The sequence below is a fragment of the Pan paniscus genome, chromosome 5, assembly GCF_029289425.2.
Source record: "Pan paniscus chromosome 5, NHGRI_mPanPan1-v2.0_pri, whole genome shotgun sequence".
In the NCBI taxonomy this organism is placed as follows: domain Eukaryota; kingdom Metazoa; phylum Chordata; class Mammalia; order Primates; family Hominidae; genus Pan; species Pan paniscus.
Window position 1 is genome coordinate 133,598,364 of NC_073254.2, and position 72,089 is coordinate 133,670,452.

General features: G+C 39.3%; 1 long non-coding RNA gene across 1 annotated transcript; it reads right to left on the reverse strand.

Annotated features, from left to right (window-relative positions):
• Positions 1-19,230: 19,230 nt before the first annotated feature.
• LOC130541610 (uncharacterized) lies at positions 19,231-46,068 on the reverse strand. Its single transcript, XR_008955693.2, has 3 exons — positions 46,008-46,068; positions 23,493-23,647; positions 19,231-19,569 (listed from the first exon to the last, which is right to left on the reverse strand). It is a non-coding gene; the product is annotated as an uncharacterized LOC130541610 (long non-coding RNA).
• Positions 46,069-72,089: the final 26,021 nt, after the last annotated feature.

Consider the following 72,089-nt stretch of genomic DNA (forward strand, 5'->3'; position numbering starts at 1 on the left):
GCAACCTCCACCACCCACGTTCAAGCGATTCTCCTGCCTCAACCTCCCAAGTAGCTGGGACTACAGGTATGTACCACCACACCAGGCTAATTTTTGTATTTTTAGTAGAGATGGGATTTTGCCATGTTAGCCAAGCTGATCTTGAACTTCTGAGCTCAGGTAATCCACCCACTTTGGCCTCCCAAAGTTATGGGATTACAGATGTGAGCCACTGCTCCTGGCCTGCTTTTTCAATTCTTAATGATCTTCTCTTTACATTTACAGACTAATACCTTCCATTCATTATCTATTTTTAACAGATTGAATTTTCTCTTAGACAAAAGGTTAATTTTATTGTAAAAAGACATGACATATCTTGAGAATTTATTATTTTTGACTTCTGCATATAACCTAAAGTCATAGGTTTCAGCAAGATTAGTAACGAACAAACTCATGCAAGGTTAGGAGCTCAAATTTGGTTAGGCTCAGAAAACATTCCAAGGGTTGCAATATTTCTCAAATGCTCATCTTTGCATTTGAGCAGAAAGCCCACTATGCATGTAATCTCCATTAAGACAGCAGTATGCCAGCCTTATTCATCATTGCAGGACCCACCAGTGCCTCACATAGTAGCAGGTAGTAGTGAATCTGTTGTCAGCTTCAGTGTGCCCAGTCGGTGCTTCTGGCTTTATTCTTCTATGTGTGTGTGTGTGTGTGTGTATATATATATACACACACACATATATTACATATATATATATACATATTCTATATATATATCAAATATGTATATATACACATATATATGTATGTACATATATGTATTTATGTGTATATAGAGAGAGAGTATGTATATATATATATTTTATTTCAGTAATGGCTTGTGTCTTTATCTCCTATTTTTATGAAAAGGTGTTAATTTTTTTGATAGAAATTGAAATGAAATCTTCCCCAGCAGTGCTTTTTCTGTGGGCACCCATACCTTATTTCTCAGTATTCCTGTATCTCTTCACACCAAAGTAAACACCTCCTGTAAATTTTGAAACAATGAAGCTAACTAATTTTTCTCATGCATACAAACAGTTTGAGCCAAGATTCAGGACAGTTCCTATGCTGCCAAACATGATTAGCCATCCCAAAGGAAAACCATCAAGGAGAGAGAGGGAGAGAGAGAGAGAGAGAAATGGTGGCCAGTTATAGGAAATGGAAGAAAGGCCTTTCTCTTATCTCTGGAGATTGTAGATGGTTGATATGGAAGATTACACTGGAACAAAGATTGCATTGCTGGCTTATGTCATTTATGCTCTACTTGTACTACATTATTATAGGCTAGTTCTATTGTCTTGGTGGACAATAGAGGGTTTTATTTCAACATTATGTACAGACTGCCTGTATGGTCTCTTTCTTCCCTCCTCCAGATGCAGGAAGATATTTAGTATCCGATTTCTGAAGGAGCCATGTCAAAAAGAGGAGGTATAAACATTTTCTTTTTTTCCTCCTTTTTCTCCCATGTCAGCTTTCAAAGTCCCGTAATTCTTCTTTTGTTTGTGATAGAAAAGTAAATCATAGCCCATTACAGTGCAGCCTTCTTGGACAACACTGTACGAACAAAACTGAGTAATAAAATAGAACTCTAAAAGGATAATTTTCATTTCACACAACTAAAGAGTAAGTGTTTAAGTAATTTAAGGAAAAAATTGTTTAAGCATAAATACTTAGAAAATTCTGCTTTTAGATAAAATCTCTAACTTCCTTCCCTCTTCTTGTTTCTACCTCATCATTTACACACGAAAAATTCAAAGTTCTATGTTCCCAAGTAGACACATAAATATATAATGCATAGCCAATGCACTTTCATAATAATTGTTTAACTAAATCATGCTTTCTGATGTCATTTACTGGGATGTATATTCAGCAATGCTGCCAAACCTTGTATTCAACTGAACTCTATGTTCTATCCAGTATTTCAATTTTCTCTTACCATTGGTGAATCAATACAAGTGGATTGGGACATACACAAAGTAAAGAATGAGCAATTCTATTTTTTTTTCTTAATTTGGACCAAAAAAATGTCAGATAATTCATGACAACAATCCAATCTCATTCTCCTAAATTTCCTAAATTATCCATGCCAGCTTCAGCAATCAAGGACCATCCTTTGTTAGGAAGAAACCTCTGTCCTCCAAATATACTCAGCTTTAATTATCTCCAAATTAGCCTGGTCATCACAAGTTTGCCCTGATTAAACCACTTCACTGTTGAGTAGCCATTGTTAGGGGTACTGACCTGTCTCTTGCTAAAGAAAACTGGTGCAATGGGAATATGGCTTTTGTGTCACTTTGTATACTTAAACTTTTGGGCTGCAGTTTCCCCATCTTCAAGCAAGAATGACTCATCAGTCTCAGAGGGATTGATGAGCATTGGATAGGTAATATCATGGGCAGTGGGGGGTTGGAAAAGAAAGCATATTGGATTTAAGATTATGATAAACATCATTTGACATATGTCTTTCAAGTCACTGACTGAGTCCTTTTCATAACACTCATAGGTAAATCTTAGGCAAAATTCCTGCAAAATAAGTTGTTACATTCCTGGAAAGCTTAGCGTAAGCATAACTAATTTTATTGGTTCACTAATCAAGGCAAACTTAATTCTCTGGGGAAATAGCACTTCCACATGATATATCTTCTCTCTCTTTTATTTATACTGCTCCCACCTCATTTCCAACTCTTATTACACCACACCTTGAGTATTGCAACAGCCTCCCATCTGACCTTCCTCCTTCTCTTGCCCCTCTCTCCTCTGGTTTATCCTGCAGATTACCCTCCAGCTCTATTTTCTTAAAGCACGGAGAAGTTGCCAAGCTCCTACTCAATATCTTCGAGTTCAGTATCTATGGAATTAAGTCCAAACCCCTTAGCCCAACAAATCTGGCTCTTAATGAATCTTTCAGTCTCAAGCACTACTACTCTTCAAGGTTGAACACAAAATACAATTTATTTTGAAGTATTTTCTGATCAAAATCTGTCCTTCTAGCCTCCATGTTATAGGTTCTGCAACACTGCATAGCACTGCCCTTCAATCTTTATCATAATGAAGTCTATCCTTCAGCTCCAGACGTTATCCCCACCATAGTTGGAATCCTTCCATTCAAATTTTCTGGAGCACAGGGTCTGCATCACAGCAATGGCATATCATCACTGCCTGGAATATTATATGTACAGGTACAAGTCTTAGCTCTCCCACCAGACTGAAACTCAATGGAAATCAGAAGTCATATCTTGCAGGGCACAGTACCTAACACATTGCCTTGTTAGGGGAGGGAGGTGTCATTAACTGAATATTCATTGAGTGAATGAATTAATGAAACCAATAAACGTAAATGCAGAGCTATAATTTTTTTTCAAAAGTAATTTTTAAAAGAAATTATCTGTCAGTAAAATGACCAACATAGAACATAAGCAAAACATGTAATAAACTATTTCTTATGAAAATTCCAAATGGAAGATAACTTTGCGTCAAGAATAAATGCTTACATGTATCCTACCTGCATTAGAACTAAATACTCTCAACCCAACACCATGCTTTTGCAGGTCAAAGCAAGTGAATCTTTACCATCAGTGGATGCTCTAATATTCTAGAAATGGACTGGTAACTTATATTATTAAATGCCTGGTAGTTATAAGCATCAGCGGACTCATGATCAATTAACAAAAATGATTCTGTCTACAAGATAGCACATGTCTGAATAATGAATTCCATTAATGCTCTGCAGGAGTTCAGAGCTGGAAATCTGAAAGCATTTACAAAGATAATGTTTACAAGAGTCTTTGAATACCCTGGCAAGGCAAACCATAAAAGTTAATAAATTAGTGATTGAAGGGTGGAAGGGAGACCATATCACAACCATTGGAAGGATTGTGAATGATCTAATAAAATGCCCTACCCTATATATAAAATGTTATATGGGAAACAATCCTTCAGAATTTATTGATACTGTAAGGCTTTATTCCTCACACAATAAAAAGTAATTATCATAACACTAGACTGCCAGTTGAATGCCAATTTAATTAAGGAAATGACTTAAATATGCCATAGATACATTGTTATTTTACATCAAAAGACCTGACATTACACAGACCTAAAATATTTCCTGTCTTCTAAGTATGAAATAATACAAACTCTGGTTCTATGTGTGCTTTCCCATAAATGCCATTTTTAGAAGCATATAAATAACATCGTTTCATATTCATAGACCAAGGAATGAAAAGCAGTTAGAACCAAAAGGCAGTTTTACCTTGTGTGTCAGGTTATTTATACTAGGGAATCCCCTAGAGCAATCTGTTGACTTCTTGGATACCCAAGTACCATCAGTGGCTGGTGACACAGGAAGAAGGATAAATGAAGAGGGTGAGTGTGTGACTTTATGAATGGATGCCAGAAATTGTACTAAGGAAGGTTTCATTTAGTTTTTCAAGTCTTTTCTCCTTTTAAAATAGCAAATTGCAAAAATGGAAGCAAACAAATTTTAAAGCTTTTATCAGTCACATGTATGTTGGTGCTAGTGGAGGATTTGAAAACCCAAAACCTTGGAAAGGGAAGAGGAGCGAGGGGAGAAGTGGGATGAAGAGAGCCAAGTTTAGAAGACAGCATATTAATGAGGAAAGAAAGGTATATAAGGTTATCCTGGAGAGACCTAGACACGAATCCAGACCTTGCCTACTCCCAGCTTTGACTATCGTTGCCCCTGATACACTCCTTTTATTATAGTTCTACTTTTACGTTTATTGGTTTCATTAATTCATTCACTCACTCAGTAATCAGTTCAAATTTATCATCAACCATACTGTGAAAGTGGTGGAACTTCTGCCAAGAGATGGTGGCCTCAGCTTCTTAAGAATAGCCCTCTTGCTGATAAAGCTATTCAAACACAGTAAACTTAACTGTGGAAAGGCACTAAAGGAAGGTGTTTCAAGCACTGAAAATATTATTAGGAAAACCATGCAATTTATCATGCAAATGAGGATACAAAGGGGGCATTATTTATAATTACATCAGGTCTACAGGCAGACAGGTCAACTAGAATGTATGGTTATCCTATTTACAAATCCATGTTTGGCCATGAAAAACTATTACTGTCTTTCTGGTGTATTGGATAATTGATTTTTATCTTTGTTTTGAGAGTTGAATGATTGATTCCATACCTACTACTGTTTATAAATATTTGTTTTCTAATTCCTGATCTAATTTTCAGCAATGTGTTAGATGCTTAGATGCTTAGTTAGTCTAATAAATTCTTCACAGCTGTCTCTAGCGTGAAAAGTGGCAGGCATACACAGTTGCAAAGAGAGTTAGAAGCTTCTCCAAAAGGAAGCCAGTTTTTTTCTTTCTTTTTTTTTTTTTTTTGAGACAGAGTCTTGCTCTGTCACCCAGGCTGGAGTGCAGTGGTGCAATCTCGGCTCACTGCAACCTCCGCCTCCCGGCTTCAAGCGATTCTCATGCCTCAGCCTCCAGAGTACATGGGATTACAGGTGTGCACCACCACACCCAGCTAATTTTTGTATTTTTAGTAGAGACAGGGTTTCAACATGTTGGCCAGGCTGGTCTCAAACTCCCGACTTCACGTGATCTGCCTGCCTCAGCCTCCCAAACTGTTGAGATTACAGGCATGAGCCACCGTGCCTGACCGGAAGCCAGTTCTTTAACACAGGATAGACATTGTTCCTGGAAGCCTCTAAGACAGGAAGGATCTGGAAAGGAGGCTAAGTCATTGCAGAAGGAATAAAAATTGTTTTAGGATCTGAAGGAAAATGCTGAGTTAGAGAGAATTAAAACGTCTCTGAAATCTCTGGAAAAAAAAGAGTGAATGGCTGATTTTTAAAAGATATGCTTTAGTTTTATTTCTATATTTCCATACTTTGCACTGGGTTGATTCCCATAATGTCAAGCTATGGCTGCTTGATATGGTTTGGATGTGGCCCTGCCCAGATCTCATCTTGAATTGTAGTTCCCATAATCCCCATGTTTCATGAGAGGGACTCGGTGGGAGGTAATTGAATCATGGGGGGAGTTACTTCTATGCTGTTCTTGTGATAGTGCGTGAGTTCTCATGAGATCTGATGGTTTTATAAGGGGCTTTTCATCCCCTTTGCTCTGCACTTCTCCTTGCTGCTGCCATGTGAAGAAGGACTGTTTGCTTTTCCTTCCACCATGACTGTAAGTTTCCTGAGGCCTCCCTAGTCATTCTGAACTGTGAGTCAATTATACCTTTTTCATTTATAAATTACCCAGTCTCGGTTATGTCTGTATTAGCAGCTTGGGAACAGATTAACACACTGCTCTTCCAGTTTATCTCCTCAAAAAGTACAGGCTCTGTGTGATTTTATCATTCCCAAGTAAAAACCTTTATGGCCCAAGGACAGAATCTGTCAGTGAGAACAGACTGTGCATCCTTTGGCCTCTTTTGACTTTGCTTTCTCTGTGTAGGCAATAGACAGGATCAGTCAGGAAATCCTAAGAGTTAACTTCCTGAGCTAATTTAACAACAGCAAAAAAGTGTTGCTGAGAATGATGCTTGGATTTCAATTTAAAGACCTGCAAATGCTTTCAATTCTGCACTGTGGTTTTTGTCAAAAAAGCAGAGGCTGCATTTTAATGCGATCACATGCCGATACCAGGTCCTGATTTTCCTAAATTGCACTTACTAAATAGAATTCCTTTACCAAAGTACAGACCCACTTTTGCCCCAAGGGGCATACTATTCTAATTCTCCAATGAAACTTGATTCTGTACAGTTCAAGGTTGAGCCAAGGCTGTAATAAATCCACCTCTAAACACTTCCATTTATTTATCATAAGATTTTAAATTATTTTATTCTGTAGATTCTGTTTTAATAGACCAGAATATATATGGCAGTAGAAGTTAATCCACTAGCCTTTTGGCTTACTTATTGTCTATCAATTTATTTTGGTTAGTAACATATTTATTACAATGCTCTTGGCTGGGTAAAACATCAAATGAATAGTTTTCCTGAGAGTTGAGAACATGGAAAAGGCTAACAGCAACTTTTCCACATTTCTCTTCTCCATCTCTTCTACCATTGTCAAAAAAAATATCAGCTTTTAGTTTGGTCTTCTAAATGTGCTTTTCAAAACTCTGAGTAAACTTAATTTTGGAATCTTTAAAATGCCAACAATGAGCATTTCCTTATGCACAGTCTTTAGTAGAGCAGCCTAGGTTGTCATGGTGAAATGGGTCAACGCTGTTTGCCAGGCAGCCTATGAAACTGCAAGCAGGCTACTGGCGTAGTGATAGCAGCACAGGCCAAAGCAGTCCACAATCTATAGCTGAATCTAGGTCACCAGGATTACGTGATGCTGCAGCTGTCCATGTGGGACTTCCATCTCCAACAGGGCTCACAAAGCCCTCATGCACACTGGGCATCCCCTGTAGCTGTAAACACTGCCATTCTGCTAGATCGCCTCCTTCTGCTGGCCATGTGTTAGTCTTTGCATTTCATTGAGGGCTCCTAGCCATGTGAGCTGGAAAACATTCTTCGTGTGTGTGCGTGTGTGTGTGTATGTGTGTGTGTGTGTGTGTGTGTGTAAAAAGATACAGAGAGACAGAAATCTTGCTCTGAAGCCTGCATGCTGAAATGTCTCCCATTTAAATACATATTTCTGCAGAGTGAGCTAAATATTAATATCACATTCCTCTGTTAATGTAAACACCAGCAGCAAGATTTGGCAGCTTATTTAAAAAAAAGAGGAAGAACTTGGGCTTTTCTCCATACACAACATGTGTATTTTTTTTTCCCCTGAGCACCATTTAAGTTAACACCACGTCTACAGTGTGTCTGAAATGGCGGAGATTCAGTGACACTGGCAGGCAGCTGAGATGGCGGAGGGCTTAGGCACCACTGGCCACACGACTGTTTAACAAAGCTCCTATTGCTAGGAAAGCTCTAAATTATTCTTTCACATCAGAACTTTAAATTACATATTTGTGCTTATTTATTTGACAGGACTTTTAAAATATGCATTTTTAAAATGTACCTTTTCCTTTTCTATTTAAAAGTGGTGATTGGCATTTTGAATACAGACAAGCAATCTTCCTTAACACTGATTTTTTTTTTTTAAATAAATAGAGGCAGGATCTCACTATGTTGCCCAGCTGATCTCAAACTCCTGGGCTTAGGCAGTTCTCTTGCCTCAGCCTCCCAAAGTGCTGGAATTACAGGTGTGAGCCACTGCAATCGGCCAGCATTGATATTTTCATAAGTCCTTTTTTTTTTCTGTTGCTTTTCCCATTTGGGGTATATTATTTAATTGGAGAGCACACATTTTAGAAATTGTCTAAATGTGAGTTAGGATTTCCATATTTTCAGGCTAAAAGCTGTATGTACACATATGCACTCATAATATGTCACTTGCTGCTACCTATCCTGCACTGTGTAAAATCTGTGTAAAAATCTTAAAACAAAGGGTCTCTTCTCAATTTAAGAAAAGGAAAAAATTCTTTCTATCTCTACAATAGTAAGTATGTGAGACAGGAAGGAAAATTTATATTTATCTACCTCTTTCTTCAAAGAAAAATGTTTAAATAAATGAATAGCAGAACGAGATATGACATTAAACCCCAAATATTAAGACACTCACAAAGAGAGGAGGAAGACAATACGTGATGGAATGAGAATCAAGTGAAAGGATTAACTTTGAAAGGAAATAACACTTTGAAAAGAGGGGAAGGAAGCAAGGATGGTTACAAACCCAAGTAAGTTTGAAAGATGAGGGACAGGAAATCGAGTAAATTTTTGCCTTAGCTAGGTATCTAAGACCATTACTAATGAAAACAGTGGTTATTTTATTCAGTGTTTGTTATACATTAGGCAGCACGTTAAATATTTTCATGTTCTGTTACAATGAGTCCTTCCTGCAACACTGGGAGATCCAACATTATGGTCCCCTTTTCACACATGAGAAAACGTGTCTGTGTGTGTGTGTGTGTGCGCACACATGCACATGTGCACACAAAGGGTTAATAAGTTGACCAGAACCTCAACTACAATGGTTGTCAGTGGTGGTTAGATGTAGGTAGTCTCCCTCCAAACCTCATGTTTAACTGCCACAAGGTAGGCACTTTTCCGGCTATAATCGCCCAATGGCTAATTGTTGCCCACTGCACAGATAAAATCAGTTCACTGAGACAGATGCATTGCAGTAGAGAAAGAGTTTAATAATGGCAGGGCTAGTTGAATGGAAGGATGGGAATAATTGCTCAAATCAGCCTCCCCAAGAACTCAGAGGCTAGAGTTTTATGGATAATTGGGCAGGCAGGGAGCTCAGGGGTGGGTGTTGCTGATTGGTTGGGTACGACAACATAGGGGTGTGGAAAATGGTTCTTGTGCACTGAGCTAGCCTCTGTGTGGGGGCCACAGAACAGGTTGAGTCATGAGTCATGGGGCCAGTGAGTTGCCAGAATGCAAAAGCCTGAAAAACATCTCAAAAGACCAATCTCAAGTTCTACAATAGTGATGTTACCTACAGGAGAATTTGCGGAAGCCACAAATCTTGTGCCTCTGGCCACCTGACCCCGGAGCAGGAAGGGATTATAGAAAAGCCAACTGGAGATCAATGTCTGTTTATCATTTACTACACCTACATTTTAGCAGAATCCAGGCCTCTCCCATAATCCTAATCTTGTGGCCTTTCATTAATCTTACAAAGGCAGTTTCAGCTCCTGAACAAGGAAGGGGTCAGTTTTAGGGAGAGACTCTTATCATTCTTGTTTCAAAGTTAAACTATAAATCAAACGACTCCCATGGTTAGCTGGGCCTATGCCCAAGAGTGAGTGAGGGTAGCCAGCCTGCGAGGCTAGAAGCAAGATGGAGTCAGCCATGCTAGATTTCTCTCACTGTCATCATCTTTGCAAAGTTGGTTTCACAGCCACATGCCCTTCATGTGGTATTTCAAACAAGTAACATATATTCCTATCGCCATCCCATCACTTCCTATCAAGAGCTATACCCTCCCTGCTTCCTCCTTGAACATTATTTATGAATTCAAAACCCAAGTGAGATTCCAGCTACACATAGAAACCCATTCCTCATGCTCTCTGCTTCCTCTGCTTCCTGGAGCATAACTTGCTATGCATTCATATGGCACTGCCTACTGATGACTGGGCATTATCCTGAATGATCTCCCTGGAGATATGCCCTGTATCCGTATCCAGTGGAAAAGTGTCTTGAGGTCAGGAGCTACATCATGCACTTCTTCCACAGCATCTATTGCTGGTCTATCCTGTGAAGGCACTTAAGAAACATTATTTGACTACAGCTTCCAAAAATAAGTTTTAGTATAGACGCTGTAAATAAACAAGTTCTATAAAAACACCTCAATCATAATCTGGGATGTGTGGTTTCAGCTTTGACCTGCCTTGCCTCTTAGAAGTCTCTACATGGATGTGGTGCCCAAGGGCGATCATACAAGGAGGAGTGGGCAGCAAATCCAGTGGCCTGAGTTTGAGTTTTGAACTGCCTTGCATTCGCTATTCAGGTATCCCTCTGTTCCCCTGGCGAGCTCATTTCCAATGCTCAGCAGTTTCTCAATTAGACAATTTGTTCTGTGGAAATGCAAAGTTTTAGAATCAGACAATTAACAACTGAGGAACCTTGAGCAAATTACTCAGTCTCTCTGAGCCTCAGTTTCTTATTTACAAAGGAATGATAATGATTCTTACCTCAGAATCTCTATGGCAGCCTCATGTGGTTGTAGTAAAGATTAAAAGAAGCGAAGAAGCAATCAATATATGTAAGGTGCCTGACACAGCAGATATTCAATATATATTAATGTCCCTTTCTCTCATTTATTCCTGTAAAAAAAAACAAAAAAACAAACAACAACAACAAAAAAACTGCAGTCACCTAATAGATAAGGTACTGGCCTCCTTTAATAAAAAAAAGGAACCAATTTCTCTGTACAGCCATTCCAAAAAGGTTACAACTATATTGATATTTAATGTTTAATTAAAGATTTGCTATTTACAGAGGGCTTTTACAAGTCTTGGCATTAATCCTCAGAAAAAGTTCCATAAAGTAATCCAAGCAAGGATTATTATCCTATTTATTTTACAAGAGAAAAATGAAACAACATTTTGAGTGCCCTCAAACAAATTATACAAACTTACTCAACTACGAAGTCACAAAGCTTTGTCTTAAACCTAGAGAATTAAGATATTTCTGGGAAAGTAGCAGAAAGTGCCCAGACTGGGCTCTAGTGCACGTGACTGTTGTAAAAAACATAGCACAGGACATTCAGTATGCACTCCCTGAGCCATCACAGCAAAGGATTTTGCTTCTTTTCTCCCCCAACCATCCTCAGGTTATGCTCCCTTCTAGGGACATTCTCAGCATAGAAGAGAAAAGTATCCCCTTCCCATTTCCAAGAAGTGTTACGAACAGGGTGACATCTATCCACTTCCCTTCCATCTAAGAAAAGAGGCATGGCCAAAAGTCTGGGAGGCGCTGTGCTACATCGTATTGGTATGATGCAAATGATTTCAGCTTGAGGTGCCTCCATTTTCAGCTGCAGCGTAGAGTAAATTTAATTGTGTCTTTTTTGTGATAGATAATTCATGAAACTGGTAGAGATATGGTTTAGGTTGGCAAAGGTGCTAGATAATCTCAACACAATAATCAGAAATGATCCTCTGGAAACTAAATTTAAAAATTGGAAAATAAAATTTCAAAAGAATGCCAGGTACAAAGGTCTCAGAAGACATACAAATTTAGAAATAAATTTTGACAAAAAATATGCAAGACTTTTACACAGAAATCTGTAAGACATTGCTAGGGAAATTTTTAAAGAATTGAAAAGTGGAGATAATACTATGTTTATGGATTGGAAGACTCAGTATTGTTCTCCATTCTTAGCAAATTAATCTACAGATTTGATGTAATCCCAATCAAAATCCTGGCAAGCTTTTTTTTTAAAGAAATTCACAAGCTTATTTTAAATTATACATGAAAAAGAAAAGAATCTAAGGGGGAAAAACAATGTTTAGAAAGACAACTTACACTACTTGATTTTAAAACTTAACTGTGAAGCTATAGCAATCAAGATGGTGGAATAGAATAGAAAGTTCTGAAATAGATTCAAACATGTATGATGACCCTGTGGTAGGCAAAGATTTTTTAGATAAAAAAGGAAAAATCACTAAAAATAATTTTTTAATTAAAAATTTTAAAGTGCTTAAATTGGACTTTTTCAACAGTAAATCCTTCTGCTGTCTTCAAAAAAAAATTTAAAAAATGAAAAAGCGGACTGGAAGAAAATATTTGCAACACCTTAATGGATACAGGAGTATATCCAGAATACATAAAGCACATCTCCAACTCAATAGGAAGGCAATTAATACAATTTATTTAAAAGGGCAAAAGATTTTAGTAGACTCTTCACAAAGACATGTGAATATCCAAGATGTTAAACATTAGTCATTTTGGGAATATAAATTAAAACCAATGTGATATTACTCTATACCCACTAGAATAACTAAAATTAAAGACTGGCAATATCAAACGTTGCCAAGGATGTGGAGAAACAGGAATTTTCATGCGTTGCCTGTGAGAGTGTAAAATGGTACAACTACTTTGAAAAGCAGTTTAGCAGTCTCTGACAAAGTCAAAAACATACTTAACCATAAAACCCAGCAATCCCACTCCCAGGTGTTTACTCAAGAGAAATAAAAACACATGTGTACACAAAAGACTTGTACATAAACATTCAAAGCAGCTTTATTCATAATGGCCCAAACCTGGCACCAACACAATGTTCACCAAATGAATAAACAAATTATGGTATGTTCATATAATAAAATATCTTAATAATTTTTTTAAAAAATGACACATCACCACAGGGTTGAATCACACAGACATTATGCTGAGTGAAAGGAGATAATACAAAGAAATGCACAGTGCATGATTTTATTGTGTGAAATTATAAAACAGGCAAAGTCAGCCGGGCGCTGTGGCTCATGCCTGTTAATCCCAGCATTTTGGGAGGCCGAGGGGCAGATTACCTGAGGTCAGGAGTTCGAGACCAGCCTGGCCAATGTGGTGAAACCCCGTCTCTACTAAAAATATAAAAATTAGCTGAGTGTGGTTGCTGGCACCTATAATCCCTGCTACTCGGGAGGTTGAGGTAGGAGAATCACTTGAACCTGGGAGGCAGGGGTTGCAGTGAACTGAGATCGCACCATCGTACTCCAGCCTGGGCAACAAGAGCAAGACTCTGTCTTAAAAGAAAAAAACAAAAACAAAAAAAGAAGAAGAAAAGAAAAGGCAGAGTTAATTTATGATAATAAAAATCAAATCAGCAGTTTCCTAAGTAGGGGAGAAAGGTAATTGATCACAAGTGGCCTAAGGAAGCTTTCTGGGGAGGTCAAAATTATTCTGTATCTTGTTCTGGGTGATGTTCTACAGTGTCATAAACTTGAATATTTAAAATATATGAATTTTATTGCATGTACATTATATTCCATTATTTGATTTATATATTTGGTTGATTTTTTCAAAAACCGACCTTGGTCAAACTTCCATAAGTAATCTTTTTCTCTCACTTTATAAAAATGTATGCAAATACATGTCTAGAACAGAGATTAGTCTGCATGAGGGTATAGATTCTACTGAGCTCCCCTCTTGATGTTCCAAGTACTTGTCTCCCCCAGAACATCAGTGCTGATATTCTTAAGATGGTGAGTAGTGAAAGAGGGTAATATTTCTAAAACTACTAACTGAATTAGATGATGACTATGCCCACAAATAAACAAAGTTCCAAAGGCTTTTAAAAAATATTTTATTATGGAAAATTACAAACATATGCAAGAAGAGAGTATAGTATAATAAATTTTTATGTACCCGTCATGTAGCTTCAAGAGTCATCACTGTATGTTTATCTACATCCCTATACACCCCTCTCCTTGCCTCCCACTGAATTATTTTAAAGCAAATCCCGGGGGGTCATATCATTTCGTCCGTAAATGCAAGAAGCTCTGAAATTGGATTCATTTGCTCGCACTGTGTCCTCTGCCTGAAATGTTTATCCCTTGCTCTTTATATGGCTGGTTCCTTCTCATCTTTCAGGTGAGACCTTTTCAGAAAGATCTTCCCTGGTCTCCCTATCTAAAGTAGCTCACCTTCTACCTGAGTCCAGCTACATTTTGTCCTGGTAATCTGGACCCTGGGCTTTCATATCATTTTCCACAATTTGTAATTATTAGTTACTGGTTTTTCTCTGTCTTCTCAACTATACTCTAACTGCCACCGTCATAGTACTATCACAGTGTCTGGAAGGTGATTAATAAATGATAGCTCCTCATTAATGAATCATCTGAACAATTAGCTTTTCAGAGGTCAACAATGAACATTTCTCCTATATGTCGTGATGTTCGGAATAATCACCAAAGATAAGTTGGTATTGCTTTTCCAGAATTTTCTAAAACCTTATCCCAAGGTATCAAGTAACCAATAGAAGTAGTACTTCTTTTGTATGTTTTTGTAAGAATTACGGAATGTTATAAGTGAAAAAGACTTGAGAAATAACCTACATTCATAGGTCTGTTGGCTTTTAAAATGAAAAGAATCCTTAGAAAACATTTTGTTGAACCGATAACAGATAAGAAAACTTTATAACCCATACCTAATGTTGCAGAATTTGTGATTTACAAATGGCCATAATCTGAAAACTTCATCTAGAAAAATAGTCCATTTACTTGAGTGAGAATTGAACCTCATAAAATATCAGAAAAGTAACTCAACTTTATGCTATCTATATACATAGTATACTCAGTTAAGCCATTTATTTGACAAATATTTATTTCCAACCCGTTATGTTCCAAAAACCATTCTTGCAGCTGTATCAGTGAACATAACAATAAAGCTTACATTCTAGCCTATGTGTCAATATCGTAAAAGTACATCCTCCTGAATTTGCTATAGGATCATCGTAAGGTAATTTAGAAGAAAACACTTTTTATTATGTACTCAATAAAGGCAGAAAACAACATTGCCTTGTTGAGCTTATATTACCAAAATTCCAATGTCATTATTCAGCTTCTTCGCTTTCTAAACTCTGATGAATGAGCCCCCACCACACCATAACGTTGCAGTAAGCTGGTGGCTGGGATTGGCGAGAACATTTTACCCCAGGAGCTTCCCTCCCGTGTACTCACTGATGTACAAACTGACTGCAGGAGCCCAAACCTTGTATAACAACCCTGGGATGGAATAAGATACACTGTTGGGTCCAGAAGTGTCCCAAACACCTAATACATACACATTTGAGTTTCAGGTGACCCAAAATCAATCATTCTGCCAAGTCTGATTTTCTTCCTTTTTTTTTTTTTTTTTTTCGAGACAGAGTCTTGCTCTGTCACCCAGGCTGGAATGCAGTGGCATGGTCTCAGCTCACTGCAATCTCTGCCTCCCAGGTTTAGGCAATTCTCCTGCCTCAGCCTCCCAGGTAGCTGGGACTATAGGTGCCCGCCACCATGCCCAGCTAATTTTTGTATTTTTAGTAGAGATGGGGTTTCACCATGTTGGCCAGGCTGGCCTCAATCTCCTGACCTCAGGTGATCCACCCGCCTCGGCCTCCCAAAGTGCTGGGGTTACAGGCGTAAGCCACTGCACCTGGCCCTGCCAAGTCTGATTCATAAAGAAAGCTAGGCTCCATCACATTTTCTCCACAAACTTATGTAAACTATTCTATCCTCCTTCCTCACAATTCATTCACTCTTGTCAGAGTGCTATTCCCAAGGTGTAGTTTGGGAAATATGGGTGTCACGGTGATACTTTATTCTACATTGGAGATACAGTCAGAGGCAACCTCAGAAGTGAAGGGGCAGCAGCTAAGGAGGTGGGGACAAGCAGCAAGAGGGAAGGTAGGATTGGAGCAGGAGTGGAGCAGGTGCAAGAGTCCCTCCTATCATCGCAGCCTGATGTCATTCCTCTGATCTCTGTCTCTCCAGGGTTCTCTTCTACCTCCACTATATGCAAGGGAGTTTTCCTAATTCCCTGATAAAAATTATTGTGATTCTCTGGATATTTGCTTGGCTCTCTAGTGACGTTTCTGGGAACTCTAGCTAGACTTGCTGCTTTACCTGCAGTCCAGGAGGTATCCACTCTGTGTGATCACAACTCAACAGAACAGGAAAGCAAGCCTAATAAGTGTGAGATTTTGAAACAATCAAGCTACAATAATTTTATGTTACCCCTCTAGAAAAGAAAATAATATGCACTGCATTTTTAGAATTAAAAAATAATGCAAATGTCTTAGTTTAACAGCTCAGATCTCAGTTGCCAAGTAACAAAACCCACAAGTTCTCTGTATTTTCCATGAGCTTTCAAAGTTTGTTTCTGGCATACTTCAGGGCAAGGAGGAACTTGTTGCTAAATATATTGCGTGTTCTCCCACAAGAAATTTGGGGACTTCTCAGAAAAACCTGGGAGGTAGAAGTGGTGATTGAAAAGTCACCACTAGCTTTTCCTTCTGAGCCGTTAAATCTTTTACTAATGAAAGACAAAGACTAATTGTTCCTCTCCAGGATGAATGTTGCTTTGAGAAGCCAGAGGCATTTCTGAAAAGATGCAGCATTACCCTGGTGAGTTCAAGAAAGGTCATGTTGGAGAACAAGACCAAGATTCTATCTTCCTTGTAGTTTTCGAACACTCCTAAACCTGCAAAATTATGTTCAGTGCACAGAACTAGATGACCAACCCTATGTCTTGTCTCTCTGTCCCATACTCTTGGTGAAAATCAACATTGGCCTCTTCTAAATTCTTGTATACCTTATTCTCAATATAAGCTCTGGGTACTTATCACATGCTTCTCTGCTACTGGTGAATGCTGTGCACTTGTGATACCCCTAACTAGATAACAAGCTTCCAGAGGGCAGACACTTCTTATATTTCTTGTTTAATCCCCCACTGGCCTAGGAAAAATGCTCTATACATAACTTCTAAATAAAAAATTAATTAAGTAACTAAATATACCATACATGCCTAAGCTAAGGGAACATAAATATTATATGCCTCAAGTTCCCTGTTTCTTTCCCTAAATAACAAACACACACACACACACACAAACACACACACACCTATAGATACTAACAGGAAAGCCTATTCTTTATTTCCATTAGCTTCCATTTCTAACTTTATTAGGCCTACACTGATTTGTTATAGTAAAATATATGAGGCCAGATGCAGTGGCTCACACCTGTAATCCCAGCACTTTGGGAGGTTGAGGTGGGAAGATCACCTGAGGTCAGAGGTTCGAGACCAGCCTGGCCAACATGGCAAAACCCCGTCTCTACTAAAAATACAAAATTAGCCTGGTGTGGTGGTGCACGCTTGTAATCCCAGCTACTTGGGAAGCTAAGACAGGAGAATTGCTTGAACCTGGGAGGCAGAAGTTGCAGTGAGCCGAGATCATTACACGGCACTCCAGCCTGGGTCACAGAGGGAGACTCTGTCTCAAAAATAAATAAATAAAATAAAAATAAATTAAAAATTATATATATATATAAGTGTATATATATAAGTATATATATATAAAAGTGTACATATATAAGTATATATATATAAAAGTGTATATATAAGTATATATAAAAGTGTATATATATAAGTATATATGTGTAAATATATAAGTATATATACGTGTATATATATAAGTATATATATGTGTGTATATATAAGTATATATGTGTATATATATAAGTATATATATGTGTATATATATAAGTATATATGTGTATATATATAAGTATATATATGTGTGTATATATAAGTATATATATATGTGTGTATATATATATATACACACACACACATATGTTAGTAAATGGGCCTGTACTTAGTTTCACATTGTTTGTCTTCAATTCTGTGATTCCGTAGAATCACAGTGTTCCCAGGCTTTCTCCCTATTTCTTGTTTTCTGGGCTCCTTTGCAGGTTCCTGCTGTGTCCCATCCCTTAGCCGTTTGCACTCCTCAGCATTGTGCCCATGTTCCTGCCTCAGCAATCACCCCAAATCATACCATCCATTACCATCTACACGCTGGTGACTGCCAATTTTCTGTCTTTAGACTAGCACTCTCCTCTGAGTGCTGGGCCCACAGAACCAATTGCCTACTGGACTTCTGCATATAGTGTCCCATAGACACCTCGAACCCTACATGATGCAAACCCGAATCATCTTCCTCTCCAAATGTACTCTCAGGCCTGTGTTCCTGATCTTTGAAAATGAGATTATCATCAAGCCAATTACCTAAAGCAGACACTGTCCCCTTGACCTGGCTGACCACCAGTTATCCATGGCTGTCAGCTCTACCTCTCCCATATATCCCTTTATCTCTATGATCACCAGGCTAGTTAGGCACCAGTGTCTCTCACCATATTACTGCAGTCCTATTCTAACGGGTCTCTCTACAGATGTATGGGCTTAACCCCTTCAGGTCATGTAATGCTGAGGTCAGAGTGATCATTCTAAAATATAAATTTGATCAATTCCTTAACTTGGCTTACAAACTTTTATGCAACCTCATTCAGCCCCAACACTAGCCTTCTTTCTATCCCATCTAAATGTCTTTCCTACATCAAATGTGCCACACTGTCTCTTATTTTTGAGTCTTGGCTCATGCTGCTGCGTTGGCCTATCACACTCTTTCTGACCCCACCCCAGCTTTGTCTTAACTTATGCTTATTCTTCATTTTAGTCTCTGCCTCTTCCAAGAAGCCCTTTCCAGCCCCCCAGGTACAGGTTAGGTATTAGGTACCTCCTTGGTGTTCCCAGAGCATGTGTATTTCTCTCTTTGATAACATTCACCAAATCATTTGCTGGATTATCCTTGGCTATTTTTTTGTTCTGACTCTCCCATTAGCCACTCCCATGAGGACATAGATTCTATCTGTTTTGTTCAAAGTTTAATCCCCAGCAGCTGGCCCAATACCTAGAACATAGTATACATTCAGAAAATATTTGCTGATGAGAGTCTTGAATAATACATCACATGAAATCACTTTCCCAAAGTGAGTGGGATATTCTAAAGAGAAAAATATTTCTTATCTTGTATTTAAATCCAGATGTGGGTTTTCCCCTTTTTCAGCCTTATTGGTTGTTTTAGTTATCAAGCAAAGATGATTTCTTTATTAAGTGAGGTAGAGGCAGGGAAAGTACAGCAGAGACAGAGACAAACAGTTCCAGTGTCCAGTGAGAGCAGACTTCCCTTTCTCACCAGGTTCACACAGCATGGGGGCCTAGAAGCCTCTATGATGGTTCCTCTGGAACTGCTATTTTCTTTGATTTATGAGTGGTTTGAGATGGAGCCAATAATAATGTACATTCCAAACTTCTGGTACACTCTGGAAGGTTGCAGATAGATTTTCTATGCACATTAAATACATAATAATGATGGTCATTCAGACCTCATACTTGGCAGATTGTATATTGAAGAGGACCTGTTTCTTATTTGGCTGTTCAAATCACCTGGAATGGCCATTAAATTCAAAGGGATTCTGTGTTTGACTCTCTCCAAGTAGATTCTGAGTAAGATAAGAAAAAGAGTGGTCTATTCAGTGGTTAGTAAACTCCTTAACCTGTGCATTTCAAAATTAAAGACCCATCTGTAATCCTACCACTTTGAGAGGCCAAGGCAGGGGGAAATATCTTGAGGCCAGGAGTTTGAGGCCAGCCTGGGCCACATAGCAAGATTCCATCTCTACAAAAAATAAATAAATAAAAAATTAGACAGTGTGGTGGGCCTGTAGTCCCAGCTACTCAAAAGACTGAGTCAAGAAGATCACCTGTGTTCCATGGCTGAACCCTGGAGTTTAAGTTTATAGTGAGCTATGATCATGACATTATACTCCAGCCTGGGTGATAGAGCTTGTCTCAAAAAAAAAAAAAAGTTAAAGGCCAAAGTACAAAGAAACCCACCATCTTACTCAGAATAGATTGAGGAGAATGTTTTCAAGGAGGTGATTAAAACTAAAGGTCTCAGCTAGCAAAGCCCGTAGAAACTGTTAATTCCTTTCTGAGAAAAGAAACTGCCTAAATTAAATAATCACTCCACCAAAAGGCATTTAAAGGTCACTTTTAGCAGACTCCTCTTGTCAGGAACATCAGTGCCAATTATTTCTGGTGTGCTAGGGATACTAGTTACCTTGTAAGAATGAAAAACAAAACAAAACAAAAAATGAGCAAACAAAACAATTGTTTTGTCATATTTCTGGAGAGAGCGTATCTTAAATCCAGCAAACAGACCCTAGAAAAACAGGAAAAATCAGCCTTTTCAGCACTGAACTTACGAACCTAACCATGAAGCACGACTCAGACTGGGCCTTATTTAGAGTTATCTGGGTCTTGGGCGTTCTGATTCCTCCAACAGCTAGGTGCAGATGTGGTATAGTCAAACGCAAGATTCAAGTCAGGAGGCCCAAATTCAAATCTAAGCTTTTACACATAACTCAGGCATGTTACCAAATGTCTCAGAATTTAAGAATCTTCCTATTCAACAGGAAGATAGTGATATGTACAACGCCAGGCTATAGTGGCACCGAAACGAGGTAATGTATCTAATCTTTTAGATTAATCTTTTAGATTAGCTTATTAAAGGGTCTATACAGTGTGTGAACAGTAAATACTACAGTAAGAAATGAGCTCTGTGCACTTGGCCAACTCACTCCATTTCTCTGGATTTCAGTTTCCTTATCTGTAAAATAGGAAATAATTAATACCAATCCCTTACACTATATAGAGACACAGGGGCAGAAGTGGTGGCAGTGAAGACACCAGAAGCAAAGGAGGCCAGACCTTCAGCCTCCCCACTGCACACAAACTGTTCACAGGACAATCAAGGCAGGCCCTTCATTTGCATTTTTTTTTTAGATGGATTCTCGCTCTGTCGCCCAGGCTGGAGTGCAGTGGTGCGATCTTGGCTCACTGCAACCTCCCCCTCCTAGGTTCAAGTGATTCTCCTGCCTCAGCCTCCCAAGTAGCTGGGATTACAGGTGCATGCCACCATGCCTGGCTAATTTTTGTATTTTTAATGGAGATGGGGTTTTACCATGCCCGGCTAATTTTTGTATTTTTAATGGAGATGGGGTTTCACCATGTTGGCCAGGCTGGTCTCGAACTCCTGACCTCAGGTGATCCGCCTTCCTCAGCCTCCCAAAGTGCTAGGATTACAGACGTGAGCCACTGCACCTGGCCACATCTGCATTTTTGTGTGTGCTTTAAACGAAAGAATGTATGGAAAGAACTTACATTAACACATTATATTATAAAATAATAGCAATTCTTAATATACTGTTCCATAAATTTTAACTTTTATAAAACAAATACATATTTCTTAGTTAACTACTGTTTAAGCCCTCAATTCATACCTTAATTAATTAATCAAGCCCTATTAATCCTGAAGCTAGCTCCCTCCAGGGGGTTAGTCCTGGTGTTTTCCTAGGCCTGCTGAGAAGAGAAATGGACAGTGACCCTGTGATCAGATGAAATTCCAAAGACAGTCTCCACTGGACTCACACTCAAGCTCCCTGCCTCCATCTCCAGAGAACTGCAAGTAAATTACTTCCCAGAGCTTTGGGAGCCTCAGCGAACACATATGGATTAGAGAAATGGGTTAGTCTGTCTCCTGGCCTCTCTTCTAGGAGAGAAGACAATCTGCTATAGAAGTACCAAATATGAAGGTTTCACATCTACTTTGCTTCTTTTTGAGTTGCTTTTAGCAGCAACCTGGAAACCTCCTTCACTTATGCCCAATACTGCAAAATGTTGGGCTTGTGAATTTAGAAACACTGTCAACGCTTTGCTGCAGGTAGATATTAATTGATATTAAATCACCATGGAATATCTGTAGAGATGCACTAGATGCCGAAGGCTTTCTGACTGAGGAAAGGTAAGCACAATGAAATAATTAGATATGATTTGCCATTTCCTTACAAATGTTGCTACATACTCAATTCAGCAGCATGTGGTTTCTCACTTTCATTATTAGCTTGCTTGTATTCATTGTGTCTAGCTCTCTGGAAGTGGTTTTTTAAGCCCTTGAAAATCAAATAATGCAGTATTAAAAATCAATTTACTAGGTTAATCATAATGCTTTTCTCATTATGGTGTGCACATGTAATACCAGCTATTCGGATGGCTGAGATAGGAGGAGCACTTGAGACCAGGAATGCAAGATCAGCCGGGGCAACACAGCAAAACCCAATCTCTAAAAAAAAACTAAAATAAAAATAAAATAAATAACGCTTTTCTCAGCACTACCAATTCAACTGAAATGTGGCTTTGTAACAATACTGAGAGAATGCAGGACTTTCAAACATCTTTAAGGAAGAAAGTGGGTACCCTGGATTTAGACATGGAGTTACCACTAGATATTTGAGGAATATATGTAAATTCCAAAGTTATTTAAAATGCTTCTCTACCCAACAAAGTTGGGATCATGGGAAACATATATGTGCTGCTTACCAATATTTCTAGCTTCCCTCTTTTAGGACAAGGGAATATTATACCGTCCTACAACCTTCGAATTATTAACAGATGTAGCCATGTGACTTCTTTTGGCCACCAGAAGGAAGTGTTTCATTTCTAACATTCTCCTGACCTGCCTGGCTAGCAGGGATGCACACACAGCAGAGCCATCACATGAGTGAGGGATGCCCTTGCGAATCACTCAGCCATTTAGTAGACTTCGCATGAGCAAGATAGAAACTCTGACACTTTACAACACAGATTTATTTGCTTCCATAGCATGGCCTAGCCTTTCTCATCAGTACAGAGTCCACCAAGCCCTACCATAGCAAGCTTCTTTGGGTCCCTAAGCATGTCCTCAGTATTGTCCATTCACTCTTCTCACTACTCATTCTGTTCTCCTGCCTCCCTTTCATAAGGACCCTGATGTATACTTTGGGCCTACCAGGATAACATACCCCATCTCAAGGTCCTTAACTTAATTGCATCTGCAAACATCCTTCTGCCATATAAAATAACACTCTCAGCTGGTGTCTTTTAATCATCTTATCTCACCTTGCTCCTCTACCATTCCACAACCCTTCTCACCCTTGGCTAACACAGTGTCTTAAACATACATCCCTGCTGAATAAATGAATGCTTAGTTCAAAATGTATACCATATCAGAATCTCTGCTTTATCAAAAGCCCAAACAGTATGGTTAATAAAGCTACACACACACAAACATACACACAAAGAAAAAGCTAATGCACCTCATAAAACAAAACTAGGTAAGAAGAAAGTTGCTCAGTCCAGGCTATCAAAATTAATGGGAAAAGGAAGTAAACGATCCTCTCATACTGACACTCAGTAGTAAGTCCTTAAGAAATATTTAAAAATGCATCAAGTCTACGATTCTTTGCAGAAACACATATATTGTATATACTTATACCAGTAGTGAATACATATGCATGGAATCAAATCACCAATAGCTCAGCAGAACCTAAGCCATATGTCTTCTTGCAGAGAGTTGCTTATTAGCTGTCTTTCATTCTTTCCATATTAGACAATTCAAGAAAGGTAGAGACAGTTATTTCATTCTTCTCAGTTCTATTTCTGCTTTCTTAGTGTCTTCATATTCATCAATTCACAAGGGCCCTGAGGTGAGAAAACAGAACAAAAATCTCTCTTTAAACATGTGATCTCTCAAATCTGCCAAACTTGGTGACTTCATGATAATTGTTTCAACCACTTTCTTCTGCTGACCCAATACTTAATACGCCATGAGATTGAAGACATTCTCTTTTATCTGCTGTTCAATTTGCTTGCTCTCCAGCCACTTACCTATAGTTTTCATCATTTTTTCAGAAGTACAACCTTGACAATTCTGGGATCTTCCAATGGTGAGTTTAAACTAACTTGAGCAACTCTCTATGGGGCTTCTAATTATCCCATGAGTGAATCCAATAATTGAGTTGAAAATAAATTTCAACCACAACAATACAGTTTTAGCTCGAGTGCAGGTTCTGAAGTAGAAACTAAAAATATGAGACTAAAGTATTATTTTAAGGGGCTATTGCAGGGAGAAAATGGTAAAATTTTTTTGCCTCTGTCAAGAACTACATGGGGGTTAGCAGCCACATAGTGGCCTGAGGCCTCGGAGGTGATGGCCTCTTTGGCTGTGGCTGTGAACTAGGATCAGCTGAGCCACAAGAGTGAATCCCACAACATTCTCTGACACCCTAGACTAACCCCCTGCTCCTATAGACTTTCTGCCCTTGAACTTCACAGCTGCTCTCATCTCCTTTCCAGGTTTGTCAATTCTAGGTTTTCAGCTCACTTTATTCCCTAGCTTAGTTTCTGTTTCTTTATTCATAAAATAATGTTACAAGAATGAATAAGGTAAATATGTAAAACATGAGCATAATACCAGTGTACTAGATCACAAAAAAAAAATGTTACTTGGTTCATTCATTCATGTAATCACTTAATGTACGTGTAAGTCTTTCCACTAGGTGTGGGAGATATTATGACCAAAAAGTCACAGTGCGTATCCACAATTATTCCACACTACAGAGCAGAGTTTTTGAGCTAGAATCTATGGAACTCTAGGGTATGGATATATATAACTTCAGAAGGTCTGTGAACTTCTGAAACTGTGAGCAGAAAAATGTTATGTTTATATGTGCTTTACGTTTTATTTTATAATTATCATTATTTTTTGAGACAGGGTCTCACTCTGCTGGCCAGACGGGAGTGCAGTAGCATGATTACAGTTCACCACAGCCTTGAATTCCTGGGCTCAAGAGATGCGCCCATCTTAGTCTCCTGAGTAGCCAGGACTATAGGATTGTGCCACCACACCTGGCTAATATTTTTTTTAATCTTTTCAATAAAGGTCAGGTTTTGCTATGTTGCCCAGAATTGTCTCAAGCTCCTGGGCTCAAGTGATCCTCCTGCCTCAGCCTCCCAATGTGCTGGGATCATAGGCATGAGCCCCTACACCCAGCCAAGAGTACTTTTCTAAAGAGAGAAGATCCATTTCTTTCAACAGATCCTCAAAGGGATCTGCATTGTGGTCATTCTTGGTTTTCACCTACCCAGCATGCCTCTCCTGATAACACAACACATTCCTTCCCCTTGAAGAAGTACCATTTGCCATTCTCAGTCGATATGGTTTGGATAAGGGCCAATTCCACCACCTGCCTCCAGGATTAGCCCCCATCCAAACCATATGGATTGAGACTGGCCAAGCTGGGCCAAACAAAGCAAAAAGGACATATACTTCCCAACAAAGCTTCAAAACTTGTAGAATTTAAGCCATAAATGTTTATAGCCATCTTTGCCATCATGTGAGGAAGGCTGCCTAAAATAGAATAAGGAAGAAAGCTAAGTCAAAAGCTGAAAAAAGGCAAACTTACAGAACTTTTGTTGAAAGAGTTAATTTCAGCTAAAATTGAGGTCAATTCTAGCCTGGGACTTCTTGGTTACATAAGCAATAAAGTTCTGTCTTCCTGAAATCTGTTAGAATTGTCTTTCCCTCCTTTTCAGTGAGATTCAATCCTGCTAATTCAGTTTAAATCTCCCATACCCACCTCCCCCACTCACCAACAAATAAACAAAACTCCTAGTTTATTGTCCCAGATACTAAGCTATCCAACCCATGGGTTAGGTATTCAACTTAGCTTTATTAATCATAGGGCTCATTCCTTTATGTATCCTGAAATACAAACTCCACCCCACCACCAGGCCACAGTTTACCATGCCCCTCATTTTACTTTATCTCCACATCCACTTCTTCCAACCTTGCAGAACCCAAAAACAGAGATCATGTTTTCCTCTAATTGACTCTGAGCCACTTACAGAATCACAAAAGCACCAAAATAGTTTCCTCCCTGTGTTTTCCCTCTATATTCAATATGTCAAAGTGATTATACATCCTGTGTCCCCAATTAACATAGTAGCATTCAATATTTAGTACACTCTGAATACATATTTGTGGAATAAATAAAATAAGCCATGCTGGAACTTTATCTGTTGTTCTTAAAAGAAAGAGAAGCTGCCAGAATTGGAGCTTGATCCAGGGGCTTCCCAGGGGACCATCCTCTAGGGAAGAAGATGTTGGTTTCACAGTTACTTGGTCCATTACAGTTCACAGAGGACAGTGCACACAAAATCAGAAAAGCAGGTGGGCTTACTGCAGTAAATGTGAAGCAATAGCTAGTTTCATTTTGATAGCACAAATTTTAGACCCTACCCTAATGAAACTATAATACATGAATAAAAAATGAAAGTTAATATATGAAAATGAAACCAATCATTACAATAAAAGGATGGGATTGAGGCTATATTTTCTAATTATGAAAAATCTCTTTTATGATATTTAATGTGATTTAAAGGATTTTCAAAACACTTAGTACAAATCTCTATGTAAATATTAATGTTTAAAAAATATTGCAGCCTAGGCAACATAGCAAGGCTCTGTCTCAAAAAAAAATATTGCAGATTGTTCACTTATGTTACAACATATACTCAAGTGGGAAATTCCCTGGTGACAAAATATCTAGAAAGTATGCCAATAAACACACACGCATACACACGCACGCACACTTGAATTAAAGGAATGAGCCCATTTAATGAAATGGACTATCTCTTGTCATGATACGTAAATAGCATTTCAGTTATAGAAAAAATACTACAAAAATCACTAGAGCAATTTTTTTCATTGCAAGACCTGAACATAAGGTGTATATTTTTGCAACTGTGTTTTTTAGAAAAGGAGAAGTAAAAGAAGAACCACCTGCACCTAGGTGGCAATTCCCCATCACAGGGGGAGGGAGCCAGTCTTGGCCACCGGGCACAGAAGAGACTGCTTAGGAAATCCCTGTGAGCTCTGAAGGAAGTGAGAAAACACAGAAATGCAAAGCTCCAATACTCCCCCACGTATCACAGACTCCTCTAAATTTCCCATTGGGTGTTTCAAGAGTTGGTCCTGGTGAGGTGGGAGGGGGAGACCAAAGGGAAAAGAAAAAAAAAAACAAAGGCCATTTGTGGGGAAGCTGAAAGGACATGGAGGTACAGAGGCAGAAATGGTGGCAGTGACAACATATGGGGCAAATATGCCCAGACCCTCAGCCTCCCCACTGCACCCACACTGTCCACAGGACAATCGGGGCAGGACCTTCATCTGTGTCCTCCGGTTGAGGGGTTGCCTACATGATCTGAAAGAGAAGCGTGAAACTCCAGAAGGGGAAAAAAAAATGCCTCTTTTGAAGGGGACTTCCCTTGCCAGTGAGGTTTCAGATCATGTTCTGTAACAGCCTACTGGCCTGTGACAGGGCCTCCAGGAAATGAGACAACTCAGATACAGAGTACTAAGGGAAAAATTTCAGTAGTGGCTTGAGAAAACTAACTGCTGAGTATGACAAAGCAAAGTTCTAAGATAGTGCGAAGTATAACTAGGGCTGCTTTGAAAAGGAAACCCAGAGAGCAAGGACAGGTGTCGCTTAGTTTTAAAAAATAATTAGAGCTTCTGTTTATTGAAAGTCTACCATGTGTCAGGAGCCTTGCATGCCTTATCTCTTACTCTTACATCAGATGATATGAAATTGACATTATTATCCCCATTCTCATCTGTAAAGTGAGAAAACATACTCAGATAAATTAAGTAAATTAGCCAACATCATCCAGTTCCAGGGCCACGATTCAAGCCAAGGTCCATCCGATACCAATTACTATGCTTCTGCCTTGGCCCTTCTGTCATTAATTCATGTGGTTCACTGTGAAAGTCATGGACTTCTTTAAACCTAGATTTCCCCTTATGACATGGTACAAGTAAGCCTAAAGTTAGATAAAATCATAGCCTATGATGAGCTAATTTAAGCTTCAGTCTGTCTCTGTCACTAGCCAGTTCTGTGGAAATGGACAACTCAAGTAACTTCTCCAGGTCTCAGTGTTCCCATCTAAAAAGTGGGGTTGTAGTGGGCCTCTACAGCTCTTGACTTCTATGAGGCACACCGAGTCCTCACATGCCAACATAAAAAAGGAAATTTCAAAATTGTCTTTGTTTTTTAACAAAGTATGTGAGGGGATTATTCCAGTTCTCTAAGAATAATATATATATATATTTAAAGAGCCTATGTTTAAAAAATTAAAATGCTTTAAAACATTTTCTAGATGGCCTTACAAATGGAAAAAAAAAGTATTCCTAGCCAACCCTCTGTCAGCAGAAAGGCCACACAGAAAAAAGCAAATCACAATTCTTTACGCCTCTCAGCATAAATCATTACTCACCGTGGGAAAATGATTACTTGCCAGGAAGTAGAGCCTATGAATCATTATACTGTTGTCCTCGACCTCTGATAGAGCAAGAATTAGGGGAAAGACTGAAAAGCTGGGGAGTGAACTCTGATTTGCCAATAGTTCCACTCATGGCATCGTAAGGCAATGAAAACAGAAAGCTGATCGAGCCGTAGGGCTGTCAAGTCCTGGTGCTGCTGCAGTGCACGTCTGAGCCCAGAGCAGAATGACATGGGCCCCTGACTTTCTGAGTCACTCCTTGGGTCTGAGTCTTCATAGCCCCAGAGTCATTTATCAGCAAATACAAACAATGCCATCCCTGGGCTTGTCCCGACAGTCAACCTACTTGTTAATGCCTGTGTAAGAGATACCCAGCTTGGAAATAGGAGCAAAAGTCACAAGGAAGGGATTAAGTTGCCTAACATCAGCATTCATTTCCTAAAATAAAAACACATGAAAGATAGACACCACAAATATGTGTTCCCTTGTGGTATCAGCAAATATTGTGCTATAATTTCTCTACTGTTGCTAATAAGCTATGGCACACAACTGTAAATTCTTTTTTTTTTTTTGATACAGGATCTTGCTCTGCCATGCAGGCTAGAGTGCAGCGGCACAATAATGGCTTACTGAAGCCTCGACCTTTCAGGCTCAAGCAATCCTCCCACCTTGGCCTCCCAAATAGGTAGGATAGGCCAGGTGTGGTGGCTCATGCCTGTAATCCCAGCACTTTGGGAGTCTGAGGTGGGAGGATTGCTTGAAGCCAAGAGTTCAAGACCAAATAGCTAGCACTACAGGCATGAGCCGCCATGCCCAGCTAATTTTTGAGTCAGGGTCTCACTATGTTACTCAGGCTGGTCTCAAACTCCTGGGCTCAAGCGATCCTCCCACCTCTGCCTCCCAAAGTGTTGGGATTACAAGCATGGGAGCCACCTGTAGGTGGGTGAGGAGCAGCGATCCTCCCACCTCTGCCTCCCAAAGTGCTAGGATTACAGACATGGGAGCTACCACGCCCAGCTTGCAAATACTTTTTATATTATGTTTTTCTACATGGCCTTTGATGTCTTTAGAAAATGTTTGTTTTAAGCAAGGATCTTTTTGTGACTAAAAGCATAGAAAAATATAACATAGTTAATATGTTACACACCAAATATACAAAATCCTAGAAACTTATAGAAGGAGATAGGAAAATTGATCTTATAACTAATCTGAATATTGTTCTCTACTTTCCTTAATGTTTTTAAAGGTAGTGAAAGTAAAACTATATTGTTCTGATGATGTAGAAGGGAGAATGTTTAAAATTCCTCCCAGTTTCAGGAGGAGATATTAGAACCTGTCTTTATTATACTGCATTGATTAGAGGGAAGAGGGTATTACAGCCAAAGTGTTACCTAATCATTAGACTTTCACTGTATTTGATCCCACCTTCTTACTAGTTTAAATAAAATTTAAGCATGTACCACCATATATCTATGTTTTTATTTATGAATGACATAATCATTATTAATTTATTGTGAATAATATAAATCATTCATAAAAATACATCTTTTTAAAGATTATATTTATTAATAATGATACATTTATATATTTTTATTATTCTCTTTTTCTGTACCTCAATAGATCATGTGCACCCCACTTTGGGACCACTGACCTTTTAGCTTGCTTGTCATGATAGAAGTCATCTACTAAAGGAACTCTGGAATGTTTGAGTCTCTAAATAATCTTGTTAGAATCCAAAATAGCCTGTTAATTTCAAGATTGATCTTCAGGCGACTAAACTAAGCACTCATAAGAAATCACAAGGTAAAAGAGTTCAGGTCACTGTTTGGTTAGCTTACAAAGAGTTACTTCTATTTCCCTAAATGTTTTTGAATCACTGCCCTTTGGCTTTGAAGGGACAACTAAATATCATCTCATCAGTAATGCCATTTTCCCTCAAGTGTCTTTAACACAGAGCTGTTTCTCTAGAAGAGAACAAGGTTATATAAATGGGAGAGAACATGTCTCCCTCCAAGATAGTTATGCAACATGGGGAAGATTCCACAGAAGAGAGACAAGGCTGAACAGAGATGATGGTTCTTTTACTTGGACATGGTGATAACTCGAGTTTCTAGATAAACTTGAGTACTATTACTCAGTACTGGTACTGTTGGAAGAACACATAAAACGTCTGGCACAATCAGTGAAAGAAATATGGGCCTGGGTCCGGGTGTTAAATGGGTACAGGAAAGCACTAAACCTCTCACACTCACTCTCCACCTACATGCCCCAAATCACAAAATTCCCCTACTTGAAGAGCGTACACTCCCCACTCAATTCACTTCCCATTTAAAAGTGTATTTGTTTGCTTTTCTAAAGATTCCTTGTGGGTTGGGGAAACTTACTAAACCACTATTAACACTTAGTGTGACCTTCAGGAAGAGGTCTCATGGACTAATAAATGTGCTAAGAGGATCTGAAATGTTGGTGATGGGGGTGTGGCAGAGAAGGAAGGATGAAAGGGAGAAACCCGTTTAGAAAGCCTATTGATTTCTAAGGGGGTAATGCTGGGGTGGGGGAAAGTGGTGAATAAATTATCTGACAGGCAAGCAACATCATTCACACTTTTGTTTAGAAATCATTCTAATGAGAGCCACCCTAAATTTTGGTTCTATGTTGGGTTAGTTCCACAATCACTGAAATGAGGAAGTGAGCTCAATAATTTTGTAAACCTCAGAGTTGACAAGAAGTTATGAAAATTCCCAGTGGGGTTACATTAGACTCTAGCACTTACTTAAACAAGGAAAAGCAGGGAGATTCCATTGATGAGTCATATCTAAGGGACAAGGGAGGCTGTAGGGTTTTCTCAGACAAAATGAGTCTTTACAAAATTGGAGAGAACCAAATGGAGTTAACAAGTTTGGAAGATACAGGTGTATTTCCCATATAACACGAGAATGAACACTAAATGAGAAATTCTTGGAAACAAAGACTGATGCAAGAAGAATGCCTGGTTGGAAGTGAAAAAAGCAAGAGCAAAGATGCTGGTTCTGAGGCCAGAGGCAATGTTGGGGAAGGATCTTGGGACTGAGTCAGCTGGGACCAAGGAAGAGCCAACCATACCTGGATGGATTTAAGGAATGCTAAGACAGGTCCAAAGTTGGAGAGAAGAGGTAACCAGAGAGCCTGAGGACAGGGCCAGACACTGTAATACCAAATTCCTTACAGAATCAGCAGGGTAGCACAATGTCTCCAGGGCAGGAGAGATGACCTTGCCAGAGGTATTTTGATGGTAGAGGCTGAAGGAGACAGAGATTAAGTGTACCGAGAAGAAGTACATTTATGGGAGACTAACATAGATGAAAATTTCTTGTAAAGTTTTTTCCTATTGAACACATCTGCTATAAAGGCTTTGGCATCAAATTTTGTATGATACAAAAATCATAACAGCACTGTAGTGACTAATAAATGTGTAATGTCAAACCTAATGTGAGCATAAAAAACTTTGAACACCTTAGATGGTAATTTGGAAGGTTCTAATTGCATCTTGACAACAAAACATAAACATTAGAGTCTACATGATGTCAAAACATCTGAATGGAAAAAGAAAAATGAGGATCTTTTTCTGCAAAGCCCAAACATTTGTATATTTTGGAAGACTAAATATATATTTGATAAAACCACAGTATATAAAGTCAAGGAATTTTATGATCTTCCTGGATGTAATTATTTTCCATGGCTTTGTGTAATCATGGTAAAATAGTGATAGTTCAATAACTAATAACTAACTATAATAATAATTAACATGTAACAGTGACTGAGTTTCCAAATAACTGTATGATGTATGTATTTTTAGTGCCTGTATTTTGTACATGAGTCTTTTACAAATAAAGTGATTTGCTCAGTCACACAAAGGCAGAGGCAGGACTCAGAACTATACTTACCTTTTTCCAGAATCCTAGCTCATCCTACAACTGGCCATTTACATAGTTTTAATTGGTTTTAAAAAGTTTTTTTTTACATTAGAAATCATTTCTGTAATAACATTTTATCTTATTGCATCCTGTTTTATTACAGTGAAAGGACCTGCTTACTTATTATCTCCCCAGCTACACTGGAATTCTTCCACAACTTACATGAGGTCATCAGCCTCTGGCCATGTCTGGAAAACAGCAGGAGCTCAACTAATGTTTATTAAACTAAACTAGATCTAAAATGGATGCAAAATTAACAGTTCTGGCTGAGCACAGTGGCACACACCTATAATCCCAGCACTTAGGGAGGCCAATGTGAGAAGATCACTTGAAGCCAGGAATTTGACACCAGCCTGGGCAACACGGAAAGATAACAAGACTATGTCTCTACAAAAAAGTTTAAAAATTAGCCAGGTGTGATGGTGCGTACCAGTCATCCCAGCTACATGGGAGGCTGAGGTGGAAGGATAGCTTGAATCCAGGAGTTAAAGGCTGCAGTGAGCTATGATCACCCAACTACACTGCAGCCTGGGCAACACAGAGAGACCCTGTCTCAAAAACTAAATAAATAAAAATAGAAGAGTTTTGCTAGAGTTCAGAAAGCATGTCAGATCATTTGCATCTTAATTAATGGTACATTCGCTTCTAGACTTAAGCAAACAAGTTTCATCTACAACTTTGATTTCATTGGTTCTTTCAATATTAACATAATTTCAATGCAGTTTTATTGCTCTACATGTGTGTAGTTCAGCTGGTTTATTATGACTTTCCTTTTTGTTTTCCCTCTAGTTGATTACCTGCCAGCTTTTCTACACTTCTTTCTCACTCCCCACCTTGTCACTGCCTCTAGACAAACCTATTTAGTCATTTGTTAGATTAAAGATAAAAAAGACACAGGAAGAAAAAACAAACATGAACCTTGGGCATAGACTTTTTTTCTTTCTTTCTTTCTTTCTTTCTTTCTTTCTTTCTTTCTTTCTTTCTTTCTTTCTTTCTTCCTTCCTTCCTTCCTTCCTTTCTTTCTCTCTTTCTCGCTTTCGCTTTTTTTCTTTCTTTTTTTTGATGGGTTCTTTTTTTTTTTTTTTTTTTTTTTTTTTGACACAGAGTCTCGCTCTTGCTGCCCAGGCTGGAGTGCAGTGGCACAATCTCAGCTCACTACAACCTCCGCCTCCCAGGTTCCAGCAATTCACCTACCTCAGCCACCCAAGTAGCTAGGATTACAGGTGCCTGCCACCACACCCAGTTAATTTTTGTATTTTTAGTAGAGACGGGGTTTCACTGTATTGGCCAGGCTGGTCTCAAACTCCTGACCTCAACTGATCTGCCCACCTTGGCCTCCCAAAGTGCCAGGATTACAAGCGTGAGCCACCACACCCAGCCCGAGACGGGTTCTTATTATGTTGCCCAGGTCCAGGCTGGTCTTAAACTCCTAGGGCCAAGGGATCCTCCTGCCTCTGCCTCCAGAATAGCTGGGATTACAGGTGTGCTATTGTGCCCATCTTTAGACTTTTAATTTTATTTCCCAAATTACTGTAAAAGCAGCTTAGAATTATTTTTTTCTCTTCTGTTTTAGCCCATGTTATAACCTGGACAGGCAACTACTGATTCTTAATGTCTGGCCACTGATTTTTAAGTGCTTAAATATTCAAAAGTTTGTTAAGTATATTATTTAACATTCACTTATTATTCAGAGTCTGTGCCTAGGCAGAGCTCCTAATAAAAACACAGAAGACAACTGTTGGCATTCATTTTCATGCCATAATCAAAATACATTTCCTGATGGTGGGGAGTGCTTGCATGACCACCTCCCTGCAGAACCAGGCAGGGGTGGTCACTACAGGTTAATCCAGATACAAGAGCTATTTTCAAACACTCCCAATGCCCATAAGGAGAGCAGGCTAGGAGCAGGGCCCATGGCTATCCATCAATGTGAATCTCTAGATCCATCCCTTCTATTTGCTTTCCTGCAGGATAAATACATTTTTTGAACTTGTACTGATCAATTTCAGCTGCATAGAAATAGAGATAGGAATATAACAAGCTCTACCTCTTTTCCCTGCAAGCCATTAAACAGATGTCAATTCTGATATGTTCTCCTCTAAAGGGACACATTCCAGTCCTAATTTCTAGAACATACCAGGTCAAAATGTTATATGCCATTTTAAACTTCCTTCTACCTTCCCCAAAGAGTCAGCAACTAATTAATTCTTAAGAAAGAAAGGAGAGGACTATGAGATTGTGTACTGAAAAATTAACACTTCAAACCCAAAATACACATGAGTTCAAATGCTGCTTCTTAAATAGATTATCTGAGCTATATTTCCTCCAGAAGCCTTGTTTTCCTGATCTGTAACATGAAGACAGAATATACTCTCATCAGGTGGTCATGGGGATTAAATGATATTATACATACACCTACTATATACACATACACATATATATAGTTATATACATAGTTATACATGATCCGTATAATACATACACTCTTACATACACACACAGTGTATAGCATGGGACTCAGTAAATGGAAGCCACTGCTTATCAGTCAGACAGTACTTATTAAGTCCTAGGCAAAGTTTAGGATTCAAAAGAGATCCAATTTTATTCCTTTCTTCAAAGAGCTTAGGATATTATTTAAAAGTTAGGATAAAATTTTTGAAACATAATACATAATTAAGACATAAATTGTGTAATTTTTACTACATATATTGTAATTCAAAAAAAGGAAGTAATACATAAAGATGGGTTGAATTTTTTTTAATAACAAAAAAAGTTTAAGGCCAGGTGTGGTGGCTCACGCCTGTAATCCCACCTATTTGGGAGGCCGAGGCAGGCAGATCACCTGAGGTCAAGAGTTCAAGACCATCCTGGCTAACATGGAAAAACCCTTTCTCTACTAAAAATACAAAAATTAGCTGAGTGTGGTGGTGCATGCCTGTAATCCCAGCTACTTGGGAGGCTGTGGCATGAGAATCGCTTGAATCTGGGAGGCAGGAATTGCATTGAGCCAAGATCCCGCCACTGCACTCCAGCCTGGGTGACAGAGCAAGGCTCCATTTCCAAAAAAAAAAAAAAAAAAAAGTTTAAATGCATATGTAAAGTTATTCTTTGAACACTAAAATAGGAACCAAATTTAAATAATACAGAATAGCTGTCTATTTTGTTCCATAGCATGGTCTAAGTTAGGACACAATAAAATGCATATACAATTACTAAGTGTTTAGCGTGACATTTTCTTCTCCTTATGTTTCATCAATATCTAAACAGCCTTAAAAGACTATTAAAAAATACTTTTCCAACTACTATTTTTAGGGACATAAGTATCAAAATATTACCTCTAATATAAATTTATTGTACAGAATTTACATTTCATAAATTTATCTTAAAAAGTCAGGACCTCGTAGGCAATGATCTCATTTCTTCTCACATTAATGATTATATTTTAGAGAAATTCGAGGTCAAGAGAGCCTTGATAAAATGGCAAATCATAAAAAGCAAAAGCAAATTAACACTGGGAACACTCAATAGATTTGTCCTAGTGAGTAAACAATAAGCATCCAGTTGCTATTGATAGCCTAGGTTGACTGGGAGATCTCTTACATCCCAGGGTAATCAAAGTTGGTTACTCAAAAAGGTATTTTCTTTAGATTATTTACTCATCTAGTCAATTCCCTAATATGAGCCTGGTATCATGTTGTACAGAGCTGACATTATACAGGTAATCACTGCAATATAGTAAGTGTTTCAATGCACAAATATACAAATTGCTTGGGAAGCACATAATCACAGTAGAGGAAATGCCAAATTGTGGAATCATTAGGAAGGGTTTCACTGAGGGAAATATTCATGCTGGTTGTTTGACAAACAGTATCCTTGAGAAGTAGATCCCAGTAGAAGTCTCTGAGTTGTCTGCCTGGTCTCCTACCTGAGCAACCAGCACTTTATTCCTTGGCCAGATAAATGTGAGCCAAAATACCTTGTGGTTTCCTTGGAAATGCAGCTTAGCAACCATTTCTGGGGACAAAAGTCCATAGTAATAGGCACCTGGTTGTTATCATGTTTGATGGGCCTATGTCTTTTCTTCTTTTTTAAGGACCTTAATACACCTTCCTTCCATCTCTGACTCTATATTCTCAACACTTAAAATTAACAGGGTTAGTAAGCAAGGACCAGTGGGAACAAGAGAAGGGAAAATTGTCTAATGGGCAGTTTATTCATTCAGTCCTTGGGAGTTTTCAGTGAGCAGGTTGGATATATTTCCAATGTTTTTCTCAAATTTTTAGGAAAATTAACTATTAAAGTTTTTTTTTTTTTAAATAAAAAGACGTTTATAGGCTAGGCACAGTCACTCATGTCTGTAATTGCAGGGCTTTGGGAGGTCAAGGCAGGAGGATCACAAGGTCATGAGTTCAAGGCTAGTCTGGGTAACATAACAAGAACCCATCTCTACAAAAAAATTAAAAATTAGCTGGGTGTGGTGGCATGCATCTGTAGTTCTACTCAGGAGGCTGAGGTGGGAGGATTCCTTGAGTCCAGGAATTGGAGGTTGCAGTGAGCTATGATCACACCACTGCAGCATTCCAGCCTGGGCAACAAAGTGAGACCCCATCTCTAAAAAAAATTAAAAATAAAAAAAAGGGGCCAGATGCGGTGACTCACGCCTGTGATCCCAGCACTTTGGGAGGCCAAGGCAGGTGGATCACCTGAGGTCAAGAGTTTTTGACCAGCCTGACTAACATGGTGAATCCCCATCTCTACTAAAAATACAAAAAATTAGCAGGGCATGATGGTGGGCGCCTGTAATTCCAGCTACTCAGGAGAATGGAGCAGGAAAATCGCTTGAACCCGGGAGGCGGAGGTTGCAGTGAGCCGAGATCACGCCATTGCACTCCATCCTGGGTGACAAGAGCAAGCCTCCATCTCAAAAAAAAAAAAAAAAAAAAAAAAGGCTATTTATGTTGTTTTAATTGGGAAAAAAAAATCTTCGAAAAAAATAAAAACTGAGTAACATATAGAGCTGATAAAAAGGATTACAGTACCTATATACATACATAGCATTATTAAAATATATAGAATATAAACACCTATCATATACAAATCTTCTAAATAAGACCTTATCTGAAGATTTCAGTCATTAACTCAAAAAACACTGCTTCTCCATGCTGCTTATTAAAATCTGCTTCAACAAGTCCTTTACACTCCTGACTCAGCCATGCAGGTACATATTTTTAGTTCACAGGATTAATTAAAAATATTTATTAAACTTTCTGGCCTATCCCTCAGCTTTCTGATCACTGGGACTCTACATTTGCAGATATTCTTCAGCACCCAAGCATGCACTAGACTTGATCATGTCTGCCCAAGTCTTCCACCTGGGTTCTATGCTATGAGAATCACATTGTTAAATGAAATTTTGTTATTTTAAGTGTATTCCATTTGGTGTGTTTTTTAGGGCTTTGCTTTCTATTTTCATTGATATTTTGCCTAGCATCTTCCTCTTTGTCTTCTTTCTCCACTCTTCACTTTGCTATTGTCTCTCAACAAACCTATATCTAGATGTAAACATATCCATAAAGAGGGGAGGTAAGGCCAGGTGCAGTGGCTCACGCCTGTAATCTCAGCACTTTGGGAGGCTGAGGCGGGTGGATCACGTGGTCAGGAGTTCAAGACCAGCCTGGCCAACATAGTGAAACCTGTCTCTACTAAAGATACAAAAAATTAGCTGGATGTGGTGGTGGGCACCTGTAATCCCAGCTACTCAGGAGGCTGAGGCAGGAGAATCGCTTGAAACCAGGAGGCGGAGGTTGCAATGAGCCGAGATCATGCCATTGCACTCCAGCATGGGCCACAGGGCGAGATCCGTCTCAAAAAAAAAAAAAAAAAAAAAAAAAAGCGGGGGAGCTAAAGGAAATATCTTGAGAAACATTCAGCAAGAAATCACAACTTCCTGATCCAGGGAAGATGGCTGGGGCTTTTTAAGCACTGAGTCTCTCCAAAATGATGCAAGCTGATACTACATCATTTCTAAACCTTCCAATCTACTCGCTAAAAGCATATAGATTTATATTTAACTAAGTATATATACTAAGTGGGAGCAGAGAGTTCTGGAGTAAGGGAATATCAAAGAAATAAAAGAAAGGAAAGAAATGTATTTAAGGAACTGGATCTGAGCTGTGAGGCTTATAGGCACTATCTCATTTAATGTCTAAAACAAAACTGTAAAGTAGGTATGACTATCTCTGAGAGATAAACAGAGACTTGGAGAAGTTAATTAACTTTCCAACATTCTCGTAGCTACTAAGTGAAAGACCCAGAATTTGAAAGCAGCTGGGCTGATTCCACAGTTCATGCTTTCTACTTGCTGAACTCTGCTCTCATGCCAAATGGGACCACCCAGAAGATGCTGAAAATCCATAGGGGGAGGATAGATTTACATTGATTAGGGGGAAAAAGGTCTATTTAAAAAAGGAAACCAGCAAATACAAGATAGGATACAATAAAATGCAACAAGGAAGGTGGTCAAGAAACATAACGCATGGCCATGGACAAAAAGCAAAGAAGAGGAACAACCTGTGTTGGATGGAGGTGAGCTTTGATGTTTCCCCCTTGAGCTCATTGATATTTACCTTTCCTGGGCTGATATGGATTTTGGATTCATTGGATGATTGCTCCACGCTCTCTTTGACCTTGTTTCTGAATGTGTATACAGAGTCCTGGGCTCCCCATGTATTGTTGTCATTTTTCCTTCCCTAACCTCCTTGCTCACCTATCCTTACCAAAACTCTTCCCCAAAATACCAGCTAAGCTAGTAATTCTTGAAAAATAACAAGGAAGTAGAATTTGAAATTGTTTTGATAACATCTGTGCAAACAGCTGCAAATTCTATAGATCACATCATCCTGAGGGCTGCAGTGTTTACAGTAACAAAGAGTCAAACCAAATATTTGCATCTGGGGCTTTACCTGTTAGAACAGCAGTGAAGAGTTCAAAGTCCAGGCTCAAGGCAACTATGGAGGGCTATCAGCAAGCTTTATGAGTGTTTTCCTCCAGGTTCCTAAGAGCTGACTCTCTTGGCCTTCTGCCGGCTCCTTTGAAATGGAGATATCAGCTCTCCTCATTCACTTATCAAAAACATGTCCATTTCTGGGCCAGATAAAATTGTTTGAGTGCTCATTTGAAATCCTAAGCAGCCATTCCTGCTTTGGTCCAGGAAGACATTTAAAGTTACAGACTGGCAAAAGAAGAAAAATAATTGAGGACCCTTATCCACACCATCAACACCTCTTGTTTCCTTCCCAGAATTTGAACTGAAAACCCTAGTATGCAGTAATAACTCGGAAAATACCCGGACATTCTTCTGGGAACCCCCACCACATCTTTCTTTCATTCTTTGGATCATTATGAATCAGGATTTTAAAGGGAGTAACTTCATTTTGGTTTTGGTAGATTGAAATTAATTTAGGCCATTAGATGAAAGAAAGAGAAGGAGTGGAAATGTACTCATCCTATACTACCCCAAGTCTGGAAACATTACTCTTGAAAAATAAAATTCATTTAAAATATAAGTTTAGCACAAATAATTCCCACGGAAAAATAAACCCACATTTCTTCCAATAAAGAATATTGTAAGGCCCGGCGCAGTGGCTCATGCCTGTAATCCCAGCACTTTCGGAGGCCAAGGCAGGCAGATCACTACATCAAGAGATCGAGACCATCCTGGCTAACATGGTGAAACCCCGTCTCTACTAAAAATACAAAAAATTAGCTGGGCATGGTGGCAGTCACCAGTAGTCCCAGCTACTCGAGAGGCTGAGGCAGGAGAATGGCGTGAACCCGGGAGGCAGAGCTTGAAGTGAGCCAAGATCATGCCACTGCACTCCAGCCTAGGCAACAGCGCGAGACTCCGTCTCAAAAAAAAAAAGAATATTGTAACTAGTGGAGCCTCATGTCATGCTAGAATGCGGAGTAGGTACCAGACACCTGCTGGTGAATTTTTGTGTAATACTGAAAAAAGAAGCATTATACAGGCAGTGGGCAACTTACACTTTCAGAGTTTTCTGGGCTTTCCTGATGTACATATCAGACATATCACCTAAACAGAAAAATATGTGTCTACAAATCTAGTGTGTGTCTACTGGTTGTATACAATCTAACAAAGCAAAATTGACTATGTTTTAAAACTTTGTGCTTTAAATATTCATAGCATTTCATCAATTATAGACTAACTATAGTTTCAGCCAAGTTTTGAGGATTAATAATAAAGAAAAATATCATTTACAATCTGATTTTACTTTTTGATAAATAACAAGCCAATATTTAGGGCTTGGAAAGTATTTTGCCAATTATTTTATTCCTCTCTAAACATGTCACAGGATAGTTAAAAGCTGAAATATGTCCCATTTCTTGGAGGCTTACATTACCAAGTTTTCAAAAAAGCAGGATTTTTTTTTTTTATAGTCCTCAAGAGTATCCCTACAACCAACTTCAACTGGCCTGATAGCTTTGAAAGCCTCTGAGTCAAGGCTCAATAGCTGAAACAAAAAAGCCAGAGAATGGTCTATTCAACAGACTGAGGCATGTAAGAATAAAACAAAACTGCTTTATGCCATTACCGAAACTCCTAAATTATCTTTTCCTAACTATTTAAAAGCAATAAATGCAACTCCACAAAGCCTGAGAGGCTTTCATAGTGTATGGCCGTAGTCATTCCTCAGTTGGAGCCATGGGAAATACCACAAACCTCAGAGAATTGCACATATGTGGAAACTTTTCCCATAGAATTGTAGTAGGTGTGTGTTGTGGTTTAAGTCCCTTTATGACTAATGTAGTGGCTGATTTGTTTACGATTTCATTTCTTTTTTTTTTTTTTTTTTTTGAGATGGAGTCTTTCTCTGTTGCCCAGGCTGGAATGCTGTGGCACAATCCTCCCTGGTTCAAGCAATTCTCCCTTCCTCAGCCTCCTGAGGATATCAGGCGCCGGCCACCACGTCAGGCTAATTTTTGTATTTTTAGTAGAAAAGAGGTTTCACCATGTTGGTCAGGCTGATCTCGAACTCCTGACCTCAGGTGATCTGCCCACCTCGGCCTCTCAAAGCGTTGGGTTTACAGGCATGGGCCACCGCGCCTGACCAAGATTTCATTTCTTTTACGGGTCTGAGTGGCTACAAAACATTGCCGTGAGGACTGTTTGTGGGGTTTTGGTTTCCGTTTCTGACCAGTGTACCAGTCCTTTTAGAAATGCGTCTCCCAAAGAAAAGACGAGAAAACTGCGGAGCGGGGAGGAGACCAGCAGAAGTCTAACTTGTGATTGTACCTCTCTGCCCTGAAGGGGAAATTTTCTTCCCAGTAATAAAAATGTGGTGGAGCCCAGATTCTTTATTCAGTTGAAGTTCCTTCCAAGAACAGCAAAGGGGGGCCTCAAGGTCTAAAGCTGCTTGAGCACGTTCACATTCACCCCTGGCCTCTGCAAGATGCAACCATGTGGCCTTGGGGAACAGTAAAAGCCGAGGTGTGTCAGGCCAGCCAGCTGACCATAAACTGTGCTTATCACACGAATGACTCCTTGTTTTCATGCTGAAAATATGCATCTCCTGGAAGCTCATCTTTCTTGGTCTGATGTGTGTGATGTGATTTACATTATGGAATGCAGGGGACATGTGCTCACAAGCATTCTGATTCAGGAATCAGGTTTCTATTATGTACTCCATTTGTATTGCCTTCTGCGGTGACCTTAATACATTTTTTTCTTTTTAATTTTGGACTTATTTTAGAGCAATTTATTTTTTATCAAATCCTAAGCCTAGAATGTCTACATGGAAGATAATTGCACTACAGTAAGCAAAATGTCCTGGAGCCTAATTTCACAAGTCTCATTTTCCTGCGGTCAGGGGGCCCTTGGCCTTGGTACCTAGGAAGGGCGCTCATGTGAGTAACTGAGTCATGAGAACATCCCCCTTGGCCTACTCTCTGGGCAGTTATCTTCTGCTGAGTGGTGTGTGGGTGAACATACATGGGGTCGCAAGCTCCTTAAAGAGATAAGACAGGTCTCATGGATACATCATGGATAGATTTGCCAGAACTAGTTATAGTAATATACTGTGCTTCCTCCTGAGGCTGTGTTTGTATTCACTGAAGCTTACTTCTCAGGCAAATGTAGGGAGTAACAAATAAGCTTTATGTTCCTGGGAGTCAGGAAGTCTAGTTAGCATGGTTTAAAGCCTTCACCCTACATATATATATATATATATATATTTTTTTTTTTTTTTTGAGATAGAGTCTTGCTCTGTCGCCCAGACTGGAGTGCAATGGCATGATCTCAGCTCACTGCAACCTCTGCCTCCAAGGTTCAAGCAATTCTCCTGCCTCAGCCTCCTGAGTAGCTGGGATTACAGGCATGCGCTACCATGCTCAGCTAAATTTGTATTTTTGGTAGAGACAGGGGGTTTCACCATGTTGGCCAGGCTGGTCTCGAACTCACGACCTCAAGTGACGCACCTGCCTTGGCCTCCCAAAGTGCTGGAATTACAGGCGTGAGCCACTGCACCCAGCCTAGATAGTTGAGTTTAGTTTTTTTGTTATTTTTTTCTCTGTAGGATCTCTGAGTCTTTAGTATGCTAATGGGTATTATTGTAAGTTCTAAGTGTGTATAATGTATCCCAAGTTAGCATGCCTATTGAATACTCCCCCACCCCAATAAAAGCCTATTATTAAACTTGAGCTATAAGTTTCCATAGAATATAGTTCAAAAAACCTCTTTCTAGAAGCAGAAGTTTTCTTCCTGCTCTAAAGTTCTATGAATTTACAAAAACAATGCAGAATTACACACTTTAATGGAGATATAAAAAGAGGTCCAATTGATGATCTTATTGTAGCAATAAAGGATTTATATTGCATATAAACGTATTCACTATAGATAGTTTAAGCAGAAGAGTACTTATAACCGGTGGCTTATACCACGTAATTGAAGACCAAAAAACTAGTCTTGAATGCTACCAAGGAAAACCCAGGAAAAATGCCCAACCACATCAGTTTTCCTACCAAAAACACCTCTGCTGTTGCTGCTGACTTTTTGGCTCACATGGCACTAGAAAACAGAAGTGAAAACTCCACTAAAGCACCTCTGGAAGTACTACCCATGCCATTGTGCTTGCTGAAAGCTACAATTTCCCCGTATGTGTACGCTACCTAACCTTGCTTACTTCTGCCCCAAGCAGCACATTGTGGTAGGCAGAATTCTGAGATGCTCCCCAAGATTCCTGCTCCCTGACGTACACACCCTTTACAGTAGTCTCTCCTTGAATGTGAGCAGGACATGTGAATACAATGGGATGTCACTCCCATAATTACATTCTATTATATGGCAAAAAAGGGTTTTGAAAATATAATTAAGGTGTCCAGTTAGTTGGCTGTGAATTAATCAAGAGTGAGATTACGTTGGGGTGAGCCTGACTTAATCAGGTGAGCAGTTAAAACAAAATAGAGATTCAAAGCCAAAGTCACTTTCCTGTTGACTTTGAAGGAGAAAACTGCCATGTTGTGGAGAGGGCCACGTAGCAGAAAATGGCAAGAAGCCTCTAGGAGCTGTGAATGATCCCTGATTGATAGCCAGCAAGAAAGCAAAGACTTCAGTCCTACAACCACAGAAACGGAATTCTGCCAACAACCAAAAAGCCTGAAAATGATACTGATAAGATTGTAGCCCTGGCCAATTTTTTTTTTTTTTTTTTTTTTTTTTTGAGATGGAGTCTCACACTGTTGCCTGGGCTGGAGTGCAATGGTGTGATGTCAGCTCACTGCAACCTCCGCCTCCTGGGTTCAAGCAATTCTCCTGCCTCAGCCTCCCAAGTAGCTGGGATTACAGGTGCCCTCCACCACATCCAGCTAACTTTTTGTAATTTTAGTACAGACGGGTTTAAGCCATGTTGGCCAGGCTGGTCTCGACCTCCTGACCTCATGATCCGCCTGCCTTGGCCTCCCAAAGTGCTGGGATTACAGGCATGAGCCACCGCGCCCGGCCCATCCCTGGCCAATATCTTGATTTAAGCCTTGTGAGAGCTTGAGCAGAGGATCGGCTAATCCATGCCCATACTCCTGATTTGCAGGAACTGTGAGCCAAACAATGATGTTATTTTAAGTTGCTTAATCTGAGCGTGCAGCAATAGAAAATTAATATTTGCCTTTGCATGATGGAGCCCCATTTACTCCTCAAATTCAAACTGCAAGAGCTTTGGGAGAATTACACTGTTAGCTTGCCATACTCTAAAATTCAATAAGACAAGTCAGAAGTGGTTGTTGTTTATATTAAGCGAGTCAATCCCTAGTGTCGTCCACCCACTTTTTTTGAAAATTATTTTCCAAAATATCTTTTACAGGCTATATGATAGGCTAAAAGATGTCATTTCATTTTTTGTTTGTGTAAAATGGCAAAGATCAACCTGTCCTGTGAATGAGTATTCAAGAAAAAGTAATTAACATTGCTATCAGCAATTTCCTTGTATGCATCAACCAGTTGGGTGAACTCATATAAATATTCCTGCTGATTTCTCTATTAAAAAATGCTTAGAGAATAGACAATTTCGGAGATTACTGCTACTCCAGGAGTGGCCACTTTAGCAGGACTGTTGACATGGAGACTTTCCATGACCTTACACACATATTGATAAGAATGCCTGTGGCCTCTGGTTCTCATCAGTATTGAGTAGATTGATAATATTCTCAGTGGTCTTCTCATAGTGACTCCAGCAAACCATCAACAAAGTAAAGCTAATAAGAGAGGGATTTTTTAAAATCTTTCAGCAGAGAAGCATTAGGGCAAGTTATATTTATCTGATCATGTACTAATATTTCTCCCAGGGAGTGTGAGAGGATGGGGAGCCGATAGTGTTCCATGAAAGTAGAAAAGTTTTCTGATTCACCACAAAGATGAATTTGTTTTCCACATAATGAATGTGCAGTATTTGATTCTCCCCACACTAAAGTGGTTCGGTTTATTTTTACATCAAGTAAATTTTAGCCATCTCCCTTGCTTTATTAATACTCTCTAACCCAATTTCCTTTCATTTCAAAACCACCAATGGTGAGGAAGGGTAAACAATAAGAACGACATGTAAGAAATTGTGGTATCCAAAAACAAAATGAAAAGCCCCATTTGCTTTACCTCATGTTGTAATTTCCCAGACTTGTTCCTCTTGGTAGTGTTGAGCTCCGCATTTTCTCCCAGGGAGCAGAGCAACTTCTTACAAAACCTTACTTCGTGGGTTTTCCCAGGTGCCTGTTATTTCCTGAACAGCACATAGTAGCAGTCCCTTAATCTTTACAGTTCTGAAAGTTGGCAAAGTGCCTTCAGAAAGTCTTGTCTTATTTCAATTGATTCCTTTGCAACAACCCAATAGGAGTCAGGACATGTATCATTATTTCCAGTTTATAAACAGCAGGAACTTCCATTTCTAGAGGTACATAACTGACTTACACTATGATAAGCCACGACATGGAGATCAGAACCCAAGTCTTTGGAGTGTAAATGAGGCAGTCTTTCCCCAGGACTCCTGTCCTCTTACCAATACATCAGTGAATGGCTAGAAATAAAAATTTAATAGGCAATGACTTCCTGCTGTTCTCTAGTCTTGCCTACCCAAATCCTCTTCACACTCAGAAAATGCACATGAGACACTATTGACAAAACTAAGTACAAGTTTCCAAGCATTGACCTTTGAATAGGAAGGAAAAAGAAAAAAGAAATTTCAAGCACAAATTTGTATACTGCTTACCTCATAAGTTTTACCCTTTTTCCTCCAGACCAACCATTTCTTATAGTCTGCTCCTAACTCCTCCTGGCTTCTGCCTAGACTTGCCGCTGACAGCCTTTTTTGTCTGAGTAAGTTGTATTTGCCCCTGCAGACTCTGCTCAGACTTTTCCCAGGCTGGTCAGGAGAGTCCTCTTCTGATCCAGTCTATTTCTCTTCTTATCAAATTATTAAAATTTCTGCTAAAGTGTGCATAACCCTCTATAGGATATGAGCCCATTTACGTTTCTTATTTATCTTGCGTCCTCTGTATTTAACTCAGTGCAGGGAACTTCAGCACTGAAATGTCTGTGGAATTAGGATTTAATAAGCAATGGTTTTATTGGCTAGGAAATAGCGGCAAACAAAGGTGAGCCTCCAGAGGTGTAACTTCCCTATCCAAACTTTCTCTGTGGGGACTGAGAACCTAGGAAGGGGATGAGTCACCTCCTTTTACACTTTGCCATGAGTTGGTCTAGAGAGGGGAGTAGAACAGATGGAGTGAGGCCAAGGGTCCTAGGATATAAGGGTACACCTGTGGGTACTGTGGTGACCATGGAGGTGCCCCATTCAAATCTTCCTTCCAGAGGACCCGCAGCAGGGAAGAGAGCTGACTGACAGCCTTCTGATGCCCCACCTTTAAGCTGATTGCAGCGTTCAAACCAGGTGCTACTTTCCACGGGCTGCTCCCAGATAATGGCATAGTGCAGTGGGGATAATAGGACCAGGCCACCTCTGCCTGACACAGAACTCCTCTAATGAGAAGCTTCAGGTCTTGGAGCCGGGGGATCCGCACTGGCCTGGCAGAGACATTCTTAGAGCTGCACTGTGGTCTGAGGCTCCTCCCAACTCCGTCCTTCCTTCTTGCTCTCCTTTCTCAGACCCGCATCAGCGGCTGAAGGCCATCCCCGACTCCTCATGCTCCCTGCCCGTTTTTCCTAATAAATCTCTTGCCCATCTAATCCCATTTTGACTGGGTCCTTTTTAGAGAACCCAGATTGACAGAGATACTTCAAGATTTAGGGCTAAAAGTGTATTTTTTAAATGCCACTCAAAATCTGTAGACCACTATCCAGAATTTAACAATGCCCTACTTAGTCTTGAGCTGTGTAGTAGTTTAGAGTTAGAGCTTAAAATACAGGATAGAAAAATAGGTTCTGCTTCTGCACATCTGAGGGACACACAGGCAAAGTGGAGGGGCAAAGGAGCCCAGGCTGGCCTGCCACTGGTGCAAGAAGGATCAGGCTGCTGTGGAATCCTGTGACAACTGGACTGTGGCCAAGTCATCAGGGTACCGCATGGGTTGAGGAGCACGGAGCAGGCCTCTGACAGCCACAGAATATAAATAACACAGCTGCCTCCGCCACTAGCCAGCTGAGGAGAGCCACAGAGAAGAGGAGAGGGCAAGAATTAACTTGTGCATCAACCCCTGAAATGGACTAACACTTCCATTGTTACCTTGTTTTTAAAATTTTAATTTGGTATTTTGGCCGGGTGTGGTGGCTCATGCCTGTAATCCTAGCACCTTGGGAGGCCAAGCTGGCAGATCACCTGAGGTCAGGGATTCGAGACCAGCCTGGCCAACATTGCGAAACCCCGTCTCTACTAAAAATTCAGAAATTAGTCAGGTGTGGTGGCACGTGCCTGTAATCCCAGCTACTTGGGAGGCTAAGGCAGGAGAATCACTTGAACCCAGGAGGCGGAAGTTGCCGTGAGCCAAGATCACACCACTGAACTCCAGCCTGGGGGACAGAGCGAGAATCCATCTCAAAAAAAATATATATATATATATATTTTTTTTTTTTTTTTAAAATTCGGTATTTCAAACCACTTTATACTTTTGTTGTGTTTGTGGATATTCATACCAGAAATGTATGTAAATATGAGGGTTGTGACTTGGAAGCATTTTATTGTATGGGGAAATCTTTGAGATGCCAAACAGCAAATAGTTAATTAACCCTTTAAAAAACCTCCTTCACATAAAGACTCCAAGTTCCATGAGAACAAAGCCTCTAGTTCCTTAAAAATAGAGCACTCAGTCACCCAAACATGCTAGGCTGAGTTTCACTTCTTTCACAGAATCTTCTAAGCCACACCTAAACTAAACTATCAGCCTCTCTTTGATCATGTGGGCAGGTAAATGAAGTAACAACAGGTCTACACCGAGACACTTGGATAACTTACAATGTCTGGTTTACTTATCTTTGTGGTATTTCTGAGCCTAATATTAATGTGATTTATAATTTTGCCATTCTTCAAAATAAGACAAATTTAAAGAAACAATAAAAAAGGTTACTGAGGCTGGGCACAGTGGCTCATGCCTGTGATCCCAGCACTTTGGGAGGCTGAGGCAGGAAGATCACCTGAGGTCAGGAGTTCGAGACCAGCCTGACCAACATGGAGAAACCCCGTCTCTCTACTGAAATTACAAAATTAGCCTGGCGTGGTGGCACATGCCTGTAACCCCAGCTACTTGGGAGGCTGAGGCAGGAGAATAGCTTGAACCTGGGAGGTGGGGGTTGTGGTGAACTGAGATCATGCCATTGCACTCCAGCCTGGGCAACAAGAGCAAAACTCCATCTAAAAAAAAAAAAAAAGGGTTACTGAGTTCTTCCAATATATCCAAAGAAAAACAAGGTATATGTGAGCCATGAAAAAATAAAAAATGTTAGGTGATGGGAGGGGAATTAATGCAGTGTCTTTCACCTTTATTTAGTTCAATGAATAACATAAAAGAGAGTAAGTCAGAGTCCCTACCACAGCTACCCCAAAGATTTTACACAACCTCCTGGAACGGTTTAGCCTTCAACCTCTGAGAAACGCAGGAGCCAACATTTTCCTGGAGCTCTCTTTCTACTGTTTAATATTACAGAAATAGTAACTTTCTTTTTTCTTCCCAACTATAAAATTGTATAATTATTACTGAATAAATTTTTTCAAATCACAAATACTCTAATGAAGATTCTAATGTATTCTATTCCATCCCTGAATATCAGGGTAGGTCTCCTCAATATCAGTTGAGAATTATTGGTCTGGTCTAACACTCTTACTTTACAGATGAGAAAAATTGAAGCCACAAATTAAGTGATTTGCCTAAGTTTACAAAATTAATAAAAACCTGAAATTGATTATATGTTATATCAACTTACCTTAATCAATTTGAAAAGTATATTCCAATATTTTTGAAAGACAATGAATACAATAATCAAAAAATAATTTCTCCCTGTATTAGTCCATTTTCACACTGCTATAAAGAACTGCCTGAGACTGGGTAAATTATTAAGAAATAGGCTTATTTGACTCACAGTTCTGCATGGCTGGGGAGGGCTCAGGAAACTTACAATCATGGCAGAAGGCAAAGGGGAAGCAAGGCATGTCTTACATGGTGGCGAGAGAGAGAGAGAGAAGGGAAGCACCACACTTTTAAACCATCAGATTTCATGAGAACTCACTCACTATCATGAGAACAGCATGGGGGAAATCCTCCTCCATGATCTAATCATCTCCCACCAGGTCCCTCCCCTGACATATGTGGATTAAAATTCCACATTGGGTGGGAACACAGAGCCAAACCATATCAGTACCCCTGAATGATAAAATGCGACAAATTTCCTATGGTATAATTATACTCTGCCTGTTAATTTTCTATGTCCTGCCTTTCACATAGTCTCTTGTAAGGAGTAGGGCATCATTCCTGCCTTCAAGGGGTTTATGGTCTAGTGGGTACAACAGACAAATAAATGGATTACTTCAATTTATGAAGCAGATTTAATGAAGGGGGGAAAACAGTGATGTTCAAGCAGAGAAGAGAGTGATCCAACCAAGGTTAGTGGTCAGGAAGATTCTTGAAGCAGTCTTCTTACTTCTACAAGACGAATGTTCCTAAAACAGAACCTATAACTGTTTCATCTTAGTGATCCACGGTGTCTGCTACGATACCTGGTTTATTTACCCTTAAAAAATATTGCTTTCACTTTTGCATGACAGTTTTTTTACACAATACTATAGCCAAATAGTTTTCAGAACTTTGCAAACACCTACATGATTGCACTCAATGCTATTTCTTTTCAATTGTTTAAGTACTTGAATAAAATTTATTAAACCATATGATATGCAAAGAAAGAAAGAAAAAATCTCTTGTTTTTCTATTCAACAGGGAATTTTTTCTCACTCTCTCTTCTGTTTTGACTTACGGGAACTTGACTCTTTGTGTGTTTTGTATAAGTAAAAATAAAAACAGAATTCTACCAATTAAATGATATAAATGAATCGAACAATTAAAACATAATAAAAACAGACTCATCTTTAAAATATTCAGTAAGATAGATAGCCTGAATTATTTTACTTATAATACAGAGCAAGAATTGAAAAGTTTTAAGGACATGTTCTTACAAGGTCTATAATTTGCTCACCCAAGACTGCCTCTTTGACTCCAACTTCCTTACCTCCTCCCTTCTCCATTGGCTTAAGCACCGGCCTGGACAAGCAGTGTGCCAACACTGCCTTTTTCTCAGAATACAAGAATTGTGCCACCCACAGTCCCATGGCTGGAGGCCAGGGCACTGCCAGCAACACAGACATGAGTCAGGCTGTGGCTTGTGTAAGAATTCCTGGTCTAGGTTCTTTCCTGACAGTTCACTTGGAATTGCCACCATTGACAGTATGACAGCAAGAAGTATGTGATAGAAAAGTATATAGTAAGACAAGTCAGGAAACTTGACTCCCAGTATTACTTTCTGGAGGTGTGACCATTAGCATTTCTCCTAATCTGCTCTGTCTACCTCATAGAATTATTATAAGAACCAGAATGAGACAATGAAAACTAAATATTTAATTTTAGTTAGTGAGGGAAAAGAGATATTCTCATATGCCATTAGTCAGAGTATAGATTACAATACTTTTTGGCAGTAATTATTAAACATAAAAATGTCCAGACCTGTGGCCTAGTTATTCCTTTTCTGGAAATTTAGCCTCAGGAAATAATTAAGAAAGTGCAGAAATATGTATATAAAAGGATGTTTACCAATGTGCTATTTGTAATAACCAAATATTAGAAATAACAAAGTGTCTAATAATAGAATTTGGGTAAATAAATTAGAATATACCTACATGGCAGAGTACTATACAGCTATAAAAAATAATGTAAAAATAAAGAATATAGCTATTGTTACGTGATGTACAAAATGTAGTTATTAAATATACAAACAAATCACAAATGTGTATATATAATGACACACACACACACACTTACATAGAGAGAGAAGAGGTGGGAGTATGGAATTATACTCACCAAGAGGTCCAAAAGGTTTAACTCAAAGTAATGTTGTTTTATTTTTCTTCTGTTTATGTGTCTGTTTTCCAATTTTCTTATATTGTGTGGGTATTTTTATTGTAATAAAGAAAAATATATTTACATATAAAAAGTAAGATACATTACATGAAAACATGTTGTAGTAATTGTTTTACAAGTGCGAGGTACTATTATGTTCTGGTAGCTTCTGTAGACTACCCTTATGGCATATCTAGGGATCTAGATATTATATATTCATGTAAATTATGAAATGGCCTAGCCTTTGTTGTCTCAATGGTATATTTGTCACTATAAATTTGTGATTGAAAAATTGAGAAAGCTTCTCCTTTTTCCATGGCAAGAGACTACTAAACATTTAAATACTGAAATAGTTTGTAAAGCTTCATTAAAATGAACATTCTTTTAGTAAATTTAATTGAGGTTGAAAATTGTGATATCTATGCAGAGGGTGATGAATATTGTAAAAGAGATACATTTATCTTTGTATAACAAGCTTGATAGTTTTCACCTACAAATGTCATACAATGTTCTCAAATACTTACTACATTTGCAAATAAGAAACTCTAGCTCTGTTACTGGTTCCAGCAGAAACTATCTACAGTACCTCAGACATGTATAGCTTGTCTGTACTTGATTTAATTTGTCTATGAAGTGAACATCATGTTGGCAAAGCCTTAAAACGAAGTTTAACGTATGTACATAAAATTCTTATGAACCTCTTAAAAATGGAGAAGGAGCAGAATTTGGAAAAGGAAGAGAAACACCCTTTGATGGTTTATTGAACAGAATTTCCTAGCTGTTTCTTAATTAGATACTACAAAACTTATTTAATGAGCCAATTCCAGTGCTTTAACTCCAACAAATTACTATGCTGCTGCTGCTAAAATTTAAACTACTGGCATTCACGGCTGACTTATAAACACCACTATTTTTTATTTGGGTCAAGTCTTCTTAAGAAATTTGTAGCTAACTTTAATTTAAATATCATTTTTCTAAATAATACATAAACTTCTAATATAAAGCTACTCTAAATATATAGTATTAATTTTTCAAAATTAAGCCAAATACTGAATTATAGTTTATTGAATTATCAGCGCATGTAAATACATAGAAACACAACCAATAAAAATCAATCGTTGTCTCTACTCATTACCATTGTCTCACATTTGCCTGTAAAACCAGCTACTCGAGAGGCTAAGGCAGAAGGATCACTTGAGCCCAGGAGTTTAAGACCAGCCTGGGCAATATAGCAAGACCATGTATCATTTTATTTATTCTATTTATTGATTTATTTTTGAGACAGGATCTCACTTTGTCACCCAGACTGAAGTGCAGTGGTGTGATCTCAGCTCACTGTAGCCTTGACCTCCCAGGTTCAAGTGATCTTCCTGCCTCAGCCTCCCAAGTAGCTGGGACTACAGGCACACACCACCACACCTGACTAATTTTTGTATTTTTTGTAGAGATGGGGTTTCACCATCTTGCCCAGGCTGGTCTTGAACTCCTGAGCTCAAGTGATTCACCTGCCTCAACCTCCCAAAGTCCTAGAATTACAGGCATGAACCGCTATACCTGGCCTCAGTGTCTCATTCTAAAATAAATAAAACAAATTTAAAGGCCGGGCGTGGTGGCTCACACCTGTAATCCCGGCACTTTGGGAGGCTGAGGCAGGCGGATCACGAGGTCAGGAGATTGAGACCATCCTGGCTAACACGGTGAAACCCCATCTCTACTAAAAAATACAAAAAATCAGCCAGGTGTGGTGGCGGGCACCTGTAGTCCTAGCTACTTGGGAGGCTGAGGCAGGAGAATGGTGTGAACCCGGCAGGTGGAGCTTGCAGTGAGCTGAGGTCACACCACTGCACTCCAGCCTGGGTGACAGAGCAAGACTCCATCTCAAAAAAAAAAAAAAAAAGAAAGAAATTTAAACAACAACCAAAAAAAGTATATCAGGTCTGAGTAGAGTAGCAAACTATTTACTTTTAAAAGGAATATTAATTATTTTGGGACACTGGGACAATATTTCTCCATTTTTCCCGATCTTCAGCACTTATCATGAATTTACAAAAAATGATAGTTGGCATTTACATTTCTTTTCCTTTTTCCATATTCCTTACTCTGTGATCTGTATTTTCACGTTCATAATTAACCAAGAATTTATGCCTACCATGTCTAATACATTCTGAAAGGTGCTATGGAAAATGCATAATTAAGCCATCAAAAATTACCATTGAGTATGAGGTTAAGACATAGACACAAAAATCTACCAATACAAGTAAACAAAAAGGAATGCTACATAGTACTAAAGACAATAAAGATACCTCACATTTAAAAGGAAGATGAGAGCTTCAATACCTGAATTGAATTAGAACTGCATGTGAAAAGTACAAGTACATTTGCATTTCCTGGCACATAATAGGTACGCAATAAATTTCAGGAGATTTATTCTCCTTGCTTTCTTCAGCTGGAAGTTTCATGAATATGGTGAGAACTAAGCTTTAAATGATGGATAACATTCGAAAAGGAAAAAAAAAAAGAATGGATAAACATTGAGACAGGATATTGGTGGGACACAAGGCATAGAGGTAGGGTGGCATATTTCAAAAGATTTAATAAATTGACCTTTTCAGTTGGAATACAGGTGTTGGTAATGGAGGAATGGAATACGTGGGCAGGGGACCAGTGAGCTTTGGTGTTTGAACTTGGAACTAGTTAACTGTGTATCCACACTATCAACTGAGTGTCTATCAAAAGCATATTATATCTAGAATGAGAGTTTGGACTTTATCAGGGCCTCCAGTCCTCTTTCATTTGTTCTTTTCTCAACTGCTCCTTCCTATCTTCACTTCCATAATTATGCTGCTTAGATTCATGGTTGCACCTTCTTACTCCTCTTTTACCAATACTCTAAATTCCTCTTTCCCATTATCTTTACATAGCATATACATGGCAAAACCCCAACCCTAGATAAACTTGTTTGATTTTTCCATGTAACTTAATCAGGTTTGGTTCAGTGTTGCATGATGCAGGAGAGAAATAAAAATTGGGCAATTTGGTATCATAAATCTGTGATTAGTAGTCTCAGCTGGGCTCTCCAACCTAGTTGTAATTCTTACCGTGATTACCTAGCATGCTCCCATTTTCCACAATTGCTTTAAATTCTCTCCCCTCCCCTCAAGTCTCTGACAACTACACTATACCTTGCACTTTAATCCGATAACCATTCTTTCTACTCCACTAAGAAATGGAAGTCATAATAAGGGAACTTGTCAGCTTCTGAGTACCAAATCTACTTTCTTTTTCAACTCTCCTTTTCTCTTCTCATAAGGAAAAAATAATAATATCCATCATTTTTATCTAAAGCCAATCCCTCAATGTGTACTATAAATTCCTGTCCCAATGTTCTCAGGGACACAGATCTCTAATTAATCCCTCCCTCCATATATTCAACTTTCTCTCTTTCTTATTTCTTCTAATCAGTAATTAAACAAGCTCAAATCTAATGGTGAGGAACTGGAGGGGACCTCCTTTTTTTCCAAATCCCTTCTGTCTCATGCCCTATAGCACTTCTACTCTTCATAATTGAACTTCTTGAAAAACTTGACTGTACCTACTTTGTTGCCTCACTTCCCAGTCATCCTCCTGAATCTATCATAGTCTAGAGGTTTCTCTGTCATGATTCTACCAGAATTTCTTGCAGGAAGACCACCAAAGTTTATAAAAGACTAAATGCATTGGGTAATTTTAGTCATTTTCTCAGTGGCTTTTTCTTCAGCATTTGACACTGCAGGTCACTCTTTAAAATACTCTTTTTGTGGTTTCTCTTGCTCCCCAGTCTGCGGGTTTACTACTCCCCTTTCTGATTGTTCCTGTGAAGTCTCCTTTACAAGTTTCCCTTCCTATCCTTCTCCCTTAGAGAGTAAGTATTAGCATTTCTTGCTTTACATACTTTCTCTGGATTATTTTCTTCATTCCTAGGATTCCAAAATCCCCCAAATCTTTAATCTCAAACTCTTCTATGGACTTCAGACCCATATCTCTAAGCACCCCAAACTCAATATAGACCCCAAACAGAAGTCACCCCCTCTTCTTCCACATGGGTTCACTCTGGAGTTTATCTCAATACAGGGCATCACACCCAGCCAATTGCTCAAGTCTGAATCCAAGAGTCACCTCTCTCTCTTCCTCTCTCTCTCTCTTTCTCACGTGCGCGCGCGCACACAAACACACACATCATATATTTACCACAAAGTCCTACTGAGTCAAATGCTAATTACTGCAACCTTACTATCACCCAGTTCATTTTATTTTGTCAACTGTCTCAGTGAGTGAAACTGTTCAAAGTTGTGTAATCTTTGTAAGTCATTAGTGTAGCTAAAATGATCGTTTGTGGGGAGTTTAAAGTTCTAATGTTTTTAGGAGATTGAAAAAATCTAGGAAAAGATTTTCTGTTTCTTCTTCTCATCTTTTTAATAATAGTGTTGGTAAGATGATATCCTCAATTTTCTCAGCACAATTTTCCACAGATACACATCTTCCGTGTTTGATCATGCTGACAAAATTGGGAGGAATGTGTTTTCTTTCTGCAAACATAACGTTTCTACAGCCTCAGAAAATACAGGTTATTGCTGTTTGTCTGGGCACATGAACTACATATCTGTAACAGGCTGAACTGAAACAACTGAATCAATGTTACAAACATCCATTGGAATCAAGAATAATAACGAGAACGTCACAAGGATCTGAATTTTATTTCCCTGATATCTAGAAATCACAACAGATCACCTGTCTAAGCCAAAGGTCACAGGTGGTGATAAGCTCAAAAACCAGCTTATCCTCTTCCTCAGTCTCTGTAGAAAGAGGTCAACACATGGACTTTTAGTGTAAAGCTCTCTGTCCTATTTGTTAATACACCCTTGAGGGTGTTATCAATGGTTTTCTAAATTCAGGAGAAATAGTAAAGAGAAACAAATTAGCAAAATACCAAGTAGATGCACAACTACACTTCTAGTGGAAAGCAGAGGAGAAACCCTTGCTAGATAGAAAGTTCTTTCTTCTTTTAGGCCTTTACATCTTCATTACACTCTATGCTTCCACTAGGCAAGCTAAAGGCTACCAGTAGTTCATACAGCGACGACCTCAATTTTATCAGGTCTCACTTTTTTTTTTTTTTTTTTTTTTTTTTGAGATGGAGTCTCACCCTGTCACCAGGGCTGGAGTGCAGTGGCGCAATCTCGGCTCACTGCAAGCTCCACCTCCCAGGTTCACACCATTCTCCTGTCTCAGCCTTCTGAGTAGCTGGGAATACAGACACCCACCACCAAGCCCAGCTAATTTTTTGTATATTTTAGTAGAGACGGGGTTTCACTGTGTTAGCCAGGATGGTCTCGATCTCCTGACCTTGTGATCTGCCCCCCTCACCCTCCCAGAGTGCTGGGATTACAGGCATGAGCCACAGTGCCTGGCCCAGGTCTCACTTCTTTTTTAAGCTGGAGCAGATTGAGTATGGTAATATATTTTCTTTCTGTCTGTCTGTCTGCATCTGTCTGTCTGTCTTTCTTTTCTTCCTTCCTTCGTTTTTTTTTGTTTTTTTTTTTTTGACTAAATTTCACTCCTGTTGCCCAGGCCGGAGTGTTAGGACACTGCTCACTGCAACCTTTGCTCACTGCAACCTTTGCTCACTGCAACCTCCACCTCCTCAGTTCAAGCAATTCTCCTGCCTCAGCTTCCTGAGTAGCTGAGATTACAGGTCCCTTTCACCATGCCTGGCTAATCTTTTGTAAGGTATGGTAATATATTTTCTACTTTCTTATATTATCTTGAGCTGGTAGGCACATATTTATATAAGAGAGAGATATTCAGTTTTAGAGGAAGCTTTTTAGCAAAAGCCTACCTTTCATGCCCACCACTGTGGGCACAAAAGTCAAAAAGTTAAACAGAATAAAATTTTATAAAGTAAAGTAGTTACAGTAATTTGGTTTTGGAGAAATACTTCTCTTGGTAAATGTAATGTAGTCTAAGTGTACAGTGCTTATAAAATCTGTAGTAGTGTGCTATGATGTCCTTGGCTTTCACACTTACTCACTAACTCATCCAGAGCTGCTCCAGTTCTGCAAGCTTCATTCATGGTAAGTGCCCTATACAAATGTAGCATTTTTAAATCTTTAATTAATGTATTTATATTTTTTGGTTTTTTATTTATAGAGATGTGGTATTGCTATGTTGCCCAGGCTGGTCTTGAATTCCTGGCCTCAATCGATCCTCTCACCTTGGCCTCCCAAACTGCTGGGATTACAGGTGTGAGTTACCAAGCCCGGTCATTTTTTTTCTTTATGCCGTACCTTTTCTATGTTTAGATACACAAACCTTACCATTGTGTAACAGTTGTCTGCAGAATTCAGTCCAGTAACATGCTGTGTGGGTTCATAGTGTAGAAGCCATATGGCTGTGCCATAGGTGTGTAGTAGACTGTACCATCAAGGTTTGTGTAAGTTCACTCTATGATACTCACATGAAGATTCATTTCTCAGAATGTATCACTGTCAAGCAATGTGTGACTGTAACAATCCAGGCAAAAAGTGCCAAGTTCAGTCTTGAAGAGCACATAATTTCCACCTGAAATTTTAAATAGACTCAGGTTTACTTAGAACTTGGTGTTCATACAAATACCACAAGTTCCAGGCTCAATGAAAGGTAAGTAAGTCTTGAGAAAGCTCTGATCAGTTCAAGCATGAGCTTAGAAAAGTAATAAAATGGACATCCAGACAAAGACTTTGGAGAGAGAAAGCTTCAAATCACTATCCAAATTGAAGATGATTGCCAAAAAAAAAAGAACATTTCCTCCCTTTGTCCCTCTCCCGCTCCCACTTCCTTCCTTATAACGGCTATAAATATTAGTATAATCTGTTGGAATTTCCAGAAGAAGCCCTCCTCCCAATTGTGCACTTTCTTTATTAATCAGAATGAAACTACATATTATGAAATATATATTAGAGACAGTCCAAGAAATCATCAAAACTTCTCCACTTTGTGCCTCACTTTTTGTGGCGGAGGTGTGGCAGGGACAGGGAGGGGAAGATAAAGTCTGTGGGGTTAAGGGAAGGTGACTCTGGGTGAGGGGCAGATGTGATTCACTTTTAGAATGTGTGACTGTATACAATCCAGGCAAAAAGTGCCAAGTTTAGTCTTGTCACTTTTAGAAGTGACAATTTAGAAACAGATGATTTTGAGCTAAACCCAAGTCGGGTACCATCCTTAATTCAGCAGTTATTTCCAAGGAGACCTCAATGCTTTCTTTAAAACTATCAGCTGAGCACTTGTGTAAATTTATACTGCTGTTGCTTTCCAAACTTTTCAACCAAGTTTCTGCCGTCTTGAGAGAAGAACTGCATTGCTCTATCAACTAGACTTTGGTAGACTTTAGCTTGCCTAGTGGAAGCATAGAATGTAATGAAGATGTAAAGGTCTAAAAGAAGAAAAGAAGTTCAAGTGGAGGCTAAGAACTTCTGTGTACAACAGGAGAAAGGTTATCAGAGATTTGCATAGAGAAAAATTTCTTGATAAGAAACTGCTTAGGAGCAATCCTAGTAGATTAGAATCTGTTTTCCTAAGATTAGAAGTTGACATTTTGATTGCAGTGTAATTACAATTATCTGTAACACTTTGCAAATTGAATACAGGAAAACACTAAACACAAAACTTCTCTAGTTGGGAGAGAGAAGGGAGGGACGGCACCACAGAAAATCAGACCAGAGAAAGTAGAGTCTATACAACCCCCTTAATTTACAAATGAGGAAGTGAGTCTGAGACCATTTAAATTATACAGCAGTGCTCTCAGCAAATTGGTATCTGAGGAATTAGACTCATCACTAATGAAAGGGATTTCCACCCAAGGTGATGGGAGGTTTAGCAGAGATATTTTGGGAAAGGCAGAAATTCCAATGTCCTTCAAAACACAGTGTGTTTATACATGTAGTGAAGTTGTTTTCAGGGTATGTAGAGTATGCAAACATATCTCAACATTCAAAATCCATATAACTATCCCTAAATGCCATTATGAACATAGCGGGGAAACAGGTAGTATTCTGATACGTAGCATTCCTTAGGTTTGCTAAGATTGTATGCGTTGTGTAGACAAGCTGCCTTGGCAAAATAAGACAATTGTTCAAAAATATATATATACTATCTCTACAGTTCAAGAGAAAGTTGGCCCATATTATCCAAATATAGTAATTAAGTCCATTGGCCACTTGATTGCTATAGTCTTTAAAAATCCCTGGAACTAGCCACGCACAGTGCCTCACACCTGCAATCCCAGCATTTTGGGAGGCCAAGGTAGGAAGATCTCTTAAGGCCATGAGTTTGAGACCAGCTCATGGAACATAGCCAGACCCTATCTCTACAAAAACAATTTTATAAAATAAGCTGGGTGTGGTGGTATGTGCCTGCAGTCCCAGTTACTTGGGAGGCTGAAGCAAGAAAATCTCTTGAGCTCAGGAGGCTGAGGCTGCAGTGAGCCATGATCACACCTCTGCATTCAGCCTGGGCAACAGAGAAAGACCCTGTCTCTTAAAAAAAAAGAAAAATCCCTGGAACTGTCTGTGCTGCTATCTTGGTGATTTCATACGCTACAACACACACACACACACACACACACACACACAAAAGATTTAGTGCAGCCAAATCCCCCTCTTTGCCTGAGCAAGGAAAAAGAGAAGAAATGTTGCAGCTTGATTCAAAGCTTAACCCGTGCAGGGAGAATCTCCACTTTCTGTAGGACCTTCTCCCTTGCTGCTTCCCAGAATGGCTGTTTTCAGTGAACTTTTAGCTGACAAAAGTCAAGATGCCCCTCCTGTAAAGATGGAAGTAAATCCAGAATTTGAAGAGGGACACAAGGGAAATGGAGGTAAAAAGCTGTTAAAAGTACTGTATTTAGTGCTGGTAGCTAAAGCAACTTCCTGTGTGTGATTATCATACAAGCATGGTAAGTGTGTGTGATTATATACAAAACAAGTATGGCTTGTTTTGAGAAATAAGTAAGATACTATTTACTTAGGCTACTGAGTGAAGTTTGTGTGGATCTCTCGGCCTCAGTGCTTCTTGGTCTTTTGAGTAATAGAACTCTCCATCTTTCTTTCCAAATGAAAAAATACTGCAGCTAGGCAATTTATCTTAATTCCCAAAAAAGTTTCTTATTCTAAGTATCTGGCCAAAATATAGTGAACTAACAACAAAGAAAAAAAAATCCAACTATCTTTCATGATTGAACTCAGTTTGGGATGTATGTTACTGATGAATCTCACTGGAACTCTCCAGCTGGGGAATAATATAACTCTTGGATATTTAACTTGAATTGATTTTTAAAAATAATTTCTGACTCCTCTTTTTCAACTCAACCATGTTTATACACTCCTGTATCAATGTACAAAAATCATACAGTCTTTTTAGAAATGTGATATGCCACCCTCATTCCCAGCCTGTGGGATGGTAAGTATTAGGACCTCCAAGAGGGAATCTGCAATTATTATCAGCAATAACTATGGAGTTGAGTATCTCCTCCGCATAATTGCGAGGGTAAATATGTAAGAACCAAAAAGATAGACAACTATAAAATGTGTCCTATTCCTCAACATAATTCAGAAAATAAGTTGTGTGCATAAAAAATATAAGCGCAGAAATGACACAATACAAGGTAACAAACCTCAAAGTAATTGTCACAGGCCATAAAGTTGCAGGTGTTCATAAAAGCCAGACATCACCAAAGGCTGAAGAGCTGACTGTTTTCATATTTACCTTGAGTCAAGGAGGCTGTAAGTTCTCCCAAACTCTTTTAAATGTTTATTCCAGTTTCCACAACATTTAATTTCCATCACTTAAGTAACTCAACAGATTTAGGCCAGGTGGGGGTAAGAAGGGAGAAGACCATTTCTGAAGTAGTATAAATATAACAGGTGATTACCCTTTATTTCTGAATGACAAACTTACAAGAATTTTTTTCCTTTTTTTTTTTTTTTTTTTTTGAGATGGAGTCTTGCTCTGTCACCCAGGCTGGAGTACAATGGCACAATCTCGGCTCACTGCAACCTCCGCCTACCAGGTTCAAGCGATTCTCCTGTCTCAGACTACCAAGTAGCTGGGACTACAGGCACATGCCACCATGCCCAGCTAATTTTTGTATTTTTAGTAGAGATAGGGTTTCACCATGTTGGTCAGGCTGGTCTCGAACTCCTGAGCTCGTGATCCGCCCGCCTCGGCCCCCCAAAGTGCTGGGATTACAGGCGTGAGCCACCGTGCCCAGCCACAAGAATATTTTTTAAAGGGCTTATCTTCAATCTGCCTAGGGCAAGAAAGCTGCTGCCTTGATTTTGGACTTTTTCTCCCACCACAGTTTTCCACACATCCTGTGGATGGGTTCTCTCTAGGAACTTGTGAAAGTCATGCCAGCTGGGACCCCACTAGGGGCCAGCAGACAGATATGTCCTACAGCAGGTCCCAAGCATGGCCAGACTCTGAAGAGTAAAGGAAAGCTCCCTCAAAAGGAACTTAAGCTTAGGAAAACATCCAAAACCAACGGACTCACAATAGGGCACACAGAAACATTTTCCAGACTGTTGTCACTCATATCACATATACATAAAAGTATATGTTTAGATAAAAATTAAAGTAAATATATTTCTACCACCTAGTGTTTACAAATATCTGGATGACTGAAATTTTCAGTTTTCACTCAAATGTTGGTTTGAAGTTTATAGTATCTACTCAACTAGTCAGTAAATTTGATACTTTTGGGGTCTGGCTTCAATTTGACAGTATGAAGTATTTATTAGAAATGGTATACAGTTGGCCGGGCATGGTGGCTCATGCCTGTAATCCCAGCACTTGGGAGGCTGAGGCAGGTGGATAGCTTGAGGTCAAGAGTTCAAGACCAGCCTGGCCAACATGGTGAAACCCCATCTCTACCAAAAATACAAAATTTAGCTGGGTGTGGTGGTGGGCGCCTGTAATCCCAGCTACTTGGGAAGCTGAGGCACAAGAATCACTCGAACCTGGGAGGCAAAGGATGCAGTGAGCTGAGATCACGCCACTGCAGTCGAGCCTGGGCAACAGAGCAAGACTATGTCAAAAAAAAAAAAAAGAAGAAAGAAAGAAAGAAGAGAGAGAGAGAAAGAAGGAAGGAAGGAAGGGAGGAAGGAAGGGAGGGAGGGAGGGAGGAGAAAGAAAGAAAGAGAGAGAGAGAAAGAAAGGAAGGAAGGAAGGAAGAAAGAAAGAAAGGAAAGAAAGAATACAGTTGCCATATAATCAAATTGAAGATTAAGACATCATTTTTCGAAAAAATATAATGTATACATAACACTGATACTGAAGCACTATGATTTAGTGGGAAGAGCCACTGATTGAGATTAAAGAGTAAAATGGAGATTTAAAAAACGATTGTCTCCCCTGAAAGATTGCTGGGTGGATCAATCTAAACTGATTTAAACTGCAAATAACCAAAGAAATTTAAGTTCTGAACATAAGGATTATTGAATGTCAATCCAACTCCCACCTTCTGTGTCATTCAACCTCATTTGCTTGTTTGCCACTTGTAGAATGTAAAAAATAGTACTATACCTGCTCTGACTACCTTACAAAATTATTCTGGGGATCAATTATTCTGGGGCTCATAAAAGTGCTTCAAAATATCTTAAAAGCACTTTGCCAATGCTAGAGTTAAAAATAAATATTATAACATAATTAGCCATCTAGCTTTAACATTTAAAAAGGAATATAACATCATTGAAAATTATAGCTTAATTATAACAATATCTTTCTTTATGTCAAAGAATTAAACAGTAGGGTTATTGAGTTTTCTATTTTGTGTTCATAAAATCTTCATATATCCACAAAAACTAAGAAGGTAAATGCATTCCCACATTCATGGTTGCTACTTGTTTTATAATACAGTCACGCTCATATGCTATTTCCTTTCTAATTTCCTCATCTCCTTAGACTCTTGAAAATAAAACGACTTTGATGTATGAAACTGTATTTTAAGAAAGTAAAAGTAACAGGCATTTTCCTTAAAAGATACCAATCAAAATCTTAAATGATTTCCATGTACGATGTTATTAGTCATCTTAATTTTACATCTTAATAGAGAAAAATGTACTTATTTCCTTCCTTCCCTGTTGTTAAAATTGCTGTTTCACCGGGCATGATGGCTCACGCCTGTAATCCCAGCACTTTGGGAGGCCAAGGTGGGCAGATCACCTGAGGTTGGGAGTTTGAGACCAGCCTGGCCAACATGGAGAAACCCCGTCTCTACTAAAAGTACAAAATTAGCCGGGCGTGGTGGTGCACCCCTGTAATCCCAGCTACTCGGGAGGCTGAGGCAGGAGAATCGCTTGAACCAGGAAGGTGAAGGTTGCAGTGAGCCGAGATCGTGCCATTGCACTCCAGCTTGGGCTACAAGAGCGAAACTTTGTCTCAAAAAAAAAAAAAAAAAAAAAAATTGCTGTTTCATATTTGTTCTTATTTTTGAAATATCAGTAAAACTATGAAGAATATGACCGACAGTTATTGAGTATTTGAAGTGTTCTATGCACTGATGTGAGGCCTTTACATGTTTATCATTTTATTTTACAAGCAGCTTATATATGTATCACTTATATAGGTATCAGCATATATATATATATTTCCTCATTGTACAGTGAGGAAAATAAGGTCAGAAAGGTTAAGAAACTTGCCCAGTGTTGCACAGCTAGGATTAGAATGGGACAGATCCCAAATGGACAGTGAATCCATGGCACAATACAGCCTCTCACTCTCATTCTCAATCATTTCAACTCAAGGCAGGTAAACTTTTCTTCAATGAATGAAGGTCATCAATCTTGAGTAGAGGTAATTGGACTTCTTCCTTAATCTGCTCAATTGCGTATCTCACAGAGTTCAAGCACTTCCCAAATATACCCAATATTTATATATTGGGTATATACCAATATATATATACCCAATAGTCACTTTATACCCAATAGTCACTTTACGATGACCCAAATATACCCAATAGTCACTTTACCATGACAGCTGACCTGTTCTTGCTAAACACAATCTAGCCAGTGGAAGTAAGATTCCACTGGAGTGTGCCCCATGTGCCTCCTTCTTTTTCTACTGAGATTCTTGCTCCAGAACCCTATGAATACTCTGCTACCACTGAGAAAATAGAAAAGTTCTCTATTTTCATCCTATAGTCTTTGAGATGTTTGACACTGAGACAGAACTAATACAGAAAGCATGATCTCAGCAGTTAAGTTAAATACTCTTTTTTCCCCTACACTTTCTCTTTGCCAGTTCTTATGGGTAAAGTAAACTAAAGAAAAGTGAAAATATATAGAGGTATATATATATGTTGAATGAATACAAATCATTCTACCATGAGGTAAGACAAACAGTACGCATATAGGGAAACCCCATCCAAAGTGAACACAGGGCCCCTGAAAGGTGAGGGGCTCATTTCATTATTTTCATATTTGTCTTTCATATGACAAATAAGGTAAAAGTGGCCTCCAACTGGTGGACCAAATATCAGTTGTAGAAGACAGTCCCCCATTGTTTTGTACAAAGGACAGTTTCTATTTACCCTGGTCACAGTTGTCATAAACATTTCAGAGCTGTGTACCTCACTGTTTACTTAGGCATTAATAAGCTTTATTTTACCAAAATTTTCAACAGCATGAAAGTGTAGTTCTTTCACCCCTCAATCCACTTGGGACTAATTTGAGCAATGCAGGGCTTAGTAGCAGGAAGCATGTAAAAATTTCATCCCAATTTTTGGCAGCTTCAGAAGCTGGTGTGTTTACTTTCGGATATCTAACAATTCTGGAACTTCATAAATGAAGAAGCTAACTGCAAGACTTTGACATATTTTTGAAAAGGAAAGAAGTCAAAAGTTTCCTCTTCCCTGCTTCCTCTGGATTAGGCCAGAAAGTCTTTATATCAAATTGTCAGTCTTTGCCTTTGCTAGGTTTGCCCAGGACGTAAAAGACCCACCTGTTCACAAAGCTGGGAGCCCCTGAAAATAGGTGCACAGGCCAGGAGCCCTCACATCTTTGGGCTGCAGCCCTTCCCTAGCTCCTAAAGTAAACATGCAGGGGGCTGGGGTTGCAAATTCCCAGGAGGCAAGACCACTGGTGAGAGTTTCCAGAAGCAGCCAGGGGTCTCTACCACTTCCCTGCTCTGCTGTTGTCTTCCAGCCTCGGAAAAAGTGGAAAAGGCTCTGCTTACCAGACAAACTACACTGACAAATAACAACTGCTCATCATGTACTCCAGCCCCAACTGCAGGATAGCAGCTGCTCCCTTAAAGACCAGAACACCAAGAAACTCAACACGGTCCAGGCTACCAGCATATTCTGTTCTAGAAAGTTGTTTGTGTTTGTGTTTGTGTCTGTCATATTGGTGTACAATAATACTCAGAATGACCAGCTAATATTTATTAAGCCCTTTCTGTATGTCAGGCACCCATCAAAGCAGTTGATGTATTATAAATCATTTAATCTTCATAACAACTCTATTGAATTAAGAACACTTTTTATCCCCATTTAGCAGAAGAGAAAACTGAAACCCACAGTGTCCAGAAAGTGCTCTGGTGAGAAATATTTGCTAATTGAATTCGTAAAAGTAAGAAAGCACTACTCCATATAAATAATGTCATAAATAGGGGGAGAACTTCCAAGATAAACCCACAAACCTATTTAACCCATTCTTATCTTTTTTAGTTATTATTTTAACACTACCTCATTTAAGCCTAATAGTCATTATAACATTGTTTTTAGAGAGAAATCTGTTCCCAACTGTAGCTTCTGGCTTGAGCAACTATTTTCTTTTATTTTTCTCTTTTTTTTTTTTTTCTGAGATGGAGTCTTGCTCTGTCCCCCAGGCAGGAGTGCAGTGGCGCGATCTCGGCTCACTGTAGCTTCTGCCTCCCAGGCTGAAGCGATTCTCCTGCCTCAGCCTCCTGAGTAGCTGGGACTACAAGCATGCACCACCAGGCCTGGCTGATTTTTATATTTTCAGTAGAGAGAGGATTTCGCCATGTTGGCCAGACTGGTCTCAAACTCCTGGCCTCAAGTGATCCACCTGCCTTGGCCTCCCAAAGTGCCAGGATTACAGGTGTGAGCCACCATGCCTGGCCACCAAGCAGCTACTTTCTAAAGCAATATTAATAATGCCAAGGGCAGGTATAAAGCTAAGCAGGTGCAGTCTCTACCATGTAGGAACTTCTATCCCTGCCCCACCCCAAAAAGCAGAGGGGGGGTTTGCTGGAGGGGCTTCCAGCTTTGACTGGAATGGCAATAAGTCCTTCTGGACATCAATGCTTGCTCTCTCTCCACCCCAGATGCTCCCACACCCTTCCAACAGAACTCTTGGAGTCACTAACCTGCTATAGAAATTGTGGAAACATCATTTCCCAAATCACATTTTTAAATTAAATTAATGAATAGAATTTTCTCAAGTCTTCATTTTCCTTAGACTTTTGGCACCTGTTACTGCTTGTCTGGTGACACGTGCTAGCAGATGACAAAATGAATTAACTAGTGGTATATTAACATTAGCAGAAAAATGTAGAAACAGTTGATCCTGTTTAGCTCAACAGCGAGGAGTTATTTTTTGGCCTGGGTGTTCACAGTTGTGATTTTACAGTACAATATATATTTAAGCAGTCCTACTTTCTGTTTGTAAGATCAAGTCTACTTTTTGTGGTGAAATAAAATATATTAGCATCTCATAGTGTTCCTCAGTAGCATCAACAACACCCTCTACCACCTACACAGCTTTGAGGATTCCTGAACTAACTCTGTCTTGGTTGGACTCCACACATGTCTACCCCACCCAAGTATCTCAGAGGAGTTTTCCCACCTTACACTGTGAGCTCTTTGAAGGCTCAGGTTGTCTCTTGTTTATTTTTGTATACTCAGTGGCACCACCAGTTAGGGATTCATAGTTACAGTAAGTGTATAATAAACTTTGCTGAATTTAAACTGATCCCAGTGTAAGTAAGTGAACTAAGCTCTGAACTTGTCTTTCCTTCCCATCCCATCCATCAACGGAGGGCTGCCCTGAGTCACATGTTTGAACAGAGCCGGCTTGTGAGCCACTTCTCCTTTTATCTAAACAACATAAAATGTTAAAGAAAAGGCAATCTGGCTTAAAGAGCTGTTTTTTGTTTGTTTGTTTGTATGTTTGCTTTTGTAGTGAGAATATGATTGCATGTTAAACCTACAGATGTTTTAACTCAGTTCACTTCCTATTTATTAGTGTTTCTAAATACAGATATACTCTCATTAGGTAAACCCGTTGAGTTAAACTTTGCAGGACCCAACAGCAAAAGTTTCTAAGTAAAGCAATATTCTTCTCTGCTGAGTTTTTAAGTAAAATGCTAAGTGAAAAGAACTAAAATTAGGAGTTTAATATTTCAGTAATTATACATTTTCAATGTCTCCTTTTAGCTTCAGCACAAATTCAACCTAATCTCTGTTTATCATTATCCAGCTGATATAAATGTGCTGCAAAATCTGTAATCATCAAGAACAATGTGATTATTTCCACTGCCCACTGCTTTTAAAAATCAATTTTATGCATTGGGAACAGGATTGGTTTTCAGCTAAGCCTTTGTCAAGAGAGAAAGAAAAGGAAGGAAAGAAAAAGGATGGAAGGGAGGAAAGAAGGAAGAAAGGAAGGGAGGGAGGTAGGGAGGGAAGGAGGGAGGGAGGGAGGGAGATAGTAAGATAAATAACAAGAATCCCCCAATTCCTTGAAAATTCTACTTAACTGAATTTTATTGCACATGGAAATCTTTTTTTTTTTTTTTTGAAGAAATAAAAAATGAAATAATTACATTCTTGGCAAAAGATCTGCCGGGTAATTCCTTTTAGATGGCAATTTCTCTGCTGAATTTAAAATGCAATTTGATTTACAAAAGTATGATTTTTCAAGCGGTGGAAATCTGTCTGTTGTGTGGAGCACACCCAGCTGGTTTACTTTCTGTGCCTGGAGACCCCACTGTGCGTCTTCCAAAGGTACATTTGCAGCCAAAGAACAGCTTAAATCCTGGGAAAATCTGCCTCAATAACGTTTTTTTGGAGAAAGAGGCAAGATATTTTTTTCTCCCTGCATTTGGATTTGGCCAATATCTCATTTTAAACAGCCTATTCTCAAAAGCACTACGACATAGGAAGGAGAAGGAGGAGTGCCATCAGCAAACCGAAACAAACATGGGTCCACTAGTGTGCCCAGGGCTTCCTGCCAGGCCAGCCCACCCAGATACAGGCACCCCTCCTCTTGGTGTCCCTAGACAGGCAAGGCTGACCAGCTACAGCTGGCTGCATGCACCTTGGGAGCCACAGATTGCGTTTGTTGATAAGTAAATGCATTATTGCTTATCAGATGCGCATTCTTTTCCAATGTGCAAAATATTCCCGTATGGCATGCAAAAGCTTATTTTGGAAGTATCCCCAAACAGCTTTGAGTAGGAATTCCCAGTGAGCAGATTCCCTCATTATTATACCCAATCATCCTTTCAATCTCTCCTAGACATTGCTTGTAACTGACTCTTTTATGATTGCATTGCTTTCTTTCTTGCTACAACAAATGCAGAGATCTGGTTTAAGACTAAATCTCAGGTTCAAAGATGGAACACTCAGAAGGAAGATTTCCTCTAGCTCAGTGATGATCAAACTAGCAGGCATAAAAATCATCAGGAAAGCTTGTTAAAACACAGATAGCTGAGACCCACCCCCACAGCTTCTGATTTGGTAGATCTGGTATGGGGCCCCGGAATTTGCATCACTCGCAAGTCCTCAGGTAATGTTGATGCTACTGGTCTGGAGACGACACTTTGAGAACTACTGTTTTAAACAAATTGGCTGTCATGCTGAGTGCAAAAACTCAGCAGGTGTGCACAGAAAAAGTTGGCTTTAATGCACCAGCCCAGGCACTCTTAAACTCAGAAGAAGAGAAAGAGAGTGGACTGTTCCCTTTCCAGCAAAGAGTAGGAAATGACAGCTCCCACGAATCCAGGAAAGATGGATGGAGAACCTAGTGGAAGGAGGGGCCCCTGGAGGAGCTGGGAAGGCCATGTCTGAGCATTGTTGCCAGTGGGCTCCAGTGTATTAGGTACCACACAGACTGGAAAAGAGAACTCCGAGAAACTTCGGTAATGGTTATTAGAAGAGTAAGGAGCTGGTTTTCCAAACACAAGTTATGGAGCATTTTTTCCAAATTACATTACACAAGTCAATCATAATCTTGTATTTCAAACATTTTCAAATAAATTTGAATTTCTGGATCATAACTAAATTACATCATCTAGTTCATATCTTGAGGCCTATAGATTCTAACTAGTCTAAGAGGCAGTCTGTTAATCAAAGGGATAAAATCTAGTTATAAAATAGCATTTGCATAATAGATCTAAGCACCAAAAGAGGATTGTCCAGGGGGCCCTTTTGAATATCAGAAGATATAAAAAATATTTTATATCTTTGGGGCTGATATATAAAGATTATCAGCCCTAAACACTATCATGTATATAATATGCAACTTACGGATATGCATTATTACTCAGATGCAAGCCAGTCTAAGACGAGACACTCAACTATCTCCAGGTCTGAAGTATTCATTTATCACCACTTGGAGCCATTTAATTATTTATTAAGCGAGACCTGACTAAACAACACGAATAGAGCCCTGGCTGCCAGCCCAGTCCAAGTCCTCATTATTGCACTATGCCTGGATTAAAATCCTTTTCATTGATCTTAATGGGTCAAGATAGGCTCTACTTTAAAAAACCTTTTTATAACTCCTTAGCTTCATGATATGGCCACCCTTTACATTTCCAGTGTCCTCGCTCACTACCCACCCACCCAATGCCCAAGAATGCGACACCAATCAACCTAGAAACCCTATGCATTGCCTCTGATTAATATTCCTAAAACAACACTCTTTTCATCTTATTGATAACTACCTTGCTCAAAAACATACAGTGATCCCTCACTGCCTACAGATTTAAAGTCAACCCCTCTCTCTTTTTAAAAACAGAAATTCAATTTCTTCAATTGTTATTGAGATGGGGTCTCATTATATTGCCCAGGCTGGTCTCAAACTCCTGGGCTAAAGAGATCTTCCTGCCTTGGCCTCCCAAAGGGCTAGTATTATGGGTATGAGCCACCACACCCAACCCAAACGCCTCTCTTTTTATTGAAAAGAGTTCACTGTTTAACCTAACTCACCTTATTTCAATAACTCCCTAAATAAGCACTTGACTCCAGAACATCAGTTTCACACACAAGTGTGTGCATGTGCTCACACCCACATGCCATCTCAGTCTGAGCTTCTCTGTAAGACAACACATGGTTATTTATCAGGGTCTATCTGACTTCCTAGAGCTGCGCTACCTAAAGAGTAGTCTGCAGAAGAGTACTAGGCCATGCACTGTCATGGTTTTTACACTTTCAAAAAGTCGTACAAGAATAAAAATTGAATAATATGTAACAGAGAATATGTGTGGCCACACAACCAAAAGTATATCCTATGTGGCTTCCACTTTTACAGAAGATGTTTGGCTGGTCATCGTGGCTCATTCCTATAATCCCAGCACTTTGGGAGGCTGAGGCAGGAGGATCACTTGAGCCCAGGAGTTCAAGACCAACTTGGGCAACACAGTGAGACCCCATCTCTTAAAAAAAAAAAAAAACACAACTGGCCTGGCATGGTGGTATACACATGTGGTGGTATACACATGTGGTACTAGCTACTCGGGAGGCTAAGGTGAGAAGAGCACTTGAGCCCAGGAGGCCAAGGCTGCAGTGAGCTGTGGTCACACCACTGAATTCCAACCTGGGTGACAGAGCAAGATCCTGTCTTTAAAAAAAAAAAAACGGCCGGGCGCTCATGCCTGTAATCCCAGCACTTTGGGAGGCCCAGGTGGGTGGATCACCTGAGGTCAGGAGTTCAAGACCAGCCTGGCCAACATGGTGAAATCCCATCTCTACTAAAAATATAAAAATTAGGCAGGTGTGGTGGTGGGTAACCTCAGCAACTCAGGATGCTGAGGCAGGAGAATTGCTGGAACCTGGGAGACAGAGGTTGCAATGAGCCGACATCACGCCATTGCACTCCAGCCCGGGCCAACAACAGCGAGACTGCATCTCAAAAAAAAAAATCAGTAAAAGTTTGCTGGCTACATTCTAGAGCACTATGCCTTCATACTATCAAGAGTGCTTTATATTAATGTAAAGGTTTATACTATTATTTCATTTCCTATATGCCTTGCTTTCCTAATAAGACAATGCACATTTTTTTGTGAGGGGAGATCAGAAGACTTCAGATAGGGCAGAGCCTGCAGTACACATAGAATTAGCTGTAGTGTGGTCTGAATGTTTGTGCTCCTCAAAATTCATATGTTAAAATGTAATCCTCCATGTAAGAGGAGGAGCCTTTTGGGAAGTGAAAAGGTCCTGAGGGCTTCACCCTCATGAATGGGTAAATTGCCTTAGAAAAGAGGCCTGAGGAAGCTTGTTTGCCCCTTTTGCCATTTAAAAACCCAGGGAAGGCACTGTCTGTGAAGAACGGGTCCTCACCAGACATGAAATCTGCTGGCACCCCGATACTTGACTTCCCAGCCTCCAGCCTGTGAGCAATAAGTTTGCATTGTTTATACATTACGCAGTGTAAGGTATTTTGTTATCACAGTCCAAACGAACTAAGACGGTAGGTATCAAAAAG